Source organism: Perna viridis, chromosome 4 (genome assembly GCF_037379345.1).
Source record: "Perna viridis isolate PV_CMFRI_1.1 ecotype Kerala chromosome 4, ASM3737934v1, whole genome shotgun sequence".
In the NCBI taxonomy this organism is placed as follows: Eukaryota; Metazoa; Mollusca; class Bivalvia; order Mytilida; family Mytilidae; genus Perna; species Perna viridis.
Window position 1 is genome coordinate 9,943,764 of NC_142448.1, and position 60,948 is coordinate 10,004,711.

Consider the following 60,948-nt stretch of genomic DNA (forward strand, 5'->3'; position numbering starts at 1 on the left):
TTTCTTTAACTTCCCGGAGATATACACTTGGTCTATTTGTTTCTTTGTTCTCGTGTCAGGAGAAACCAATGTATTAAGGTGGCAACTTGTGTGAGAATGGGTCTTCAAATAATCAGATCATGTGTAGCACAAAACCTTTTTTTCTTCGAGTAACTGGTACATGTATAAATCATTTTTTTTTTTTTGCCTCATCATCTGCATTGTTGGTTTCATTGGTTTTCGTTTGAGGGTATTTTGGTGGGTTTTTTTATTTCTTGGCATCACTGACGCCCATCTAATAAGCGTAAATTAGATATCATAACAGATTCCCATTCTGACTGAATGGCCTGTATGACTATTGGATAGTCTATCTCGATGTTAGGGGTATCTGTTCACCTGGCTTCCTAATATCCCAACTTTATTTTCATTTCCCTACCAAATATCTTGATATGCCAGTTATGTTCATACATTGTACGTCCAAAATGCAATCTTTGCTACAGAGTAATGACTTTAAAGCTTCCGTCCGATTGTTTCTCAACCTGACACCATGCTCCTTCAATCCGTATGACCTTTCATTTTTACTCTGGTGTTTTTGTAGTGTGTTAATTGTGTTTTTGTATTCGCGTTTTCCTTCTAAATGGGTAATTGGCCTTTTCAGAGGTCAGAGAACCGGTATTCTGTTGTGTAGTCTTCTTCAAACTGACCACTCACCGTCTGAGACTTTGGTCTTCCCACAACTTGTTTCTCACTGGAGTTCATTGGTTTGGAATCCGAGTTTATCTTCTCTTAGACGAGCCACCCGCAAATTCTAACAAGTCCAATCTACACAAAGCACCAGTCTTAAGGTGACATGATATCGTTTATGCACTTTCTCCTGTTTTTTTTTTTATTTCATCGACAACAGTTCAACCATTAGAAGGCCAGGAACTGGACGTCAGAGGCTGCATTTTTTAGGTTTTTTTAGTGGAGTCCGAGTTGCTCATTTACTTTTGTTACTTTTTATGTATGATTTTAGTTACTTTATGTTCTTTGATGTGTATGTCTGTTTTCCATGTCTGGTCTTTGTCCCTGGATTACATTCTTTTGATTACCGCTATAACCTTGGTACCCTTAATTACTCTTAAAAGCTACATAACACCCACGGATAAACCAGTTACAATCAAAACAGTGCTTATTGCAAATACGGTTGATAAACAAGTTATCAAAAATGGACACAGTAGTAGTGAAATGAAACCTTAGGAATGTGGTGACTGTTTTCAGGCATTTATTATACATGTACTTGTACCATTCATTCATTTAGAGGTTTCTTCTTATCAGCAAATGATTCGTATATTGAAATGAGAACTTAAGAACTTAACTTGAGAAGTTATAAGTATTTAGTTTCTTTCTTTTTCATCTATACTTTTCACATTGTTTTTTTATTGTAAATGAGAAAGTCTTGACTCAAAAATGAACGAATTTCATTTGTATCTTCTTTGTACAAATATTACTCAAACAACTCGTAGAAACATGATCAGATCAAACTTCGATTTTTATTCGGTTGTGGATATTGTGAATATATTTTTGTTTTTGTTTTAAGGTTTCAAGGTCAGGCCATATACTTTTACGTATTTGAATTGTCCCATTGTTGACGACACGGTATTTTTTATCCTCTATTAATGGTACACGTATCTACTTAATTTACTTGAATTAGATACCCCACTTCCGGCAGTCGTTCAAACGTTGTGGTAAAATAGTCAAATATAAAGTGTTTTGTTTTTTAAAGTTCAGCAGATTGATATCAAGTGGTCAGACGCCAGTAAATAATATTCTTACATGTAATACAAAGGTTTTCTGTAGTAATAATACATGAGAAACCCTGAAGTTCTCGTAAGTTGATGTAGAAAAATTAAGGCAAATATTTTGCATCATAACTTCTAATATTTATTTTAAATCAATTAAGTAAACAACGCCTAAACTTGAAGGTGTAATTGTTGATCAACTTAGTTACCATTTGACAAAGTTCCAAACATTGGATTTTAACAGTTAATAAAGGTCTAGCACACAGTCAGAAAATGTTTACTTGAGCGTACACGTATAAATGCATATACGTTGTATCTGTCCCAGCTAAACACATTTAAAAGTAGTGCATGCACATTTTAATTACACATTATATGTCCCCTTCGTGTAGAAAAGAAGCATTCCTATTATTTTCTTTCATTTTTTCCAGCTTATCTTTTCATTAATGTTTCCCTTGAATAACTTGATGAAGTTAAAAACGGAAGAGACTTCTAACACTTTTATCATACCTGTTGTGCCCCGTGCAGGTCCGGGTGTTAAAAGAATAGGCCTGCAGCAGCGCTAAGCTTGTCGTATAAGGCGACTAAATGGTGCTCAGAAACCTAGCCGGGGGCTAGGCGCTCTGCCCACAGAGCAACTGGGATGTGTGCCCCAGGTGGTTGAATGGGGTACCCCTGGCGTGTTACATGCTGGGGTTGTCAGGCTATAATACGGAAAACCTGACCGCAAACCATAGTGATGCAACGTGTTGGGAAAGATGCCACGTTCCTTGCACGTTGAAGAACCCTGTGTGGTATTCGATAGGAGTAGGAACCTTTGCGCTCCGCCACAGGAGGCTAAATTGTCCGACCTTACCCATCCCCCCTTTTTCCAATGGCAATCAAAATTTGTCGACCCTATTGTCCTTGTGTCCCATCCTTTTTTTCATTTCATGTTCATTTTATCATCCATTTCATGTTCATCGTCTGAATATAGCTGAAATATTGCTGCTCGGTCGTTAAACCCCAACAAACAAAACAAACATCATACCTGTTGTAAAATTACCAATTAACGAAAAAAGATCATCCGTTTAAATGTATTGAAACTACTCATAGTGCACGTATTGGGTTCTATGAACTACATTCGGTTGATTTTAACGAAAGCTGTACAGAACACGCGAAGTGTACAGAGGCTAACAATGCAGGTGACGAAGAATCTAAACTATGTACTGGTGCAAACACCTTTTATTGGGATGGCACTGATAGTTGTACATCAAGAAAGCACTTAAACTTATATTATTCATCCTGTGCGAATTGTATGTTATGGTAACATATGAATGCTAATGTTGCGGTTTGTATAAGAGATGCTGTATATCATTCATGCGTTCCTGGTATGGAAAGAGAGCTTACAAAGTATCTTAAAATTATTTCTCCTGGTACGTTTGTTGAAAATTCTTCCCATCAAAGCTCACTGCTCCGCAGACTTGAAACAATAACTTGCGACGAATGCAACTATCCATAAATCGAATAGATTTCGAATGCCGGAACAATACGTTGTGACGTACTTTAGATGATTCAATTCTTGTACGATGTCTGTTTCCAGACTTCGCAGCTCACATCACCTATCAACACAACGGTCATACTGAAGTTTGTATTTGCGTCAAACGTTGATATGATAGCAACAATAAAAGTTTGGATGTAAATGAGGGAAGTTTCAACAGATTAAAAGCTTTTACAATTTCAATTGTTCATCTATGGTCGACGAAAATGGGACAAAAATAAAATAAAGATACTTTTTTCTTGCAATAACATAATTGTTGGGTACATAGTACAGATGATAGTTTTAGCAGAGGCACTGCATCTAAACAAAATAACGAAGCAAAGCACTTATTTTAATTTATATATTTTACAGCATGGTGAAAAAACATGTAGTTCGACCGAAAATGTATTAAGATACAAAAGATTAATGAAAAATTGACATGTGTAGGGTTTGCTTCACAGAAAGATTTATTAAACAGTGATGGTCATGCTAGGACGTCTTAAGTCAATATTCCGTACTTAAAATATAATTAAAAGAAAATTGTAGCACAAAGAAAGAAATGCATATTTACGCAAAATTATCATTGATTTGCTGAAATTCGTTAAAACAAAATTAAGAAAAATAATCGTTTTCATATAGTAACCATAACTTTTGTCAATTACAGGGAAAGTACCTGGAGAAAACTGCGCCAGTACACATCACTGTGTGATAAATGGTCTCTGTCAAAGTACTAACTCTAGTTGTACATGCATGTGTAACACGGGTTATATAATGGAACCATTTATTAATGTTACAGCTTGTTCAAGTAAGTATACCATATCAAACATAATTATATCAAAGTTTTCAACAAGAGAAAGTCAAGATACAAGCATTCTTGTTCAACAAAAGATAGATATTTTATTACACTTTTATTATACCCGTTGTAAAAAAGATCAATTCGTCTGTAAAAATCAAAGAAAGAACGAAAGTAGTTAGAATATCGACAAAAAAATACCGAAGCGTCCATAGTATGTCAAAATCTCAAAACATGACCTGAACGTTAAACACAGATAACAAAGACGATCTCCATACACAAAGCAGTGAACAAAATATAATAGATACACATAACAACTGATAATAAAGAAAACAAGTCGCCATACAAAACAAAACTAAACCACTGTCAATATGAACTCCCACAATAAACGAGGTACATCAGGTGCTCCGGTAGGATAAGCATCAGGTGCTCTGGTAGGGTAAGCATCAGGTGCTCCGCTAGGGTAAGCATCAGGTGCTCTGGTAGAGTAAGCAGATGCTCCGGTAGGGTAAGCATCAGGTGCTCTGGTAGGGTAAGCATGTCCGCCAGCGGCAACCGCCGTATTAAAAGTGAGTATAATCCTGTAATAATCTAGCAATAGTAATGCAGCTCCTGGTCACGACTCAAAATGGGGTCCGGTCTAAAACAAATCAAAATAACATTTATTTGGAGAAGGCCCTTCACAATGAGGGCTTCTCAGAGCAACTCTCTTCTCTATGATTCTCAATTATATCTATGAAATTTTATGGTAGATCAAGGTAATTATAGATAAACAGAAATATCCCAAATGTAAGATTATTGTAATACCTTCCTGAACATATTATGTATATTCACGTACATGTATAGCAGTAGGTGGCTCACGTACATGTATAGCAGTAGATGGCTCACGTACATGTATAGCAGTAGGTGACTCCTCCAAATAGTCCATTGAATCAAATAGAGGGTTGTCAATAACAGTTAAATGCCACTCTTAAAAGCTTCTCTTTTTTGTGAGACATTCATCTTTTTTTTTCTTGTTTATTTTATTTAGATTTGTATTTTATTTTCTACTCCCTTTTCAGGAGACATATGATCTGGTACTGGAACGCTCATATTAGACTGTAGTACAGCACAGGGATGGATAGCTTTCCTTTGTTCAACAAGTTACAATTGTTATAAGACTTCTGGACTTGCTGGACAGTAAAACTTTGCATGTTACCTAATGTTTAATATATGTTTTTTTTTTAATAGATAAACATAACAAAGCATGAAATAGTTAATGCGGACATCTTACATACTCGTGGATGAATTTAATGAACGGACATACGTACATGTATTTCCTTCAATATGTTACCAGAAATTATTATCTTCCTTTTCTGAGAATGTTTATCAAATATTTAATTCGAATTTTCGTTTACAAAAGTCACATAGCGTATGCTAAAATTTTATATGTTGATATTTTGAAGAAAATTTTAAGGTCGTATTTTTTATATTTACCTACGGTGTAATCGAGGAATGCCAACATTTCGAAAATACATATCCAAGGAATGTCATCAGACAAAATACAATAATTTATTGAATGTGCACCACGTGATTGATATGATTTCTAAATAAACCGAAAAATATAAGTCATTTTTGATAATGATAATTTCCTTGATTACAGTTGAATTTAATTGATTTAAAATATTTTATTGTATAATCCAACATCATTATAATAAATGTACTGCATGCAGTTTTTGTTTTTTTGTTTTTTTGTTTTTTTGTTATTTTAAATAAATAAATATATACATGTAAATAACTGCTTTAGTGCCCAAGAATACAGGAAGCAATATTTTTAAGGATTTCATTTTACTCGAAAGGTTAACCTATTATGGATGTATCTATATCTGATTATTCGTGCTTAAATATCAGCCTTATTATTTGGTAATGATACTTCATTAGGTATTCCCGCGTTCAATGAAACTTTTATTGTGTTTTCTGTACTTTATTTTCTTTTATTTTCTTTGTTTTGTTTGTTAATATTGTTAATGTGACATTGTCAATATATACAAGTCACGTTTACTGTACGTGTACTGTTACAACTTCGTTTGCAAATAGGTTTGGCTTTTTACGATTTATTTTGAGAAGCACATTATGCTGTCAATACACTGTCAGACACATGTACATGTATCTAAAATCAACACACATTATACACATATGTTAAGTATGATAATGCTCCTGCGCTAGTTCATATATTGTTCAATGAAATCAATCTCATAAACGGGCGCCATCGTACAAAATGACATTCAGAAAAGTACATGAATATATTGCTTCTATTTAAACTTAATAAGTATATAAACTTATAACTATAAGTAGTCATGAATGTATCATTAGAAATGTTCTTGTAATATTGGGTAAAGATTTGATACCAAGACACCAGATTGCTTCTAGGTAATGTAGGTCTTCTGAATAAAGGGTAATCCATATAATCTAGCTATATAAGTACTCAAACTCAATTAAGTATTACACAGCATTCTAGAAAACTTTACACTCATTCTCACTACCTCATTTCCACCTGGTCCATTACCTCGTAATTTAATGTAATTACTTCTAGCAGGCTTCCCTCTATAAATACTTTTGACACTCTTAACGACGATTTCCTCTAAATGTCCAAGGTCTTCGAGCTCCTTCAGGATCCATAGTCTTCTATTGTCCGCAGACACATAGTCTCCGTTAATAAGTGCTACTTCAATCCTCGGTAGATCATTATGCTGCATCTTGCCATTCAAAATGTCATCGAGCACTTCTCCTATCAGGAGGCCATTTTTGAATTTGTTTGATATTGTGTTCTGTGAGTACAATATTTCCGAAGGTCTCAAAGTAAGTAACCCCATCTCCAACAATTGTGTTTATAGTAGCTTTCATTTAGTTAACGTGAAAGTCGGTTTGTATTGTGAATAAATTAATACTTTGATGTGCAGTATTTAAATACTACAAGAGATAAGGCGGATTGTTCTGGCAAAGAAAATTACCAATGGGTATTTCTAGTTCTAAAATTAGATAGATAAAATGTTTATACTAACAATAGATATCGTGTACATGTATAACATTGGATCTTACCAGGTGGAAGTCGATTTTTGAAAAATTACATTGAAATGAAACTAGAACAGACGAAACGAAAATAGTAGTATGCGTTCATGCGTTTTTTATAAAATAAATTCTTATTACGATAGCTCACACAATTTAACGAGGATGTCGCTTGTGTGCCGAACAAATGATTTTGTTTATTTACTGTTGCAACTATGATGATTATGTCCGTTATATATATGGTACATTTATATAAATACATTGTCATGTAACTTTGTAATTAGAAATCATCTATTATTTTATCGGTGATTCAAAACGTTTTGTGAAACAAGTAATAATGACAATATTTTCTATTATCATATGAAATTGGTAAAATGAGATATAACCACTGAAATGGACTTACCGTTTCAGGGTCAGATAACTATTAAAAACTTCATTTTGTTTCTATAACATTCTAATGAATCCAGTGATGCACAGACTTCGAGATGAATTCCTTGAGCTAGATCAGTGGGTTTATATGCATTTAAGATTTTTTTTTTTAATTTTGCATTTTTTTTTATTTTTTATTTTTTATTTTTTTTTTTTTTTTTTGGATAAAAGAAACATACACTTAATGTTCTCTGTGTGTTTTGCTTTCCCTCTCAATATGAATTCAAAAGATGAAGAAAAGACGTGAAAACGTCTAGATTTGCATACTTTGGACATGGCCTATTTTTCCTTGGATTCTAAACATTAGTATATAGGGCCAAAAGCTTATTCATATAACCAAGATTTTAATTGGGGTCTGTAGAAATAAATCCTTAGTGTTCCTAAAAATGCAAATTTGAGAAGTCGATATTTTTTCTCTAAATTGGACACCGCCAACCATTACAACCATTACGGCGTAAGATATTTCGCTTTCTGTGAATACAGAAGAACGCATTTCCTGAAAGTATACTTGGTGGTTGACCAACTAATTGATCTTAAATTATGACTTCACAATGCTATTTTAGTTTATGACGTCATTACTTACGATCAACTTTACACTTACGACTTTTTGTGAAACTGACACCTGACCCGCGCGGGGTGCCGAGGGGAGGGGGAGGGCCAGGAGAACTTTATGTATCAGTTTTTACCTATCTGTTCTGATGCAATATTCACAATTTGTTCGTTTTCGGGACGAAAGTGTAAACTACCTATTCACGAAATAGGGAAAAATAGCCGAAATGAATTTATAAATGCATTTATTTATTATATAATTTATATTATCAAGAATTTTTTTTAAAAAATGACCTATTCTATAGCGGTACGTCTGTATGATATATGAAGGGCCCCAGACAGGACCCTTTGTGGCCTAGATGACCTGAGCACTGAAAAAAGAGTTATTTCCCTTAGTTTGACGTAAACTTCTGCCTGCGTTCTGATCAGCGTGGTTGAGGGAGCTTCCAGGACAAGAGAATCGTGAGGAATATGTCTTTCATAGATGTATGTTCTACTAGTATGCTAAATACTGGGAACGATTTTTAGCTTTACGTTTCCCACTCAGTTAAATTGTCTGTATATATATGTTCTTACAATATTTCCAATTAAATTATACTCGGCGTCACATAAATAACATACTGTTAAAATTTGAATAAAAATATTTTCTGCGGCTTTATTGACACCTACCGTCGTTTAAATTGTCTTAAATGACTTGCTCATTCGTTTAGCCAAACTGTCTTAACACTTCTTTAAACAATAATGACTATTGACAAATTAAACTAACCAAATAACATTAATATGAAATTTAGAAGTGAAAGTACACTGTTTACACATCTCTGTAGTTCAACCACGGGGACAAAGAATTTAGCCAAACTCTGTTGAATTAGTTTATTCTACGGCATACATGTACATGTGGCTTATAAAAAAGTCAAAGATTTAGGATTATTACATAACGGAACATTATTCTATCTTGGACTGTTCAGGAGTTAGGGCGAACACTGTGCTAGTAGGTTGACAAGACAACAAAACTTGGTGATTTTTTTATGTTTTCACTCAACGCACGAAATTGTTGCTCTGTTACAAATACTACAGGAAATATTAGTTTCACAACTGTCCGTAATTTTATTTTGGCTACGATCGTGATTCCATTCCCATCCACATGTTGGAATCGTTAACCCCGGGGACACCGAACAAAAACTAAAAACAATCAATTCTTGAACTAAAGTTGAAGTGAAAATGAACGAGTTGCAGACATAAAAATGATTGATTGCACGGGTACAGTTATGTTACATGTCCACAACACGATATTAGTGTCACAGATTGATGCCTCCTGCAAAACCAATTTGTAGAAAACTTTACCAGGTCATAATTTATTCATTCATTTTCAAAAATGGCTGCAACAGTCATTTTTGGAATATTGCTATTTAAGTCTAAAGATAATGCTGATGCATTTTTATGCCCCCCCCACCACCACACACACAACTAAAAGTTGGAGCATACTCTTACCATCTGTTTCTCTGTCTCGCAAACTCAAACTCAAAAAGGCTTGCACAAATTAAATCGACACTTTGAGAAAGTGTATATATCTATCGTGGGAAGCCCGTTTTTATTATTTTTTTTTTTTTTGGGAAAAATCCAGTTTTACGTTTGTGAGTGGCTGAAATCTATTCATAGAAAAAGGCGGTGTTTTGCAATTCTGGTACAATAATTCAAAGCGCTTTGAATTCTTCATTTATGATGAAACTTTGGGAAAGTGTATACGTCGACTGTGGAAAGCTTCTATTTTTTTTTTAATCTTTATTTCCTCATTCCATGAGATATTACAATTATAACAGTTGATATGTACATGTATAATACAATACAATACAAGTTAGTTAAGAAGTTGTATTAGGGAAAAGAAAAATATACATTTTTAATGTGCATGTGGGTAAACAAAAAGAAGGGGATTAATATGGACATCTGTGTACAAGGCCAAAAAAAACACTTTATTTTATGGCTATCGTAATTGATGACATATCATAAGTCGTGTAGTGGCATTCCTCCATATTCTACCACACATTTCACAACATGAATCTGACATACATGTAGTTTTATGAATTGCAAGTACATAGTAGTCTTCATTATCAACTAAGTCGTGTTCTGGTACACAGCCGAGTAGAATTTGGTAAAAGATTTCGTCGTCTTATTTTGGATAGTTCAAAATACAATTGCAATTCAAAGTTTTCAATAACTAAATCCCATAGTAGCTCTGTGAGAACAACGGCAACATACATGCACAAATATATCATCCAAAGGTTTATTGCAAAAATGGCAATAGTTTACTAGTTCATAACAAAAGGGGTATCACGAAATGGCACATAAACTAAAAAAACTCTTACATCAATTAAAATGAAATTTTGAGAAAGTGTACTTTATGTATAAAGTGGGAGGGGAGCCCCTTAATTCTTGCAGCAACTTTTGTGATACGTCAGAATTGTTCGCGATTGTGTTTGATCCAAGTTAGCAACGACCATGGTGAAACCAATCCTATATTTTAGGTATAAAACCTTTTAAAAATATTTTCATCCGTATATGTTATTCATGCACAACCAATCCTATCTTTTTATGTATTAACCTTCTAAAAATGTTCTTAATGCGCATGCATATTTTTGTGGATGTGCGGGGGCATCATATTTGTCTTCCAGGTACAAAGATGTTCCTAGGGAAGCCCTATTTTTTAGTGTATTGGCTAAACAGTTGTCTCCATGTGGAGGCATCAATTTGTCTATTTTTATTTGTTGTTGTTGTAAATTTGACGTTTATACCTTTATACCTAGCAGGATTCCAAGCTCGCCACCAAAACAGCATATAATTTACTCGTCCACAAATTTCACGATCGTCTTATATATACATAGAAGCCTGTTTTGTCTATCTTAATTTAGCCATATAGCGTAGAAGCAAGGAGGCAGCACTGGTCAGTAGTTTATAAAAAAAGCTTCATACGACATTTGAAGCATTGGGAATTATTTTTATTGATTTCAGGTTTATACGAACAGAGGAGTAGTAGTGGTAGTTATTTTCGTTTTCCTGATATGTCAGATGAGTACTGTACAAGGTAAGTAAGGTTGATATAACTGCAATGACATGAGATGTGAAAAAATAAACCGACAGCTTCACATTTGACATTCACCATTGGAATTGATTGAAAAGGTTATGATTATATTGACTTCTATTTTTAAAGTTCATTTTGATGTGAAATGGCAGCTTACAAACTGTTGTATTCAATGCCAGTATTTAAACAGCAGAAATTCATTAAAAATCAGTTACAACTGTACTGACATACATTTTATTTCAGTTCATTGCATAGGAAAAAAAACGGATGAATACAATTTATGTTGCAAGACACTAAACAATGACACCAAATCCAATACAACCAGACTTACTTTCAAGTTACCCATGATTATTCTAGATAAATCTTTTTGTTAGGAGCTGCCTTCAATGAATCGTGTACGGTGAGCTCGAACTGTACAGAGGCTAACACGCACTGTGATGTTGGGAGTACTGATGCATGTGTTTGTGATGGCTCTTATTTTAGAAATTCCAACGATGCATGTACAGCTCGTAAGTCTATATCTGAAAAACTTAAGTTAAGAGAAATGAACACTTCTGAGAAACTTTTTTTATGAAGAATCAAGGTTTGAATATAAGGAGTTACCTGAATATGTATTTTTTTGTTTGTTTTTGTTTTTGTTTTCTTTTTATAATGGTGTGTCTCTGAGTTTCCTGTGTTACAGCGCCTTATCTTCTATAGTATGTACTTTTGAGCAGTAAGTTTTTTTCAGGTTTATTTTCACTTTTACAGAAATTGCTTTAAACACTGCATGCGACAATGCAGAAACCAGTTCTGACCAATGTGCTGGAACCAACACTGCCTGTCAAGACGATAGTGCCAATGGACACAAGTGTCTCTGTACAACCAACTATTATGCAAGTGGAAACACCTGTACAGCGAGTATGTGGATTGTCTAAAAATGAAGACAATCACTTAATCATTACCTATTCAGTTTTTATTTCAAAATTTTTACTGTTTTATTTGTAGTACCAATAGTTACTAGGTGAACTAAAATTCTTCTTCATCCGATCTCTTAAATCATTTAAACCAACCTCCGGTTTTCTGTTTTCTTATACAATTGTAATTCAGATATTGCCCTTGTAGGGTCCAATTCGTTGATAATTCGATTAATTTACTCTACACACTCTACACATGTAAGGGCATTATTTCACTTCAAAGACACGGCTTTATTTTATTATTACACACATAAATAGATTTCCGTTTCAGCATTCTTTATAGTAGCAACCTCTGAATCGAAATATCGATTCTGCTGTTATTTCCATAAGACTATTTTCAGGTCTTCGTGACATTAATCACTTAAAATCATTCCAAAGATTGATTGATTGATTGTTGGGGTTTAACGCCCGAGCAGCAATATTTCAACTATAATCAGGCGATGAACATGAAATGGATGATATAATGAACATGAAATGATGATAACAAAATCATACCAAATATTAACACAGGTTACAAAAAACCATGAATAAGGGAAGAGATAGATATCTAATGCAATACCAGGTCCTTATTTCATTACAATAAAAATCGCATTATATTTTTTGTTCAAATCGTCTCTCTGGCCTCAACTCAAACATCAACCATTCAGATTGCTTGAAATTGAAAACTCGAAGAAAATTTCTCCGACTGTTTTTTTTTCTTTTGGCAATTTCTATGAAACCGGACTTTTTTTGCAATTTCTATGAAACAGGATTTTTTGCGGTTTTGAGTATTGCCGGATATCGTTCATTAAGGTAGGCTTTTGAAACAAAGTGCAATATTGAACAATGAAAATACCTATATAAACAGTGGCACTGAAGTAAATACAAACTGATATTTTATTAGCTTTAACAATAAAATCTTACATAATTTTACAGAATATGACAATTAAAACGTACTCATTGTAGAAATTGCCTTGGACTCTACTTGTGTGAATGGAGGACCACAAGATCAGTGTGCAGCTGCAAATAGTGTCTGTAGTGACGAAGGAGCTGGAGGTCATAAATGTTCATGTCAAACGGATTTTTTTGCAAATAGCAATGCTTGTTCAGCACGTACGTTTGTCTACTTAACAAAATAATGTTCATAGTCTGAAAACCAGGCCAATTTTGTACCAGAAAATATAAGACTTAAAAACAATGTAATCCTGGAATTAAATTATTGTAATATATGTAAATCATAGACTTCTGGATACTAAAAATGGTATCCGATGCAGTTTATGAGTATTAAGCTTTGATGAAAACTTTTTATAAAACTAGTGCAAAGATGCCTTGATCTGCCAATGTATGAATTCAAACATATGTAACTTAAAGTCCTACCATTATAAAAAAAAAGTAACAGGACTACTGCTTTCATACAATATACTTGTACCTTTCACATGCAGGAGAGAATATAGGCTGTGTATTGAACTTCCTTTGTTTTTTTCTGTAGGAGTAGTGCTAGATGGTACGTGTGACAACAGCATTACCTCAGCCGATCAATGTTCAGTTGCTAACTCTGCATGTTCAAGTGATGGAACGGGTGCACACAAATGTTTATGTTCCACAAATTATGAAGCGGCGGGAGGTGAATGTGTCCCACGTAAGTATATCGTTTCAATTTGGATTTTTTCACGAACTACAAAATATACCAACAAGAAATCGCTTTGTAATATCTACTGTTAGTCTTAATTACTTTCATTTCTTTAGGAAAGGCTCCTTTCAACCCACTTGGACAAACTATATTGTAATACACTATAAGAAACAGAAAACTTGGTAAAATGCCATTGTTGTTTTTTTTTTCAGAATCAGAAGCTGGAAGACCAAAGATTGGCGCGTCTATAATTTTCTTAGGAATGCTCACAAAGCTTATTCTTTGAATGTCTCTAAACTGACATTAGCATGTTTGTGAACTTATTACACGAATATTCTCTTATAGCATTTCTATGTATGAAACTGAATATAATTTGAAAAAAAAATGAATAGCCAATGGCGTGTCTCCGTCTACAGGTGTCAGACAAATTGGTTTTACTGCAGCTTGTACCTACATGTGTCCACGTATTTATCCATTTTGAAATAAATCTGATACCCATGACTTCAGCTGGACAAGTTCTTTGCTGCCTAAAACTGCTTCATGATTTAGTACCTACTTCTCTGCTGGTTTATTAGCAAGGATGTGAACATTTTCACAAGACAGTAACACTTGTCTATTTATTTACCAATCTATTTTGGTAGTAAGTGTTAGGAAAAGTGCAAAGATTTTTGTCCGACTACCGACACGTATCCACTGCCACGTTCAAACTGAATTTGAGTCTCAGTGTATACTTTAGCTGAGTAAGGTAGATGTATTTGTTGCCATTGAAAATATGGAATGTTAAGCATGATACACGACAAGATATTCATCTACAAATACAATAAACTCATAAACGGAGAATGCACATTCAATGAGCTAATGCTTAATTTACCAAGGGGTTCAGACAAAGCAGATTAGATTCCTAATGTTTACTTAAATGAATGAGCAAATCAGACTCAATAAAAATACGTTTGTTAGCACGAATTAGGTGCAGTGATAGGATAAATGTCCTGTGCTTTATATTAGAAACCCCTGACCAGGTGTCCATGTTACGTGTTAAACAGAGTGGGGAACAATGGTGAATAGATTTATTAATGCTTAACACAGAGGACACAGTTTATCAATCGGTCAGTTCATAAACAAATGAGTTCCCCCGGATGACTATAATTTCGAAGTAACCTGACTATGCTCCAAAACATAGATGTAAGAAGACTAGAATGATACAAATAAACACATAATTATGTCTGATCAATCGTTTTTATGCAGTATACATCAATAATACTTATAAAGTCCACAAATCTCTAACATTTTACCAAGAATCAAACACCATTCATGGTCATTTTTTTTAAACAGAATGATAAGACAAAATTGTACGTTGAACTCGCCATATGTACATGAATACGTACTGCTATATTGATAAAAAAAATCCACTCAACCTAAGCTTCTGATCATAACTGAGCATTAGTTACACTGCAAATAGTCACAACGAAAAATATGTTCGGGAATATCGGTGTAGCATACTTTTGCCGTAACAGAAACGCCTACTTTACAGATTATCCTAAGTGATTCAAAGTCTATTAAAAAGGCAAAAATCCTTTCCATACCTTTCTGGTACTAACGCGACGAGAACAATGCAGCTTCCTTGCCTGATACTTATACCGCGATCACAAAATATCATTCAGGGAAAAATGTGCAAAGAAGATAAAAGTTTCCTTTTGCTACATTGTTTTATTATTATATATCCGTGAAATAGGTCACAGACACAGTCTACCAATATCTCCACACATTCGCCATAGTTCGTTACCTCCAGTGACACCTCCACGGATTCTAACACATTTAGTTCTAGCGCTTTTCATTTTCCAAATTATCTTTACTTTCTGTACAACAATTTCATTCAAGCGTCCATAATATTCGAGCTCTTTCAAGACCCAAAGTCTTCTGTTGTCTACAGACACATAACAGCCGTCGTTTATCACAACTTGTATCGTCGGTAGAACTCTCGTCTAAAATGTCGTCGAGAATTTCCCCGATCAAGCGTCCATCTTTGAATTTGTTTAACACTGAGTCTTTTGAGTAATATATTTCTGAGGGCCTCACTGTACATAACGTACGTGTACTCCATTTTAGATTGCTTTAAGAAACGAATCTTATTTTTCAACTAGTATGTCAATTGTTTGTTAAACAATTGAAAGGTCTTTCCCTTGAAAACTTTCTCTTATGTAATATACACATTAAAACATCTACAACAGTTTGACTTTTTGCACTTGGTGACCTTGTCAAATGCAATTGTCGATGTTCCCATTATGCCTTTTGTAATGTCAACTCGATGACCTTTCGTTAGATATACAACAACCCTACTTTCTGTGAACTTTAGAATTTTGCACTTATTAACACCAAGTGGGTTCTTTTTCTATATAAATAAATTGGAATTTGAGATGTACATATTATGACCTTTAATTTGACATGCAACAACCTAACTATCTAAACAACTTAAGTTTGCACTCATTGACCTCACCAAGTCACTTATTTCGAGACAAAACATCTATATTTGGGATGTAGGCTTTAAGACCTTTCATTTGATATGCAACAACCTTACCCTCTAAGAACTTTAAATTTTTGCACTCAATGACCCTACTTTTTGAACATGTATTACTTATCATGGTTGAAACTCTGATTTTTGAAATGTACTCATTTAAACCTTCAAAATGATTTATCACATGACCCCCTTCCACAAAGTTGAAAAAATGATGAAATATCAAATCTATAAATAGGTATTTATTATATATATCAAACCATTGGAAAATATGAATATTTTAAGTTGTAGTATCATTGGTTTTTTATATTGGTTCTTGGTATTTTATGAAACAGTTGTACTTGTGCACATCTTTCATTCTGTGGAATGACCATTTGTATGTCTGCTGTGGATTTTAAAATTTATACCCCCGCTCTCAAAACTTAAAATCTCAATAGATCCAAAAGTAGACAAGATATGTCAAATCTGAAAACTGTATGATAATTTGCAGAACATATACAACAAAATGACAAATAATTTGGGCAATTTTGGACCTCATTTTGAGCCCAATGATTATTAAAATATGATGCAATAACAAACTCCAGAACAGAAAGTCGTAGAGACAATGAAACTACCACAATACATCTTAGGATTATCTGACCTCAAAAAAACTTACAAGGTCAAGGTCATACGTTTATGTCAAGGTCACAAACCGGATTCTGCAAAACATTTAAATTGTCCTAACTTTTGGACAGACAGTTGTGAATTTTGTCTCAAAATGTAGGACTTATCGAGAGGGTCATTTCATATGCCGTAGGTATGCACTTATCACTTATCACTTATTGTTTTCTCAATATCAAGGCCTGTAGTTTGCAGTGAGAAGGGTTTCTAGCACTCTATGAACTTTGACCTTGGATGCAAATAAAAGGTCACATGGACCAAAGATCACTGATGAAGGTTCCATGTTTCTACAACTTCTGGTTCTCGAAATATAAATTTGAAAAACTTAAGTATTATATTTCAAGGGATATAACTCCTGTATGGTTTGATAATAAAGTACATGTTTATGTCTATTCATTATGTATTCCTCTTGTGTACATGAAACAGTTTTTAGATTGATTCTATCTATTATGGTTTTCAAGATATGAGGGATTGAAATAAATTGTTTTAAGGGGACATAACTCTTAAAGGTGATAATGAAATCCTTAGCAGGGTCATTTTCTAATAGAACATGATGACATCTACATGTTCACCAAATATGGTCATGATATCCTGAAAAATGAGTTCGGGGACCATGTTGAAAAAAAACGCCAATAAAAGGGAGATAACTTATACAATGGATAATTGAATTCTTCACATGGTCATCTGGTAAAAGTCCTTAATGAGCTCTATCGATGGTCCAAATTTGGTAATGATATCTTGAAAGATGAATAGAGGAGAGCATGTCAAAGAAAATTTTGCAAATAACGGAAGAATAAAAAAAACCATTTATTTAGAAAAAACAATAAGGTCTTTCCCTGGTAAGGAAATAGACAATTGGCTATCTCTACCGTAGCTTAAGTGTCTTTGTTTGGGAAAATTTCGTTTTTGGTACAACAGTGATATGTATTACACTGTGACAAACAATTGAAGAAAAGTCAATGACTTTTTTATTGGCAAAAATGGATGGGCTTGGACTATGACATTTGCCGAAAGTGAACAGATCTTAAACTTGAATTATAGGTCGTTTCATTTCTCAAAAATCGGATCAACATTATCAAAAGTAAAACTTATCATTATCATAGTGTTGTTATGAATTTTCCAAGAACAAATTAGGCAAAAATACATTAATGTGACAGAAATATGTATATAAAGACACAGCCACGAAGATGTAATGAAATTATTCTGTTTTGTTTTGTTTCGTTTTGTTTTTTTGTTTTTTTTTTTTTGTATTAAATTGTTGCGTGAAATTAAAAACCGTGTGTCTCAGAATGATACTATGTAAAAAAAAAAATAATACAATAGTCCTTGCTCTTCTTAATTCTAAAGTGAAACTAAAACTAAAACTAAGTATCCAAAAATAAACAGAGCTATAAATGTAAAGGTGGGTTTTGTGTACTAACATTAAAATTGATAAAACCCAATAAGGTAAATTCATAAATAGATAATCCTTATATGGAGATCTAAAAACAATGTGATTCTAATCAAACTATATGCATTTTACATGAGCACTAGCTAAGTATTGTTAAGTATTACTTTATATCACCAGTTGAAGCTCTTGTAGGTAGAACGGTACCATTTATTTCCCATAGGCGACAATAGCAAAACTTTTTAAAAAAATCACACCTTTAAAACAATGACGGGGCTATAAACTGACTTTTTTCCAGTAATATCTTAATTTCTCTAATTAAAATTGCGATCAAAGTCAGAGCAAAACCGTCTCGATTCTTTGGTATTTTAAGCAGATGATGTTTGGGGTCAAAGTTCCCCCTTTTTCTGCGTATGGCACATAAATTTTAAAAATTCATTATATTTATAAAAAATAGTTTTCAAAAAATATAATGCAATTTGTTAAAAGTATAATAATGTTACTCTCTATTTTAATTCATATTTCCTATATCTAGTTTCAAGGGCTGGTATGCTGTTGACTTCTAAAGATAAGATTGGTCTACATTAAATATTTTGTCGTGGTAAAATTTGCAAATAAATATGTTAGAACATCTGTGGTCTGTAATGGGATATTGTGTACTTTTGATTTGATTTAACTACCCGTGTACATTGTCTTTGGTTTTTCTGTTTATGATATTTTGTGTCTGAAAAGTAATGCTATGTGTTTATGTACTATGTTCCCTTATCTATTTGAACTGAAATTTGAATTTTTATTGTGAATCAGAAAGAGGGAGTCACATTTTTAGGAGTTCAAATAAAGAGAGGTTGAACATTTTTTTCCGTTTTCTGAAAGGGGCTCATTTCTTGGAGTAAAAAAAAAGACCGGTCCGTTTTTCATTTTCTTTATTTAACAAACATACTTTAGTAACAAATAAAAATGTATTCTCACTTGTTACATTTGCTATCATATTTTCCATTTCAATTTAAGAAATTAATACACCAATTTACAGAACAAACTGCACACAATAACACATTCTTGCAAAGCATTGTCCAATACGAACCGAGTAGTCCTTTAATGCGGTCAGATCGATTCGGTGTAGGGATGAGTGGTCCGCGGCATTATAAGTCCTGTATTTATAACTTTGTGTTGTTCATTTATAGACATTTTCAGTCACGAAATGTCTAATACTTTTTGTGAATGTTAATCTCTTACGTATTACATTTGACATTGTCAAAACATTTGTTTATATATTGTATATACATTGTTTCTTGGCAGAATATTTCAAAAGCAAAATCTGCTCATTTTTTCGCACATTCGCCCGTATTCGTTACCATCTGGGCCACCACCTCGAACTTTGACATGTTTATTTTTGACACATTTCCGTCCATCAATCCTCCGTACTATATTTACATTGATTTCAGTAACATGTCCATGTTCTTCGAGTTGTTTCAGAACCCATAGTCGTCTATTATCTGCGGACACAAGACCTCCGTCTGTTTTCATAACATTTATAGTCGGTAAAGAGTGATGTGATATCCTCCCGTCCAAAATGTCATCTAAAACTTCTCCTATCTGGTGGCCATTTCTGAATTTGTTTGATATTGAGGTTTGTGAATAATAAATATCGGAAGGGCTCACTGCAACATACATCTTCTGTATATGGTTGGTATATCCAAGTATTCATTTAGAGGTTAATAAGGATATGTATGTTATTGAATTTACGGAATATTTATATACAATTCTACAATAGAATGTTCTGGAACTGAGAATTTTCATGCACTTTAAGAAGACGTCCTTTAGAATTTTAAATAATGAAGTATAACCTAAACGATATAACATAGCATTCATTGGATAAAAACCATTATCTATCTAACTATGATTGTATTCTATTTTTACTTCTTTTGATTTTTTTAAAACTAACCAGCATAAGTAGAATGTGGAGTGATTATATATAAAATGAAAGTAAAAAACTTATATGAATTTAAAAAAAAAAGGTAGACCACCAGACATTCCAGGTTTAACGCCCATTTAAATGCTAGAAGTTATATGTTAGTTAAAGAATAATCAAGGGAACCAATATTCTAGCGGAAATCAAAAGAATACAACCCAGGGATTAAGTTTAAAACACTGTGGAATAAGACAAGAGATATACGGAAACCCAAAACTCTATTCTTTATAAGTTTATCACATATGGTATCTTTTGTAAATGAAGATCGTTACATAGGGGTTGTTTCTTGCAAGTATGAGAACATACATTATCGTCAACGAAACATTTGGTGGGCGTTTTTCCCAATATACCTGACCGAAGTCCAAGCGAGCAATTGTCATCACTTGGCGTCCAGAACCGTTAGGTTTAGACAGATTCTGATATCTATACTACTAATGGAAGAGACCGATTTATTTGAGCCGTAACTCCTCTGAAACCATACAAAGTCGAATATATTTGATATGAGGTATAAATGTAATGTTGTGTAATTCCTAAATTTGTCTTTGAAACAATCATTTTTCTACGGAAAACGCGAATTTTTGGGAAAATATTCCGATTCGGAGACCGTCATTGGTCCATGTGTTATAATACGTTTCCGCGCATGCTCAATTGACGTACTGTCCGGATCGTGTGTTCATGTGTTACACGAGTATTGTACTTTCATTATTTTGCTTAATTAAACAACATCCACCATTTTTTTAGGTGCAAAACTATCCAGACAAAGAAAGGCGCAGATCGTGTCGAAATAAACCTTCCCCCTTCTATGTGTAAACATCTGCGCCCGAAATCCGGACCCCTCCCTCTTTTTATGTGTAAACTGGCATGACTGGTAAACCCCCTACCTATTGTTTTGAGTAAAATATTTAATCTTGTAAAATTTAAGAATTTATTATGCACCTTTTAACTGGGTGGAGCAGAACTTAAAAGGGTGTTCAACCCAGCTCCCTTTCCCTCCCAACCACCCCACCAAAACAAGAAAGCGACTTGCTCATCATTCGCAAACAAACAGGAAATGATACACATTTAGAATGACTTAAAAATTTAGTACCAAGACTGAAAAGCTTATACTCTACAGGTAGTTGTCTTTCTTTTATTACACTGTATGATAAAAAGTCATGTTCGAGCAAAATACACAGTTCGGATAATGTGTGAATGAAGCCTAAACTTTTTATTATGCATAAAAAATCAGTTGAGTGTTCATCTGTTAGTCCGTTCGTCTCCGGGCGTTTTCCATTTGATAAACAAACCTTGGTACAGTTCTTAAGCACAAAAATACATGCTGTTCATTGAAACAATCCATGACTAAGGGGATAATAAATTCTGTTGATACCTTACTAGATGAGAAATTGGGTCAATCCGATGCGAACCAAGGAAAGCCTTCGTACAACAAGTATCTAGAAAACCTATCATGCAATCAGAGTAAAGAAAGTCAAATGGGACACAAGGTAATAGGAAACAGTCCACAAAATATAATGGTTCAAAACCTAGGTGGAATCACAGACGTACCAATGCAATGGCAAACAACCTTTGTTACTCATTTAACCAAGAGGGACACTACAGCAGAGACTGTCCAAATAAAACAAATAGCAACAATAGATCAGCAAAGACAGCTGATTCACAGAAAAGGGAAAATTTAAACTGTTAAAATCTGGGACTGAAGGTCAAGTGTCAGCCTTAGAGAAGAAAATAGATATTTTAAATTTGGAATCGTTTTTCAAGGAAAAAGAAATACAGACTGAAGATGAAATAAAAGAACAGAATATTGAATCAGAAAGTCCAAAAGTCGGCAATTATGATAGTGATACCAGTTTGGAAGAGAAACAAGAGGTTTTGTTCCAATCTGAGGAAGAATCTTTTATGAGGATTGACAACAAAGAAGAGAGGTCTAAGGACAGAGAGAGGAGTATTCTACGAAACCTAGGATCGAGGCTGAAGTTGAGGATAACTTAGAGGATATAATTACCTGCAAAGTTCAGATAGATCGGGTGTTGTCAGCTATTATGAAGGTACCTATATCAATCAATGGGAAATTGGCGAAAGCCGTTTTGGACACTGGTGCAGTAATAACCGTTTTGAAACGCCATTTGTATTTTTTTGTATTTCGGAATTCCAACGGAAAGTAGACCTAAGCTACGAAAGTTAGTAAAATTTTAGTAGTCGCCGAACGAGGGAAAAGAATGGAAATCCATGGTATTGCAACAATGAAAGTAAAACTTGAAAACAGAGAATTTGAATGGGACATGTATGTAGCACCCATAGGAGATACTGTTTTGCTGGACGGATATATTTATTGATGACCTTGACATCACCATTAACTCCAAGAAAAGAATTTTATTAGATAACCAGCGGATCAATTGAGAAGTCAAAAGGACAACCGATGAGAAAATAGCTAGAGTAATACTTCGAGATAGTACTACATTACCTCTGCATGCAGAAATTATATTATCAGCTAGAAGTAATAATGTTGAGATGATAGATACCAGATACTCCCTACTGCAACCTGTGGTTGAAGACGATAGAAAAGTACTTGTCGGAAAATCACTCGTAGATCCCTTTGGGAAAGCGATACTTGTTAGATTAGTAAATATGGAAGATCACCCAGTACAATTAAGAAAGAACTATCTAATTGGAGAACTTCATGCCGTTACTGCGTTACTGAAATTCAACAATTTGACGAAGAATGCATACCGACAGATACTTTCTCCAACACAATCAATGACGATGAAGAACACAATGCTCATGTTTGCAAAATACATAATCTTAAATGGGATAATACACAAGTAGTAGAAGGTGAAAGAAATAGCGAATATTCCTGACGTCTGGAGAAATATATCAGATACTGATGAACTAAATGTTACACAGAGGAAAGTGGCCGAAACTCCAATGTTACCAGATCACATCAAAGACTTGTTTGAAAGATCTTGTAAAAGCATCTCCAGCAAAGAAACAAAAGGCGAATTAGCAGAGATGTTACGACGTAACGACAAACCATTTGCATCATTAAAATCTGATGTCAGATCATGCTCTATATTTAAGCACCGAATAGAGACAGCAGGAGCAGCTCCAGTGCGCCACCTACTGAGGAAACCACCATTAGGATTTGAAGATGAGGAATTCAAGAAGTCAGCATGAGCATCACCGGTGGTATTAGTCCGAAAGAAAGAAAATTCTGTACGGTGGTGTGTTGATTAAAAAAAATTAAATGACGTCCTTATCAAAGATGTCTATCTCCTTCCGCGTACGTATAGACATGTGTCTGTATTGTCCTTCATCTGCCTCATTATATCATTTAGTTGTCTAGATATCCAGAGCGTATATTGGTAACTAGAACTTGAAAAGACTGACCAATCAAAGACTGCGTTAATTACAAAGTACGGTCTTTTCGAATATACAAATAAGCCATTCGGACCCTGTAATGCACCCAGCACTTTTCAGCGTTGAATGGCGTTTTTTCGAGCCTCCAGTGGCATACCCTTCTTATATATCTTGACGATATAATCGTTTGTAGTTCAGATATTGATCAACATTTGGATGAAGTTTTTTCAAGACTCATTCAAGCAGACCTGAAGCTGAAACCATCAAAATGCCTTCTTCTGAAGGAGGAAAATATTTAGGCCATGTTGTTGGAAAGAATAGAATGAAACCAAATACAAAAATTGTTGCCTATGTTGAAAATTGGAAGGTTCCATCTATTAAGAAGGAAGTTCGACAATATTTGGGCTAATGCAACTACAATTGCCAGAACATCAGTTCAGCAACATTGTATATCATTTAAATTGCCTGATGAAGAAAGATAACTCATTTAAATGGACTTCAACATGCAAAGAATCATTTGAGAAGTTGAAAGCAGCTCTTACATCAGCTTCCATACTAGCCGATCCACAGTCATAAAGCCGTCCTCTCACAACTTTAAGGAGAAAAGGAGACAGTTATAGTTTACGCCTCTTAAAAGCTTGATAAGATTAAAAATGATACAGTGTTACCAGGCGCGAACAATTAGCCGTTGTTACATACTTAAACCAATTCCGACATTACCTTTTTGGACGGAGATTCCTAATCAGAACAGATCATGGCTCGCTGCGATGGATGTTTTCGTTTAAGGATCCGCCAGGTCAGGTGACCTGATGGATTGGAAGCCTTAGCCAATATGACTTTGAGATCCAACATCGAGCAGTTAACATTCCAATGCTGATCCACTTAGCAAGCATCAGTCAGAATGCAAGTTAAATAATCAATGCAGAGATTGTATAGAATGTCTAATAATTGGTCGGAATTCAGAAACAAAATCGACAATGTAAAGAGCATTACTAACACATTCATTATCAGAAACATCAAAGATACGGATAGCTGTCCTGGATCAAGATGGTTATCAAAGAGTAATCAAGGGAACCAAGGTTATAGCGGTAATCAAATGAATGTAATGCAGGGACAAAGACCAGACATGGAAAACAGACATACACAACAAAGAACATAAAGTAACTAAAATCATACATACAAAGTAACAAAAGCAAATGAGCAACTCGGACTCCACTAAAAACTGGGAGCATGGACCAGGTGCACCGGTAGGGTAAGCATCTTCTGCTTTTCTAGAAACACCCGCCGAGTTGTACCACTAAAATATACCACTAAAGAGGAATGTACTTTCCAGAAAGAAGATCCAGACTATAAAATCCTTAATGAATGGATGGACTTAGGTCGAGTACCTACAAGAGATGAAAGCGTAAGTTTTAGTACAGCAGTTAGATTTTACTGGTTGAACTGGGCTAACGTAGAAAAAACTGATGGCGTACTTTTTCAAAGAAGGTGGGAAGTTGATACCGAACATGACTATTATCAATTATTTATGCCAACCATTTTGAAATAAGAAGTACTCATTAATTACCATAATACACTATATTCGGGGTACTTCGATATCAAGAAGGCAGCTTTAAAGATGAATAGAACATTTCATTAGTATAAAATGACACATTTTTACAATTGATGTACGTTTTCACATCGAAAATTGTAATAAAATTAAACAAAACAATAAAGGCAAAGCCAAAATGCTGGATTATCGAGTAGGCTATCCACTGGATAGAATCGGGATTGACATTATTGGACCTTTACCACAGACTCAAAGGAAGCATCCGGCATAGATAGAATTGTTCTCTGTGATGAGCTTTTTCAACAATGAATGAATTAGAATTATTATTTACTATTGACCAAACTTTACGACAAACGTGATGACTTTTCATTCAGAATTGTCAACTTTCCTTTCATCTGTGGCAATATCCCTTCAGCACCTGCGTATGGAGTGTTCATATCACAACTCATACGTTATGCCAGAGCTTGCCGAAACTACGCAGACTTTTTGTATCGCGCTAGAACTCTAACAAATAGGCTTCTGGAACAGGGTTATGTTGCTACAAGATTGAAGTCATCACTACAGAAGTTTTATGGTCGTCATCATGAACTCGTGGATCGCTATGGTGTATCCATCAGCACCATGAAATCTGATTTATTCAACGGGTCATAGTTTTCCTTTCCTCGTTTGTCTACCCCGGACTTGACGTTTTATGAGCAACTCGGCGGGTGTTTCTAGAAAAGCAGAAGACGCTTACCCTACCGGTGCACTTGGTCCATGCTCCCAGTTTTTAGTGGAGTCCGAGTTGCTCATTTGCTTTTGTTACTTTGTATGTATGATTTTAGTTACTTTATGTTCTTTGTTGTGTATGTCTGTTTTCCATGTCTGGTCTTTGTCCCTGGATTACATTATCTAGTATCTTGTGTAATCTCGGTTGTATCTGGAGCTGGACGGTACAAATACAACACTATTTGTATGTTGTCTTTTCTCAGTATCAATAAGTCTATCCTCTAGTTTTGCCATTTCCTTTTTGAGTTTCTTATTGGCGTTCTCTGCAGTTTTTCGTCTTTTCTGTATGAAGTCACCAAAGCAAACACACTCGAAGTTATGCTTTTTCTCGAGCTCGTCAAGTTCTTTTTGGTGTTTCATCCTAATTTCCACAATTTCATTTTCCAGTTCCGCGAGTTTCTCCTCCTCAGGATCTTCTAAGATGTCGACCATCTCTTTGGATGTCTCAAAGGTATGGTCCTCGCTCACGATTATCCTTTTTGATATCTGTGTAGATGAGCCTGTATTTTCAGTAGTACAGATTGTCGTGCTTTTTATGCAAACATGCAAATATGTTGTAGTTGGCCGATATTTTTGTGTATACGATTCCACCTTCTAGACATCATAGCTTTGGCATTACAGGTTTGATAGTAGTAAGGTACTCGATCAATGGGTACGTGCTTCAAACTGAAATGGATTATTGAATTAGTCTTTATTCCTATGAACGGACATTTTGAATATTTGGACATCCCCGACATGCCGTAAAATATAAAAATGTGCATGTTTATAAAACTTTCAATTTGTTTAGAGCTTAAATTTTAGTTTGAGATTTTCTTTTTAAACCAGTGATATATATATATGTGTGTGTGTGTGTGTGTGTGCATAATCCTTGTATAATATGTAATATATATATTTTTCTGAAGATCCGCATTATTATTGTCTAAAATGTTCTCCTCAAATGTTTTTAGTTTGTAACTTTGAGATGGTACGTTTATTTAAAGACCCTGATGTAGCAAAAACATTGTCTACAATATATGACAAATATGTTATCGTACCAGAAAACAAAACCCAACAATGTATTTTGTCTGCAAAACTTATCACATCCAATATTTATTATCAGAGGTTGACGTGGAATATAATAGCAATAATAAAACCTATACTGCTACCACACTCTCCTGAGAAGAAATAGTGGAAAACCATAAGTCTGTGTTATCCGCTTTTGGTCACTCTACCAAAGACGGTGTGTGTGATCTACCGTATATGTACTGGATTCTTAAACTTCACAAGAATCAATACAACAGCGCTACATAACTGGATCATAAAAATGTACCACCAAACCTCTTCAAAACTTTTAACTGCTACACTCATAGCTGTATAGCAGGGTATCCAGTCCTACCACGACACTTATTACCGTAGTGGTAATAATTCAGTGTGGATCCACAAAAATTCGAAAGATCTTCTGGAAACCCTCAATTCAAGATTATTATCAGAATACAATAGCATTAAAACCTATGATTTTTCAGCTTTTTATACTTCTATTCCCCATATTTAGAAAAGCAGAAGTCGCTTGCTGTACCGATGCTCCTGGTCCATGCTCCAAGTGTAAATGGAGTCCGAGTCGCTCATTTACTTTTGTTACTTTGTTTTGTTATTTTGGTTGTTTTATGTTCCTTGTTGTTTGTGGCTGTTTTGCATGTCTGGTCTTTGACCCTGTACTATATTCTTTATTTCCGCTAGAATCTATGGTTAGTCTTTCAAAAATTTAATTTGGTTTCCATAATTCAAATTTTGAAATACAAACAATTGACTTTCAGATGTTACTGCACTATTGAGTCTTGTAAGCATTTAGCAGATACAATTGGCTTGTCATTTGGTCTTGACTTGACAATCCATGATTGACTAAAATGTTAAACTATTTCCTTGACAACAATGTAATCAAATGGTCTCCATATTATTCAAATTATGTTCTTAATGACAAAAAAATACATTTTCCATTCGACATAACCGTAACTTGGAGTCCGTTTTCAGCATAAAATATGCAGTGTATACATTTCAAAAGAAATTCTTTTTTTATTTGTTATGTGCTATTAAACCTGTCCCAGCTTTCCAAATCCATATCATTAAGTATTTATTGAAGGTATCTTATCCATTTGCTCTGACATTTCGGATTAAGTTTTTTATTCATTATTTTTGGATAGCTACAAGTCAAAGGTTTTGGATATCTTACTCCTCTGTTTAAACCTGAATTTGTGGCCCATCTGTAACAGTGAAAACAATATCATTTCTCGAGTTGTTTTGTTGGTTTTTTTTAGAATTTAGGTTAATTGCATGATAAAAAAGGTCTATTGCTATACAAGAGATTTAAGTTTCCAAAAAAGTCTATGGTTTAGTATGCCAAGAAAAGTTTCTAGCTTTTGTATTTTACGAACAAACTGACACCAGATTTTGAATGCCTTTATTAGCTCACCTGGTCAAAGGTCTAGTGAGCTTATGCTATCACTTGGCGTCTGTCGTCGTCGTCGTCGTGGACTGATTTTCAAAAATCTTCTCGACTGGAACTATTAAATCGACAGGTTTTTAATTTGGCTATATTGTTCCTTAGCGTGTTCTGCACAAAATGACAACATGGCTGCCGTTACTACACATAGAACATAGGGTCTGAAGGCAGTTGCCTTTAGCCAAATTCTGGCATATGTAAATATGGTGCAGCATCATGAGACGGACCTATGCCGAAATGAAATTTGCCCCGTGCAGGTCCGGGTGTTAAAAGAATAGGCCTGCAGCAGCGCTAAGCTTGTCGTAAAAGGCGACTAAATAGTGACTAGAACCCTAGCCGGGGGCTAGGGTGCTCTGCCCAGAGAGCAACTGGAATGTGTGCTCCAGGTTGTGGAATGGGGTACCCCTGGCGTGTTACATGCTGGGGTTGTCAGGCTATAATACGGAAAACCTGACCGCAAACCATAGTGGTGCACCGTGTTGGGAAAGATGCCACGTTTCTCGCACGTTAAAGAACCCTACTGTGGTATTCTCCCGGAGTAGGAACCATAGGGCTCCGCCACAAGAGGCTAAATTGCCCGACCCTACCCATCTCTCCCAATTTCCAGTGGCAATCAAAATTTGTCGACCCCATTATCCTTGTGTCCCATCCCTTTTTCATTTTATCATCATTTCATGTTCATTTTATCATCAATTTCATGTTCATCGTCTGAATATAGCTGAGATATTGCTGTTCGGACGTTAAAATCCAACAAACAAACAAAAACAAAAACAAACGAAATGAAATTTGGCATATGTGTTCATTAGGGCATCCCAAACAACATGGATGTTGGGATTTTTCATCCATGCAAAAACGTGGCCGCACATAGGGGTCTGAATACAGTTTCTTGCAAATAACTCAAAAACTGTCGCCTTTAGGGAAATTCTTGCAAAGGGGTAATATTGTTGTTCAGCATTATATGACGGACCTATGCGGAAGTTTATTAAAAAAGATTCGTCAACTGATGTAGAAGATATGCCACTGGAACAGTTTATTTTTACTTTGTTTACATGCACAACTTTGAATTTTTTTCTCTAAAACCATTGTACAGAATTCAATGAAATTTGGCGTATATGTTCCTTAGGGTATTCCACACAGAATGATTGATGGAATAACATGACTGGAGTGCCTGGCAGGGGTTAATATCGTTCAGCATCATGAGACGGAAATATGCCAAAATTTGCAAAACCATTTTTCAACCGATGTAGGAGTTAAGACCCCTGAAACAGTTTTTGTGGGTTTTTTTTGCACATGCACAGCTTTGAAATTCATTTTCTTAAAAACCATTTAAGATCATTTAATGAAAATAAGCATACCAGTATTAGTTCTTTAGAGTATTGTGCTCAAAATGACTGTTGTGATTTTTAATCCATGAAAAAATATGGCTGCCTATACAAAAAATGAAACATAGGGGTAGGAAGACAGTATTTTGAAAATAATTAGAATATTGTTATCTTAGCAAAATTCTGGTTCATGTCATGAAAATGCTATTAAAAGCAATTCCTGCATTTGACAATTCATTTGATTTTAACATAGCCTCTCTCATTCCTGAAGTTTTTCAAATAAGAAAACGGTTAACCAGGTGAGCGATTCAGGCTCTCTTGAGCCTCTAGTTATAATACATAGATTTTTGGTTTAGTTCGAGATGCAGTAAAGTCGCATATAAAGTAATATTCATTGAATTCTGTACGCAACCAATGTTTACCTATTGCATTCAAGCTTGCCTGTGGAGCTTGGATTATTTTATAAATAGTCTTGAGCAAAATACTTGCATTATAAGAACATATGTTAATGTAACATCCAATAGTATCCTACGTGAAATACACCGAAAAATAAAATTAAATTTACTCCGGGGATAATTTATAATAGTAAAATGTTTTCCGTGACTATTAAATTGTTTCCATACTAAACCTTACAATGATTAAATACACAAGTGTCTGGAACAGTTTTCTTTAGGGGGACTATAAAAAGAGTGAGGCTTGGTGTGTTGTTGGGTAAAAAGAGTTCACAGTGTAATAGCTGTTAATAATTAAATTCCCAGATTACATTTTAGTTGTAGTACTTATTTCTGTGGGATTCCTCGTGTTTGAATTTGTAACCACATAATGACAGAATGTAGTTCTTAACGATGAGCATCGACATTTTGCCAAAGAATGTTAAATTCCTGCTTTTCCAAACATGTGTTGAATTTTCTATCTTCAAGTTCCACAACCTGTCATTATAAATGTTATAACCATTCAGAATTCTAAGCATTTTAATCTTGTTATTCTTCTATGAGGGACTTCGCTGGCCTCAGAGATGGCAAATTTTTAAACCTTTGGTTTTCTTATTATAAATTATCGATCTTTTAGCTTTTTCATACATTGATAAAACCTCAAGGGATTTGTTTAACGCTTTTAATAAACAACTGAGTATCATCAGTAAAAATGTTTAATTTAGATTCGATTTTCTCATTCGCCTCTACACTTGGAAGTTTAGTTCCTTGAATTTAATAATCTCCTCTGAAGTCACAAACCATTAGCTCAGCCTGTGATATATAAAGAAACGGAGCAATAGGAAATCTAGTGGCAGATCTAGTGATTTGGAAATAGTTTGAGACGTAACCATTAGATTTAATTTCTGTTATCCCATTTTGAAACAACATTTGAATCCATGATTGAATTTTGATCCAAATTTATTGTTTTCCTTAAACATAGCTTAACCATCCCCATTCCATCCTACCAAAATTTTTGTTTAGATGTATTTTATTTGTTAAGCAAATACGTTAATTTGTGATTCGTATTTTTTTAACCCATAAAATAACTAAAATGATAACAGAATGCAGAATAATCTTCCCTGAGGCCCTAACACACAAAACTATAACTACTGAAAAACATACACAACACACACAAAAGCTGATTTGACAATATCAAAGCATTTTAAGATACCCGGTAATACAATATGGAACATTAAAAACAGTGTAAGCAGCAACAATTTTCTCTTTTATGATACTCTATTCAGAAGTCTTAAGGTACTTCTTTATATTGATTTTGAATGAGTTATCAGGGGCTTGATTACGTAAATTGTGGGTAAATTATTCCACAAGACAAACCCAGAATATATGAAAGAATCACTTTTAATTTCTGTGATTATCAAGTTTCCTTGTTCAGCATTTCTTAGAGAACAAAGTGTGTTTCCTGAAACATTGTTAAACTTTTTTGATATATAACTTGTTGCTTCCCCATTGAGAGATTTATAGATTAATAGGTATTTGTAATATTTAATCCTTGTTTCTACTTTCATGATTCCTATTTGTTTGAACAAGGGTTCTGATGGAGAACAATGTTCAGCATCTAGAATGAGGCGGATAGCCCGTTTTTTTTAGTTTAAGAATTTTGTCAAATCCTCCTTTAGAAAAGACTCCTTATCAAAAAACTCAAAATTTCTTTATGTAATACTTGAATGGGTCTTTTTAATTGCATATCCGTTTTCTTTTCTAACTAGCTAACTGGGTAATGATCACGGATAGCAGAATAGCAAACAAAAGAATCCAGGACCATGTTTATATTGTTTACATGAATATTATCAATTAAAGTGCTTGTATTTTCTGTTACTCTAGTTTGCTCAGTTATCAACTGATGAAGATGAAACATATTAATCAAATCTAACCATTTTGGTGTAGGTTTAGACGCATGTAAAAAGTTCATATTAAAATCACCCATAATAATATGAATTACATCAGAATTTAAAGTCATATATATACTCATTTCTTTTTTTCAAAATAATCTATCAAATCAGTTAATGACCAAGGTGGTTGGTACACATAACACAAGGAAAAGGACCTGTTATGAAAATGTTCGATCTCTAACCACAAAGTCTCAATGCCGTCTATTTGTAAATCAGGTCTTCTAGAAAAATTCAAATTATCATGAAGATAAACTAAAATATCACCACATCATGTACTTGCATCCTATCTTTTCTCTCAAGATTAAAATCTGGAATAATTAGTTCTCTATCTAGAGTACTTAGATTTAGAAAAAGTTTCACAAAACCCAATTATATCTGGCTGATTCTTCTGAAATAATAAAGTGTTCTTAATTCCATCATTCTTGTTTTCCAGTTTATTAATATTATGAGAAGAAATTTTTCATCCTTCTGTTTTTCCAAAACGATACGGACTTTCACCATACATCTGTTGTCATTACTTCCTGTACGTTCAGATAATAGAAACAAGATATCATAGATAAAGTAAACAAAATACATACATGCAATATTATATCAAATGATTGGAGAACCTCAGGAGGTGATATGGTACAATTAGTTACAGTCAATTCATTTTCACTATTTAACTTAATCTGATCTGTAATTAACGCCATTCATTCTATTAGCGTCTAAAGATTCTTGGCATGGAGACAAATTGTTTTCTGCAGTTGATGACAAACAAATCCGATTTACATATTTATCTTTACATTTATCATCATTAAATATTTAACACTCCTTTGCAGAAAACCATCAGACAATTAAGGACATGTGTAAGTAGTATTGTTACAATCTTGACACAAGGAAATAATGTAAAATAGTTATTGTTTTCGTCAAGTTTCTTATGGATATTTCTTCTTTTCCAGATTGATAAAAAAACTATAAAATTTCTCTTTGTGGCCATAATAATAACGGGAATAACAGACAACTTTGTGACAGTGCTTGCAAGACTTACTATTATGGTTTGATTCCCTACATTTTGGTACAAAAATTCCCATTCTTCATATCAAAACCTAGGATATTTACATGATTGTTTACTGATTGTAGGAAAACAGACGTTCACTTTCTAAAAAAGTATAACCCATCTTGGAATAGATAATGCAAAACTCTACCATTTTTGGTCATGAAAGTATTCGTAATGGTCAATATAATGTATGTTCAAGTCACTACACATTTCTCATAACATTTGATTGAGTTAGTCAACATTAATCTGTTTTCTTGGAGTAATGCTTGATACCATTAAAACACAGTCCGGTCTACATGTAGCCCTTAATAACTGCAGTAAACTTTCATAGGTGAATAATTTTCATTTCCTCCGATATGAATTATAATAAATTTATTAGATTACACATCCTTCTCCTACACAGCTTTTATGAGCGTACTGATGTTGACCCCTCTGTTAATACTAATGTCTGTGTTCCACAATCCTGAATCAGATGTATGTTACAAAAATCCAATCATATATAATGCAAAGTTTGATATACTATACGTGTTTCAAGGAGTAATGTCTCATCAGCAGCATAAGCATCAAACATATAGGAAGATTGAAGTCTAAAAATGTATATGATAATCCTGGAGGCGGTGTCCATTATGTTTTATATGGCATTTCTGCTAACAGAGGTGTATTATCTGTGCCCAAAATTTCAACATATATGGCAATGATTTTTGTTATTGCATCATTAATTAAGATATAGACTTTCATTGGCAAATTTAATGGGAAATAAATATTTTCCTATTCAAATCAATAGAAAACAAAGCATGCAATATGTCCCGGTATTTGTACGCAACTTTCATTCGTATCCGGAAAAATTCGGAGACGTTCCGAATACGTTTTAAAATTTATTGCACTGTTAGCGTCTGCTAAAAAAAGGGATATTGACAGTTGTTTTAAATATGGCAATGACCTCTTTATATGGGTCAAAATATTTCCGTGTTTGATGACAGTTATTGTGATTCCATTTTTCTTTCAAATAATACAAACACAAATGCATTCCTTTCCATTTTACTACAATTTATCAAACATTCATATATTCATATTGCACTAGTTCATATATTTATTATGCATCATATTTGAACTAGTGCAATATAACAAATACAACGTTGTCAAATGCATTATATCCAACAAATTAGTATAATGTTAACTGAAATATTTATTACTATATAATAAAAGGGTTATTGCATGAATACTGATAAATATTGTCCCTCGCTTAATATTATATTGCACTCGCAAGCTCGTGCACGATAATATTCTGCTCGGAACAATATTCACCAGTATTCATGCAATATCCCTATAATATTCAATACATTTTATTTTTCTATAATTAAACCGTTTAAACCATTAAATTTCTGTATACATCGCTCGGGGATCAAAACCGTACATCAAAAACCTGACCGCAATTATATTTCCCGATTGGCCAAGTACTGATAAATTAGTGGCGTTCATAAAATCTGTATAGAAAATTTGAAATTGCGTTCGATAAACCGGATATCGAAAATTTGAAATTGCGTGCTATGTGTTATTTTCTTGAAAGAAATCAAGGATTTATAAATATTTTCTATAACTCCTTGAAGCAATGTAGAAACTTAGAAGTAAAATTTTAATTCGTCGGCTGTCTTTTTTTTAATTCATCTACTAAGTGAAATTTTCAAATTTTAGCATTCTTTTGAGTGTTAAAGTTTCGAAACATGAGTTGCAAGGAATGCAAAGATTTTATGAGGATGGCTGATCATTAGATTTGTCTTGTCTAACAGTCGTGTTATCAAATAATGATAGTTATTTTATTATTGATAAAAACCCCTATAGAGCACATGCAAACAGATTTATTTACAGCGAGTCAAAACAAAAAATAAAACAACACATCATTATTAAAAATAAAATGCATTTCTACTTTTCACATATGATACCTCTGAACCACATAAAAATTCCAATTTTTTTGACAAGTTTTAGTATTTATTTTTTGATGTTAACGTAGATTGTCTCTGTTCCATGTGTTCAGTTAAGACCATTTTTATTTTATGATCATACCACTTCTGACGCTTCGGTATTTTTTTCCGAAATATGGCTAATCAAATGACACCTGGTTATGTCAGGAAATAACATGTTTCCTACCGTGGAACACTGTCGATCGTAAACGTCTACAACTACACTCAATGCTTACAATGTTTTCATTCAAATTCTGTTATATCACTTTCTTTTAACGGCACTGGTAAAAACGAGCCATTGCTGAATTCAGCATACAAATCATTTCTTTTCTGGTTAGTTATTTCTAAAAGATAAAAATATGTACATTGGAATAATCAGGATTTGTCAAGATGAAACTTTCATTTCTGCTGAAATATCAACTTAAGTAAAAGTACAATTCTATGCTGGCTGTGAGTCACTACTTTTATTAATTTTGGTTAAAACGATGTTTCGGTCCCTTTAATAAGATTGGACAAATATTCTGAAAAGTCTCAATGCTATTTTTTTCGGAGTACAATAGCATCAATGAATTTTCAACTCTCTATACTAATATTATTTTTCATGCTCGGTTTAAATCCCGGCTCAGAACCATTATACAATGGATATTGTTGTTACTTCCAAATAAATATGGGATATTGTCAAACTTCCGGATTGTTTTAGTGACAACATTTTTTTCCAGTGTAGTGGTCGTATTTTCAACTGATGGTCGGCATTCCAAAGGAAAAAATGTGCACCGCTACTCGCTAATCTATTAACCAAATTTTTAACTTTAAGGAGGCTGATTCTATGGCTGACTTTACCAAAATAGTATAACATCGTTGAGCCAGATCATTTTATCTTCGATTCGTTTTGTCTTTAAGATATTCACAATTCCGGGATTTTATACATCACAATATCAACTGCTCCAAAGAGACAAAGAACACTTCAGACACTGTGGAGGCAGCCTCATATCTTGATCTAATCGTGAAAGGGAACATTTACGACAAAAGCAATGACCTCTCGTTCGAAATCGTCAATTTTATCACCTTTTACAACATCCATTCAACACCTGCGTATATGTTATCCCAGATCATACCGAAAAATGTGGACAATGTTCCGTGCTAAAAATCTTTTTATTAAGCCCTTTGGAACAGGGTTATGTTGCTACAATATAAAGTCATCACAATAAATATTTCGTCAAAATGAACTCATGGATCGTAATGGTATATCAATATACATCATGGGAACCAATTTGTTTACCCTGTCATATTTTCATTTCCTATATCGAAAAGCGGATAAGTTCATTATACTTAAAATTTTATTTCAATAAGGTTTTATTACAGATTACTCAAAGCACGTGCAAAGTACAACATAAAGTAATGGAAATTCTTTAATTATAAATGTAGTATGTTGTATTAAATAGATGTTAATACATTCGTAAAATGTAAAAGCATGGGGCGATGGTGAATATAAATAGTGAACGAGGCATTGGAATTGGGATGGGGAATAGGTCAATGGGGTATGGGTTACATTCGGCCCAGAGCTTATGAGTTGATACTACAGATGCAATTTTTGAGTATTAATACTATAAATGAATTTTAATGAGACAAAAACGCACCAAGGAATTTTTAACAGACAACTTTAAATGTAATACGTACCACAAATATGAAGACAACCTATATTAAAAGAAAATGCTTTGTTAAAAACATTGAGTTTTGCTTTTAAACAATCTGTTTATCATAATTGAAAATCCTTATGTTACATTTATTTATTAAACTGACTTACTACTAGGTCGACAATTAACCTTTTCCACCATTATTGTTCTTCTTTCAGCCGGCAAGTGAGAAATTGAATTGGTTTCCAATTTCCTTGATGCTTAACCTACCGTTCCTCAGTTACTTTGTATGTATTATTTTAGTTACTTTATGTTCTTTGTCTATTTTCCATATCTGGTCTTTGTTCCTGGATTACATTCTTTTGATTTCCTCTAGAATCTTGGTTCCCTTGATTACTCTACTCCAGATATTCAAGTATTTTTGTTAATAGCTCAAATTAATTTGCAAAGAATCTTAAGATCAGGGAGGTGCCGACTATTCATTAGCTTCTTAACATTCATCATATTGGACCGGGTAGTTATAAATTTAATTTCTAATGTTTACATTGATGTTACGTACGTTGTTGGAGTCACATTCAATTGAATCGGGGCTGGTTAGGAAAACCGAAACATTGCTATTAGAATGTGGAGTTATAAAAGGCTTTATAGATATTAAAATGTTCAAAAATGGTTGTTGGTTTAGTAGGATTACAATCATAAATCATAAAAGATGCCGTTATTTCTGGTTAGAAAGCATTAATAGATCACAAGAACGTCCATATTCATATGTGGACGGGTAACATTAAGAAATGCGTGTTTCCCATTTCACCAATATATCTAAGTTGCTTCTCGGCGTATTTTGATAAAACAAACTTTTTTGGAAAGAGCAGTTTGTGCTGCAGACTATGTCATATTTTTCATGGCGTAATGATTAGACCAAAGCGTATTACAATATTACAAATGTCACCCCTTTGATGTTGACATTGTAAAAATGTCACCCCTTTGATGTTGACATTGTCAAAATGAAAAGAAAGCGATTTGAAGACAAAATGTTAAACATTTTTTTTTAAATTATGCGAACAGATTTTTTAAATCGGGACATTTATTATCTATATTGACAAGTTATTACATAACCCCAATGAAAATATATATAAAATGTTCAATCAGTCTTTTTATTAAAAACCTTTTTGTCCGTATTTCAATTATGTCACAAATCTTAATTTTTTCGACGTTGGCCATTGGCTACTTTCTTGCTTACGGATGTAAAATATAACAACGAATTATATTTTTATCAAAGTATATTCACGCTTAAAGGACTGTATAAATATTCAGAATATCATGTTTATTCTAAGATATAATGAGTTTTATTGGCTAATAGTAGATAAATACGCACGTTGTCTTTTTCCCGACGTTTTCTACACGTTGCGTGCTACCCGGTCTTTATCAAAAGCTTTTTTCGTTAGCTTTGAGTGAACTAATAACTATGACATTTTGAATCTTACATGTGTATATGCTGCAGATGGTATGTTCTAAAAATAATGGTACTTGGTCGAACATGTATCTAAGAACAGAATTTTGTTTGTGTCTAACCAAAATGTCACGACATCTAAATTTTCTACATTTGATTTATTCACGCGCGTACACCATGCGAAATTCGAACGAATTGTTCAAAAAGGCAAATGGTGTTGCGTCGATTTCTTCATACAATTAAAAATGTATTCATCTTCCTCTATGGTTTTATCATTTCATTTTTTCTTTGGATTAACAAATGGGTTATATACATATGTAAAACGCGTCTAACAAAAATGTCACAAAGCGCATTTTTGACGTTTCCAACGTAACGTTCTGTTTTGCAACGTAAAAACTCGTTAAACATCAATTTCAAAAACAATAAAAAGTATTCAAAAGTTACGATACTAGATTAAATTTTTACGACTGTGGACGTAATGATTAAAAAAATACTATTTTAGCGGATCTGATAAAATAATGAAAGAAATGTTGAAAAGAAAACAGGAAAAAGAATATATAACATTATACGACCACAAGTTGTTTTTGTCGTATAATAAAAACGGGAGATTTCGCTCTCAAATTTTCTCAAAATGAAGATTTGCCAAGGTCTTGTTTCCTCGAAATTTTTAGCAATATTTTATGTTTATCAACAGATCTTATAAAATTCCGAAACGAATACATGTATTCCAATTCGGAAATATCAACATACATCTACATTACAGATATAAAACCAAATAGGAAAGATTCACTTTATACGCTTTCACAATATGATTTCCGGGGGGATGCTACTGACTTTTTTGCTGGTAGGTTTGTTGGCTTTCTGTGAGGGTGTTTTACTTTTTTGTAGCGCATCACGAAATTTGTTTTCATAATTCCAAACATTTTTCTCATAGGATAAAATTTCCTTCAAATTATTTTTCAATGGTTGATGCCAAACTATTTACCATATCAGGATGTAATTTGATCATTTCAATTGACCAAAACGTACGAAATATTAATATTGAATCGGATAATTAAATAATAAAACATGTCGTGTGTGTTATTTTATGTAAAAAATTAAATAAGCACACTTCTTTTTACATGTAACAATTATCGAAAGATGTACGTCGCAATACAAAAAAGACGTCAAATTTTGCCGATTTCGACGTTACCAAAAATGACACCAACACCGTACGCTACGTCATTACGAAATTACGTATAGCTTTGAGTCAAATTTAATATAAGCAAGACTGTTTTTAAAATAGCTAGGGAATTCACAATTAAATTTAGAACATGTTTTTCTAAGTTCTATTGATAGATACACGATCCAGATCTATTAGCATTTAAAGTAATAAGGGTCCTTTTGAAAATACATCATAATTATATATCTAAAACAAATCCTACTATTTAGATCTACCAATACTTGTTTGATATTTTGTCGAAATAATTGAAAAGAAAATATCTTTTTTCGATTTATGTAGTAGAAATAAGGGCACAAACCAGTTTAAAAAGTTATCTTTATCATCTTATTTTTAATGTCAATAATAGATTAATCGGCCTGCATATTTTTTTCTTGACAGCGCAGGTAGCATTGTTTGCAGCAAGAAACACATCACAATCAATTGAATGTATTGTGTGGTCTTTGCAAAAATTGACATTTATTAATTCCCGCCATTTTGTAAGAGTCGAAGTAAACAAAATCCTTGACCGCAAAAATTGACCAATGATAATCAAAAATGTATATGGTCACCCAGTTAGCAAAGAAATTATTGAATTTGGGGTGGCTAGCTGTTTTATCTCTTTGGTTAGTTGATTAATAGACAGTATTTTCGTGGAATCTACTAAAACAGCTTTTGCATAACTCTCATAATATTATTTTAGGAGCATTCTTTACAACCCTCTGAAAAATAGCATTATGAAGACGAGAATAACAGAAAAGGTTAAAAAAAATTATTTTCAGCATTGGATTTACAACACTTTAGCTAGTTTACGATTACACTTTATTTAGAGTTATAAAGCCAACGAGAATAAAGAATGGTGATTTTATATTATATGCTAACTTAAAATCATTTAAAACTTAGGTACGGACATTTCTTAATATATCTATAATAGTTTTTTTTTTTGTTCTACCACTTCGTCCATAATTCTTAATGAAAACATCATGGATGTTTTAAGTTTTCTTATAAAAGGAAACTAAAATATATATGTATATATACGTAGACGGTCACAAATTATAAAAGATTATAAAACTCCTTTTTTTATTTATACGACAAGGGAGTACTTCTGCACAGATCTGGAATATTTTGATAATTACATTATTTTAAATCGAAGGTGCATTCTATTGTCTTTACGGGCATGGAAGGGATGTCTTAAATTGTATATATTGTTTAAAAAACAAACACAAAAATGACGTATGTTTTCATTGAAACGAGATAGGACACGAGATGGAACTACATCATTTCTAATTCAAATGAGGTGGTCTACTGAGTGTCGCTAAACTACACTCGTTTGTTTATTTTTTTAACGATTCTTAGTTCTTATATTTGGTACTCATTAGTCTAGTAGTCACACTTGTTTAACCTGTCTTCCTTCCTAGATAGTTTATCGAATTCTGAAAAATCGCAAATCCAAACCTCTAAAACACCGAAGTCTCATTTTTATTTTGCTGGTGGCTGAAGAAAAGACGTTTGCAACTCACCGAATTAACCGTTATTTATTGTTATTAGAATTGAACTACTTTAGTCCTATCCGACAGTCTGGAACTTACCTCGTCCGATGTCTAGCGTATACAGCAATAATGCATTCAAAAAGGAGAACGTTGGAACATTGAAGTAAATGCAAGGCAAACTACATTGCGAAATAATAACGTTCAAAATTGATATGAGCATTTTCTCGAGTGGTTTCTTATCCCTTCGCTGTATTGTTTATGTGGATTGTTTTTGTTCCCCATTTTCTGTTTTGGTCATGTACTTTGAGTTTGATATATCTGAATTGTTCCATTAGTGACACTTTGGTTGCTTTGTATGTATTGTTTTAGTTACTTTATGTTTTTTGTTGTGTATGTCTGTTTTCCATGTCTGGTCTTTGCCCCTTGATCAGATTCTTTTGATTAATGCTAAAACCTTGGTTCCCTTGATTATTCTTTGATATTTGTTGCCGATAACTTTCCTAGAATGTTTTTATTAGGGATTGCAACGATTTGAGTACTTGGATACCTGTTTGCGTTACAAACGTTAAAAAAATCTTGATACAGCCCTCTAATTAAGTTCCTTTTCAAAATGTCCCTAGTATTTCTAATAAATATCAATTAACAAACAAACATTTTACTTTTTGTAAAGGTATTTGTACCTGGATCAACACTTAGATGAATCATTAATTCATAAACCAAAAACGCACCCCTGATTGTTAGTCTACATTCATTGTTCGCTTATTTATGATAAAATGTCGGTCCAGTATTTTGTTGACAAAAAGTCAAAATCAAGATTATCTACTCCATGTCAAAAAGCTATATTGAAACAATGGTCTGTATATGTAGAGCGATACACCAGCCAGGAATATGAGTTCTGGCATAATTTGTATGTTATCCGTTTAGATAGCAAGCGCTGTCCTTATATATAATTTAACTTGGAGTATAAAAGGTAATAAGAAAATACTGCACACAAACAAAAATCTATATTTTTCATATTTCTATCGTTATATATGGAAACCACTGTATTACAAAATTCTAGTAATAACTATTAAGATGGACCTAATCTAAAATTAAATACATTGTTTGTACTACGTGTTGGACACTCCTTAGATGATTTACGTATACATAAACGTACATACAACCGAACATTTCGTCTTTGAATAATGTTACCTCATTAGTTGAAACTGAATATTTTGTTTAAAAAAATGAAATTACCAAGATATATATGCATAAATCACAGGTATATCTTTATAAACCTCCTTTCAAATATCAGCAGGTACTAACTTTAATTAGCGTCGTTTGTCATACAAAATCGGCTCTAGAACTAGTAAAATAAGTTAACTATAAAATGTTTAAAGGCATGTAAATTAAACAAAATTGACTTAAAGTGGGATTAAAAAAAAGTTACAATAACATTACAAACGTTTAGTTACCTTCGAGGAGTCAAAGCCGTGAACAATGTAAAATTTAAAAATATTCAAATCGAGTATTTTAATACGTTTTGAATATCTCAAAAGTCGCATAAATGGAATGCCTTCGCCAATGCCCTGTTTAGTTTTTTTCATGAAAACTAACTACAAAATAAATTATAAATCTATTACATTATTACACATGTTTGTTGTAGTAAACAGAAATATTTCTAAATATATCAGCATATTGGATCGGGTAGTACTAATCACACTTTTATTTTATGTATTTGAATAACAATATAACGGACTATACAAAGTACAAAATCTTTTAAGTCCAGTGTAATTTTAATAAATCATTCATAATATAACTAAGAAATTCCCAGTTATATTTAGAATACATAAATAAGGTCCATATATGATTAGTCTTTAAAATTAATCAAGGTGCTTTTGTAAACATATCACAATTCTATATTTCAGTAAAGTATGTTCAACGTGCAGAAAAAAGTTTACTCTATCTTGAGCAATTTAAAATGTTATTATTTAATTATTCGATTTAGGTCATATTTCTATTGATATATATTTTTAATTCGTATTGCAAGGTTCTAATATTATCTAATTGGGCTTTCCCTTATCCAGATTTAAATACCACATGCTAAACACTCCTTAAATACGCATGTATGTAATTGAAAATTTCCATTATGAATAAAATGTAATGTTGAATGAATACTAGCTATTAAACAGTTTGTTTAAAAAATGAAACTACCAAGTGAAGGCTTCCGATTTAATTGCGGAATTGACATTTGTACTTATCCTAATCAATACTGTGATGATGAGGAACAAAGATGTGGGTATTGTTCTATAGATATATGTAGGTCAGATTCAATTCCAGAACAGTGCAGCTCAACGTGCAGTGGTAAGTAACTATTCCGAAATAGAAAAAAGGATTAATTTACGGCCATTATCGACTCTATTGTTTCCTCGACGGTTAAACTTACATTTCATATATTTTAGTTTAGCATATTCATTGTTATCATAGAATTTTATATAGGTTCTTTAAAGTGTTTAGTTCAGAAAAAAATGTAATGGCCATTTTTTGTAATTTAATTGGCTGTTTCTAGCCATTACCCCGATCGTTTAAACGAACTAAAATAAACATTGGATATTCTAACAATATACTTTATTTTCATTTGAAAATATTTCAGATATATTAAAGTTAACAACGACTGAAAAATCTGGCTTTGTTCCAGATGTTTACGGCATTGTTCCATCAGGCCAGACACCTTGTAAGTACAAATTATATGTTGTTTGAATGACAATAAATGTCGTTTACCTTCTTGCATTGCTCTTTATTAATGATTGGGTGTTAATAGTCATCATGTTTTTTATGAGTAATCAAGGAAACCAAGGTTATAGCGGTAATCAAAAGAATACAATCCAGGGGCAAAGACCAGACATTGGAAAACAGACATACACAACATTAGGTAACTAAAATCATACATACAAAGTAACAAAAGTAAATGAGCAACTCGGACTCCACTAAAAACTGGGAGCATGGACCAGATGCACCGGTAGGGTAAGCGTGCTCTGCTTTTCTAGAAACACCCGCCGAGTTGCTCATAAAAAGTCAAGTCCGGGGTAGACAAACGAGGAAAGGAAAACTATGACCCGTTGAATAAATCAGTTTTCATGGTGCTGATGGATACACCATAACGATCCACGAGTTCATGATGACGACCATAAAACTTTTGTAATGATGACTTCAATCTTGTAGCAACATAACCCTGTTTCAGAAGACTATTTGTTAGAGCTCTAGCACGATGAAAAAAAGTCTACGTAGTTTCGGCAAGCTCTGGCATAACGTAGGAGTTGTGATATGAATACTCCATTCGCAGGTGCTGAAGGGATGTTGCCACAGATGAAAGGAAAGTTGACAATTCTAAATGAAAAGTCATCACGTTTGTCGTAAAGTTTGGTCAATAGTTTTCCTTTACCATCGATATCTAAGTGTAGGTGAAGATATGAGGCTGACGTTACAGCCGGAATTTTAACTGAGCATGGGGAGTAGAAGTATACAGTGTTGAAACATCATATGTTTTAATGCTAATATATTCAGATAATAGATATATTACTGTGTACTGATTCATTTTTATAACAAAGGATCAATCAATGTGCCGTTTATTTATTCTTTGCCGAAAAAACACCACCATATAAAAAAATTTAACATTACAATTGATATGTTACATTTTCGTAAGTTAAAAATTAATTTCAATCTTTTTGTAGCTGTATATGGTGCTTATGTTATTGCAATCGTAGCTCTTTTGTTGGTGCTTATTTTGTTCTGCCAAAAGTTTTTAAAACTGTGGAAAAAGTCACAAAAGAATAGAAGATCATACGATCCAATGTTACCAACAGAAGTAAAAGTGGTTAATACTGGTGAGAAAAAGCCACAGGAACAAGAAAACAGAGAAAGCGACGCTGACCAACCTCTTGGTAAACACAAACATTCACTTAACATATAACAAATAATAAATACCTTACATGAGCATAAACTGTTCTGTTTAATTATAAGATAAACTGGTAAAAATGGCCGTAATTGAAAAAAAGTAGAAATGAATTTGAAGAATTTGTAGAAACATTACTAATCCGTATTTATCACAAATAAGACGTACTCTGTGTAAATAATCATTATTTTCATCGGAGGGATGAGTGGTAATATGTTAGAGAGTGTGGAAGAGTCAAACATTAAAAGTGTTTTTGTATCTACAATGAGAAATACGGTTAATATCATGGTAACATTATTGGTTTATATATATATATTACAGTAGTGGGAACAATATCTTTGTGTTAATGTTTTAATAAAATTTTGATATTTTGTTTATAGATAATGTTTCAATTCGAAGTGCCAAAGTTGTAACTCATCCACATGAAGAAACGTCATCTTCACATAATTTTGGTGATACCAATATATTACCTTCTGTACCTGGTACCCCACCATTTGAAGAACCAACTTCTGATGTTATGGGTTCATCAGAATTTACATGTATTACCCAAGCTCAAAATGATATTTCATGTGAACGACCAGATCCCCATATATTAGACAATAGCCGTTTATGTTCAGCGTCAGAGGAAGATCAAAGTAATGTCAATAGTGCAAGTTCGTCCGTAATTAGTGAAGTCAAGGACTTAGGTAAAAAACCTTCTTTTTTCGTTGAGAGACCTGGTGTGCTTGCGTGTACAGGACTCCTAAATTCGGACTCATCGAATAATATTTCTACAGAAAGAAAGGAAAGAGTACCTAGTGGAGACAATAGAGTTTGTTGATTTCTAGACGAACATACAAGCATATCTTTGTGTTGAGAAAAAAAAAACAACAATTAAGACAATTACACTGTCATATATCATAGTGAGATTTTATTTCAAAATGGCATTATTGTAACACAAACCCAGTTCAGCACAAACTGTTATATCAGGATATCTTAAAAAATAGTTATTGAAATGTTTAAAGGCACATTTTATCGTACAAATTTAGATTGGTTAAGTTTGGTCTTATTACCAAAAGAGTGTCCTCAATGTATATCAGTGATTAATATTTATATAAGATATTCTTATATTGTTTAAAGAATTTTGAAAACCTTCATTATTATCAATTTAATTTGTAAAAGTGCATATCAATACATGGAAAATATATAACATTCGAATTTATAACTACGAGTACATTAAAATGACAATTCTTGGGTTTTCTGATATTTTGATTGTGCCAAAAATCTTTCATGAGATTGTTAATTTTTTTAATAAACCACTTTAACTTTTAATTGTTCATACTTGCTATTCCAGCAGAAGCATAGAGACAGATACCTTACCTCCTTTTCCATTTTCTTTATTATTTATTCGACTTCCGAGAGATCATCCTTGCAACCGATATTTAAACCGGTAAAATAAGAAAAACAAATATGTATTATTCATTTTAATTATTTGAAACTGATGAAAGTTGTTTAATGTCCCAGTTCTGTGAATATATAACTACTTCTGTTTTTTGGTTTTTTTTCAATTTTGTACTGTAATCAAAGTTTAATTTTCCGAAGTCTTTAGATCAAACTATCGTCAAGGATCCTGAAGCTATCAATAGTAGATATACATAAAATAAATCCTCATTTTTGAACATTTTTTAATATGTGTGGAATGCTAATGCGCTCAATTGTTTTTGATATGGAAATAATTCCAGTTCTTACTCCGGCTTTCAAATGCTTTAAAATCACCAACCATCATAAAAAAAGCTAAATAAGAAATTTAATTGCAATCATATTGTTAATGATTCACTGAGTACATAATGAACATAATAAAAACAAACGTACAGAATAGATGTCAAGAGAAGTGTTCCATTCCAAGTGAAATGAAGTTCTAATGTTATACATTATTTACATTATATACAAGTATTTCATTTACAGAAAGTATGACAAAGTACTTTTCGTGTCACTGCTCGTCATGATATACAGAAAATACACAAATAAAATTAAGGTTTGACTTTTTGTTCATACAAAACCGAGCGTTCGTCAATCTTTTTATTCGCAATATTCTACTCACCACCAAGTATAAAAGAACTGCTCTTCGTAATGGTTTTGATTGAATTAAACGATAGCGATGTGTCAGTCTCAACTTTTCTTCTACATCTACAAAGAACCCTTGAAAATGCATGATTAATTCGTTTATTCTTTAATCCATATACTATCCAATTTATTGAAGCATTACTTAGTGATAATATGCTGCTGTATCGTTTTGCTATCGAAACTGATATGTTTCCAGGAAAAACGCTGTTTTCTAAAACAGCTAGAACTGAATATGGTACCCAACAGACGACAAATAGAACCAGTATCACTGCAAACAGTTTGGCTTTGTCTAGAGCGCTTACAACGCGGGCAGCAGGAATCCTTTGAACATCGTTTTCTTTCTTATTTACTATAACAAGTGATTGTTTTACTACAGAGATAATTAAGACAAAAGACAGTGTAAGTGATGTTACATACACAAGTGATACCAAAAGATTGTATCCTTCCGGGATCGGCGCAAACCATTTATGAATGCATTTATTCGTTTCATTCCAAGAATTCCAACCCATCAGTGGCAAGTATGCAATGGTAGCCGACGACAACCATGACGCACCTATCAACACTGTCATGTATGTTTTTGACATTTTCATATGCAGAAGAGGTTTAAATATGGCTAAAAAACGATCGATTGACATCAATAGCAAATTTAGTATCGATGCTCCGACGGACCAAATAGACAGTGAATTCCGCAGCAGACACAAAAGCTTATGTCCTCTTAGGTCAGGAAAAATGTAAGTTGACATATCAAATGGCATAAACACAAGCCCACAAAGAAGGTCAGCAACTGCTAAGTTAGCCATCAAAATAAAGCTCCTTGTATGTAAACTTCGATTGACCTTGATGCAATAAATCAATAACGAATTACCAAACACCGTTGGTGTAAATAAAATTATTTCAGAGACAAAAAACACAAATAAGAATTGTTCATGCCATTCTGCTCCGTGTGTTGAAATACTCATCTTTGGTTTTTATCTAACAAAACAGTTTTATCGATGAAAATTATTAATAATTAAATAAAATATTTCTTTAAAGTCCTAGAGATTGGATAATAGTTGTATCTTTGTTCATATATTTGTAAGAACACACTCATATATAGTGCGAATCTTAATTTCCTGCTTGGATAATGGCTTTACTGGTTAAATCCTGTGACGAAACACAGCGAAAATAAATTCCAGCAGTAATTTTATAATATAAACGGATTTCCTCAATTTCACTTCAACTGAAAGAAGATGAATTTACCACAAGCTGAAAAAGAAGAAAATGTCTGAATAAGACTGAACATGTGTCATCTTTATCCTGTAATTTAAAATCAAACATTTTGCGATTTAAACCGGTCAGTGAATGTTCATAGATCTAACGTTGATCTGGCATCAAATCGGCAAGTATTTGAATGTTCATTAAATGCCTTTCGCAATTTCAATATTTATACTACGTTTATAGTATGAGATATGCCTGTACGTGGTGTATAGAAAACAAAGTGCATAATGTAAATATTCTAATAATTTTGTATGTGGTGCATCTTATGTGCTCTTATTATATTTAACTGATTATTGGTAATGATTTATTCTAAAGTATAGTCTAAGTCATGTAGCTAAATGTACAGTTTATACGTATTGTAATAGCAGCTGATAACTGTTGTTACAATAGTTGTCAATATTCATATTGTTTTCGTGTCGTTTATCCCTTTAAGCATTTGACATTAACGTTCATTAATTCATATTAATATAATGACGATTAAGCCACCTAATTTTATATGTTCGGCCATGTGACAATATTCAAACCATGGCAACATAGTATGTATATTATAATATAGGGTTATTGCATGAATACTGGTGAATATTGTCCCGAGCAGAATATTATATTGCAGGAGCTTACGAGTGCAATATAATGCAATAACCTTTTATATAGTGATAAATATTTCAATTAACATTATACTAACTTGTTGGATATAATGTATTTGACAGCAATGTATGTGTTTTATTGCACTAGTTCAAATATGATGCATAATATATATATATGAACTAGTGCAATATGAATCATGAATGTTTGATAAATTTTATTAAAATTGAAAGGAATGCATTTTTGTTTTTATTATTTGAAAGAAAAATGGAATCACATTAACTGTCACCACCAAACACGGAAATATTTTGACCCATATAAAGAGGTCATTGCCATTTTTAGAACAACCTGTCAACATCCCGTTCAGCCATTTTGTTAGCAGGCGACAACAGTGCAATGAATTTAAAAACGTATTCGGAACGTCTCCGAATTCTTCCGGATACGAATGAAAGTTGCGTACAAGTACCGGGATATATTGCATACTTTGTTTTCTATTGATTTGAATAGAAAAATATTTATAACTATATATTAACAGTTTGTATTAATATTGTTGACAACAACTCAAGCTTGAATGTTTCTTTGTTTCTTTCTTTGTTTAAATTGTAGTATGTTAATTTAAACTATTTTTCGGTGGGGTAGGGGGACATTTTTTTTTTATTTTATTCCAAAAACATATGTGCTACCGCAACTTCTTGGTACAATTGTAAAGCTGAGACATTGGGCTCTATGCTGATGTATTTAGTTTGTTCACACATGCTGTTCCTGGAGGACTTAGACTCTCGAAGAGTCACGTCCAGTGTGGTACAAATATAGGCTTATACTTTAAAAGAATCCGAGAATATTCTTTGACGACAAATTGATTCGGTAATGGGAGGTATAAGGGTACCCGAAAATCACCATGAAGTTGAAGGTTGGGATGCACGGTGAACCCTCCCAGCCCATGATCTACAGTATTAGACATTTTTTGTCGTTTTGAAGTTTTAGTAACATGAATTTAAGTATAGATTATAAAACTGATGCTATTTCTTGAATTTATGACAATACATTCTTCCTTAGTTCCTTTATTGATAAAAGTGTAATAGCATATTCTTTCCTTGTCTTTTGCAACATACGATGCCAAGCTCTTCACAACAGATATTTTGTACTAAAAGCTAATCTTGCGGCATCAGATTTGTTATTTATAAATTTAGAATATTGTTTTTGCCGTATGACAAGATGTTTTTGTTTATTCCTGGAATTCCAGAACAGACGTTCTACTAATTATTTTGGACAACATTGCAATTTTCTGTCATTGGTGCATCGATTATTAATTAACGTTTTTGCTCACCCGGCCTGAAAGGTTATGTGAGCTTTTCTCATCGCTTGGCGTCACTCGTCCGTCGTCTGTCGTCCGTCGTTAATTTTTCTTTAAAATCTTCGGTTAAACCAATAAACAGAATTTGATAAAAAAAAAAATTAATGACAATCATGTTTGGCATGTCTACCCCTATGAATGTATCCGTTATGGTCCCTCACCAATTAACATGACCGCTTTTAACTATCTTCCCTGAAAATTTTAACATTTTGCAGATCCAGCTAGGTAGCGTTGTTTGTATGGATTCTGGTGAAGTTTGGAAATCTAGTAAATAGACGGCAGATCAAAATTATCGTCTTTAATAGAGAGACCAAAAGAGGATAGCACTGATTTATGGTTTTCCACTATCTCTTCTTTGGAGTGTGCCGAAGAGTAATCAATGGAACCAAGATTCTAACGGTAATCAAAAACATGTATTCCAGTGACAAAGACCAGACATGAAAAACAGACATACACATCAAAGAACATAAAGTAACTAAAATAATACATACAAAGTAATAAAAGCAAATGAGCAACTCGGACTCCACTAAAAACTGGGAGCATGGACAAGGTACACCAGTAGGGTAAGCGTACTCTGCTTTTATAGAAACACCCGCCGAGTTGCTCATAAAAAGTCAAGTACGGGGTAGACGAAAGAGGAAAGGAAAACTGACACGTTGAACAAACCAGTTTTCATGGCGCAAATAGATGCACCGTAACGATCCACGAGTTTATGATGACAACCATTAAACTGTAGTGATGACTTCAATCTTGTAGCAACATAACCCTGTCTCAGAAGTCTACTTGTTAGAAGTCTGGCGCGATACAAAATACAAAAAGTCTGCGTAGTTTCGGCAAGCTCTGGCATAACGTATGAGTTGTGATATGAACACTCCATACGCAGGTGCTGAAGGAATGTTGCCACAGATGAAAGGTTACGTTGACAATTCTAAGTGGAAGCAGTACAGGTCTTACTACTGCTATGCTAATAAACGTTCATGTAAAAATTTTTACAGACAAAAATAATGTTGTTTTGGGCTTTGTCTGCTGGTGCGACAACATATTTGTCATGTGTAGTAGACATTTATCGGGGACTTTGACCTACTTTTAATTTTAATCTTTTTACAAAGACCGTTTTAAAGAGTCTGTGGAAACCAATATAAACAATGATGGCAACAAGTCTGTAGAATGATGAGGTAGGTTCAGAAACAGGAGTGTCCAGACTTGTTTTGTAAAGGGAGTATAGTTGAGTGAGAAGTATACAATAGAGTTCGGTTCGAATGTGATGAAGTTTAAGAGGCTTTTGTATGAAAGGAAGAAGACCACCATGCATCTTAGGTGACGTACAGATATATGCAAGAATTGGTCTTTTATTTGTCTTTGAAATACGGGGGAATTTAGTTCATGACGTGTTTGTGATGGAGGATGTAAGCCAAATTAATTGCATCTATACCTTTGTTGACAAACGATAGTGGAAGAAATGATCGTTTTTCCTCATTTAGACCTTTTACACAACTGGTTGAAATGTAGCAAAAGTAGTTTTATCGGTTTTTATTTTGATTTGTACTTTCTTCAGCAACGATTAAACTCCAAATTCTGCTGGATTAAAAGGGTTAAAGACAGCATTAGATCAAGCCAAGCTGTTAACATTAATACATACAGCATTTGTAATTTGTTGGGTCTCTACTGTCCTACTGTTTATCTCAATCATTCCTTTCCCTTGATGAAAGTTTTTTTTCTTAATTTTGAATAGTATTTTTGCTTACTGACGATTTCCAACGCTTCTCTCAACTGGGTAATATTTGGATTGAAAAAAAATTAATATAAGAAAGCATTTCCGGACAAGCTTAGGCGCAAATTTACTACTCAAAAGTACATTGTTTACGCTAAGCAACAAAGCAGTATAGAAACTTGGAAAAAAGAAATTCAATGAAGGTAGTGGTTCATTTTATATTGAACTTGTATTTTGAGAATGCCATGTTTGATTGATGTTTATATTTGAATTTTTCAATATTTCAATACTTGACTTTTACATACTCAATGTTTTGCCCCAAAAATAATAGTCATTGTGATGTTTAAGAAGTAATGAAAGGGAAATCAAGGGAACAAGAAGTTGAACGGTAATCAAACTAATATTCCAAGGATAACGAATATACAAGAAAACATGAAATGTTGAATTACAAAAAAAAATACCAATAAGAAAATATAGTTCAAAATATGCTTTATGCGTGTTTCAAGAAGTAACCTCTCATTATCAGCATTAACATCAAATGTTAAGGAAGATATTACTTCCGAAAAATTAATTGTATACAAGAAGTACTCAAAACCAAAACTATCGAAATAGGAAGCAAAGTTCCTCACCGAGAGGCTCTACAATGTTAAATGCAAGTAATGAGGCCTTAGTGTTTTATTCATTTTGTAATTTGTGAAACAACATTAAATATCAGAAAATGGAAAAAATTAAGAGAAGTTAAAATTTCATGCACTTCATACAGCTTCGTTTCAGAGTTTTGGGATTTTCAAACCTGATGAAAATGACGATACACCTAAAGGAGTCAAAAACAGCTATCATATAATTTGATACGAGCGCTACAATTAGCAAGTTAATTATGTTGTGATGCTGACGTCGTTAGTTTTTTTTTTATACGCACGTCTTTTATTTTAGACGAGACATACGATAGTACACCAGTTTACGTCCGTCTGTCGTCAGCACTTTCCACTCAAAAATAATGCCACTAATGGTTGTGAAACTTTGGTGATTGTGTCTTTTCTGTTGATGTGAGCTCCTTTTTGATCTTAAAAATTTCACGTTTTTCCATTGTTTGTACTTAAAACTCGGAAACATCAGCAGTATTGTTAAAAAAGCTTATGGAGTGTTCATATCACAACTCATACGTTATGCCAGAGCTTGTCGAAACTACGCGCTAGAACTCTAACAAATAGGCTTATGGAACAGGGTTATGTTGCTACAAGATTGAAGTCATCACTATAGAAGTTTTATGGTTGTCATCATGAACTCGTGGATCGTTATGGTGTATCCATCAGCACCATGAAAACTGATTTATTCAACGGGTCATAGTTTTCCTTTCCTCGTTTGTCTACCCCGGACTTGACTTTTTATGAGCAACTCGGCGGGTGTTTCTAGAAAAGCAGAGGACGCTTACCCTACCTGTGCACCTGGTCCATGCTCCCAGTTTTTAGTGGAGTCCGAGTTGCTCATTTACTTTTGTTACTTTGTATGTATGATTTTAGTTAATTTATGTTCTTTGTTATGTACATCTGTTTTCCATGTCTGGTCTTTGTCCCTGGATTACATTCTTTTGATTACCACTATAAGCTTGGTTCCCTTGATTACTCTATCAAACCTTCGGTGAACTGTTTATATTGGTGTAAGATTTTTTTTTATTTTGTAAATATCGGATTTCAAAATAAAGAGTTATGGGATATAGTTCATGGGGGTTTCCAAGTTTTCGAACAATAACTGTGTAGTGGTTGTCCCATTTTCATGGAAGTAGTTTGTAACTATTGATGTTAGCTTGATCATTGTTCAATTGTTATAAATGTCTGGTTTCCCTTTTTGAATATTTAGACTGCATTGAAATGTCATTAAAAGGGGATTTTGCACTATCACTTAATAAATGCTTTTAGGAAATTTTATAAACCTTAGTTAGGTTTTAACGTGACAGCAAACATTTTATCGGACGTATATTAGTATCAACCTGTCATTTTCCGTCGTTGTTAGCGTCCGTTAACTATAGTTTATTTACTTTAGTTAACCTTTTTTTTTTTAATTTTAACACATCGTTCCTAGAAAAGTATATGGCACTGTAGTTCTTGGACGTTTTGCCACACCCCTTTTGAAAATAAGTAGCTAAAATGGGAAATGGGTGTTATCATTAGAATTGATAAAAAAAATATTGTTGATCTAACTTTGATGATTCAGATATCAATGTTTTCCTTTCGAAATTTTGCTTTAAACTATTTTATACAGGGTAGATTTATCTTCAACAGTTTTGGAGTAACAACTGGCCATGGGTCACCCCCCCCCAAAAAAAAAAAGAAGCCTATTTTATTTTTTGTCCAATTTGAAGTTTTCTTTAATTTATTACCTTATGAATTGATCAGATTGACATTTTCACCTTTAATTGAAAATTCAAATTATGTGCTATAATGTGCCCAAACCAATTGTTCTGTCCATAATAAACTGCAAGTGCGTCACAAACTAATATTGTGTCCACACTTGCCCCAAGTGAACAAAGCTCAACAAAATGCGTTCAGCGAAGCTTTTATTTTATTTATTTTTATGAGATCCTTATTACTTTTCACATATTTTGTGTCAAATGTTTAATAACAATCAAAGTAAAGAGCTGTATCATGCTTGACTTTTGTATCCATATTTGCCCCATCTGTTCAGGGATCCAGCTCTGTGGGCGCATGTAGCTGCAGTCTGCAAAGCTTTTTTCGTGCAAAAACATAAGAGGTAGTCTGCCAAATGTCATGAAATGTTGATGAATTGTTACTTACTGCTAGAAGCTTGCTATTTAAGATGGGATGACTGGTCCTATCATACCGTAAAGAGAGTAAAATAGGAGTTTATTCGGATTGAATAGAAAAACGGCTATTTTCAAGACACTCTAAGTCTAACCTCCTCCTCTGGCAATACCAGTCTTGGTCCACACTCGCCCCTCGGAAAACGTCAGTATGTTGTCATGTTTGTACTTGATATAAATAGTTATAGCGTTTCTAATATAAATAAAAGCAACTTAAGAATAAGTACGAACTGATATAATACTATGATTGAATCTCGAAAAAGAATATATACAATGTAGTTAAATCTTGGTGTTGTTAAGACAACATATTACTTTTTTCGAAACTGAAACCAAGACATTTCTACGTTATATCTACCTACCTTTTATCCTCTATAGTCCTCGTGCAGCATATCTTTCCACCTTGGTCGGTTTCCGGCAACCTCTTCTTCTGCATTTGATACCATATCGTGTTCCTGTCTTTCTCAGTTGTTCTCCTCCACGTGTCTTTCGGCCTTCTTCGTTTCCTTTACCTTTTATTGCCCATGTTAATCTTTGTGTCATCATCATTTTCTTTCCTTAAAATGTGGTCTATGTAGCGCCATCTTCTGGATTTGGTGTAATCTTCAATTAATTGGGTATTTGTTTTCTCATGAAGCCGCTGGTTGCTAATCTTGTTAGGCCAAAATACTTTCAATATCCTACGCAAACATCTGTCCTGGAATGCCTAACACTTCTTGATGTCAGCCATCGGCATCCTCCAGCACTCATATCCGTACAACAATGCCGATTTTACATTACTGTTGAAAATTTATCTTGGTCTTTACGCTCTATATGTTAGATTTCCAAACCTGACTTAGGGTAAGGAAATCATTTCTGATCTTCTGTAGCCTGCCTTTGATGTCATTAGCAGCTCTTATTTCTTTTGTCACTTTTGAACCAAAATAGGAAAATTCAGCTACGTCCTCTTACTCTTTCCCATCAATGTTTACTGGTTTGTCTACATTCACAGTCATTTTAATGGTCTTTGTCTTTCCATCATTGATATTAACCCATTCTTTAATGGCTGTTATTTCGTCCTCTGTGTCGTTGAACATGCTCGACAATAGAGCGATGTCATCGGCACAATCAAGATCTTCTAGTTTGTTCGTAAATGATTTCCACCTTATTCCTGTATTATTTCCTTCCATGCTGTTTGTCATTATCCAGTCTAACACAAGAAGTAAGAGTAAGCTAGACATTTCGTATCCCTGTTTCACTCCGCTTTCAATCTCTACCAAATATGATTGCGATCCTTGATAATTATGCATATCTCGTTGTTCTTGTATAGCTTCTTTATTACTGTTGTAGACTTTGATGGTATTCCATATAAATGCATTATTTTCCACAAGGTGTCTCGATCTATACTGTCAAAGACATGATTGAAATCTATAAATGTGATGTACAGAGGTGATTACCACTCGGCACATTGTTCAATAATGTTTCTTAGAATGAAAATTTGGACTGCTGTTCTTCTTCCTTGCCTCAATCCAGCTTGTCCTTTCCTTAATGTTTTGTGAACTCCTTCTTTAATTCTATTAATCAAGATATTTCCTTGAATCTTGCTTGGTACTGATAACAGCGTAATACCTCTCCAGGTTGAACGTCTCGACGATTTACCTCTTTGGGACAAAAGTTATAAGTATCTCCCTTGACCATTCCTTGAGAAGCTCTACCTTCTTTCAGAATTTATTAAACATCTTTTGCCATTTTGTGGTTATTTCAGTGTCTGTTTTCATCAGCTCTCTTGTTATATGATCTATTCTAGGTGTTTTATTGTTCTTCATTCTCTTCAATGTGATCTTATTTCCTCCTCTGATATTTCAGTGTTGCTTATTTCACTGCATGTTCTGTCTTTATTTATTATAACTGGCCTAGCTGGTGGTTCTTTGTTCAATACCTCAGAAAAATTTTCTTCCCATGAATTCTGTATGTCTGTCTCGTTCGTCTAGATGTTATCTTTTCTGTCCCTAAACATACTACTGCCGCTGTTGTAATTGACACTAATTTTACTTGGTGATTTCTGCGTTATAATGATGATCAAATAAGGGACAGAAGCGAAAAAAATATCGTGATATTTTCAGTCATCTTTCTAGATAACAGAACAAAAAGTATCATGATATTTTCAATCATCTTACTAGTTAACAGAACAAAAGGTATCATGATATTTTCAATTGTCTTACTAATTAACAAAACAAAAAGTATCATGATATTTTCAATCATCGTTCTAGTTAACAAAATACAAAAATACAATGACAATTTTTTTTCTTTCAGTTTCAAGATGTCAATTCCGTAAAATATTGCACTTTGGTGCTTTCATTGGGTTTTGAAATATTTGAATAGAATATTTTGTAGTTAATCAAATACGAGTTCTTTAAAATTTTCAATAAAAATATTTTACATGTAGAGTGTTTGATCTAGGAATTTTTTTTTAGTTTGATGTGATGATTGTATGTTACTTGAAAGAATAATTAAGGAACTAAGATTCTAGCGGAAATCAAAAGAATGTAATACAGGGACAAAAACAAACAAAACAAAGAATATAATGTAACTAAAATAAAACATACAAAGTAGAAAAAGTAAATGAGCAACTTGGTCTCCACTAAAAACTGGGAAAATGGACCAGGTGCACAGGTAGGGTAAGCGTCCTCTGCTTTTCTAGAAACACCCGCCGACTTGAAAGCAGACAAGTGAACTTGTCATTGAAAAAACATGCACCAATTAACAAGAAATAGCACTCCATTCAAATGTGTTGATTGCCTGTTATCTAACAGTTGACAACTTATGAAAGGGCCATTGAGCCTACACTATACATAAAATAGTCTTTGAAAATATTTTGTCTGTTTAAATCAGCTTCTTGATAGTATATGTTAAGGTCTTTTTGTATAAGAAAAGTTTACAGTGTGCAGAATTTCTAAAGTAATGAATGCAACAAAATTTTTATAATAAAAAAGAGCGTCTACATCGGTAAATAAATTATTTGTTATTTCTAGTGTGTTGTAGTTATGTTTGGTGCACAAAAAGCATATAATGTCCACCAACTAACATGGAGTAGCAGTACATTAATATTTGTTTAGTAACTCTCGTCTTTTCTTTTTTCTTTTTTTCTAATTATTGATTCAAGTTGTCTTTGTTTTTTCCATCGTGTGTTTTTCAGTTCTATAGTATTTCCTTGTTTGGTGAGTAAACCGCACTCTCCTAGTATCCAATTAGTAGTAATGCTGTAACATAGCGGAAGATGGTTAATGCTGAAAAAACTAATATTTCTCACAGTTTATTTTAGGGATTTTTTTTCTATTTCCCTAATTACATGTAATAATTTGAAATCATCTTCATTATTTAATCTGTTGATGTTGATAACTTGTCAACAGATAAGAATTATCTGATCTAGAAGCTGACATAGACAGTATCAATCTCTACCAAGAACTATATATTTGTATTTAGGTGTACCATCTTTTTTGGAAAAACAACGATGTATAATGTTTTTAAGACGGGATTTTAACTGAATATGGGGAATAGAAGTATACAGTGTTGAAAAATCATAGGTTTTAATGCTATTATTTTCTTATAATAGTCTTGAACTGATTGACTCCAAAAGTTCTTTCGAATTTTTCAGGATCAACGTTGAATTAATACCACTACGGGAGTAACAAGTGTTTTGGTAGGACTGAAAACCTTAGATTAAACATATTTTATTTATTGATATCAAACACATGTACAAAATAGATCAATCAAAGTTTGACAAACAGGATTCGGAAACAAGCACTAAGCTTTTATTAATCCGTCTCCTTATCAATACTGACAATTTATACATTTATACATACAACAAGCATGCTTAAGAAATAAGATGCATCATGTACATGTAGTACTATGTAATGCAATATAGATATTGATAGTGAAGAGCAATGAAGAGTATTGAAGTGCAGTTCAACAGAAGCGTTTGATCTAAACAATGTATTTTTGAACAAGTTTAAATACATAAATATTTTCATCAAATGTTAGAATATCTGACCCATACAATAACAAGTTTATATCGATAGAATAATTAAGTTTATTTAAAGTTGAAGTACGAAGCTGGTCATACTTATGACACTGAAAAAGAAGTTGATTCGACATGACCACATGAATAGTTTGGAGAGTCTACAAGATTTCGCATGAACAGATGCTCGTTAAGGAAACCTGTCCCTGTATAATAATATTTTGGACATGTGTTTTTATGTGTCTCTAGTTTTCTCTTAAATATTCTTAATGAACCAGACATTCGTGTTTCCAATGGCAAACTATTCCACAAACGGATAGTAGAGGGCAGAAAGTATTCTGAGTACAAGTTTGTGCGTGTACGAAATTTAACAAAGTTATAAACTTGAGGAGTGAAGTCACCGTGTCGTTTACCAACTAAACTAGGAACACATAAATAACTTGGGGATTCCTTGTTTATAATCTTATATAGCAAAATAAGTCTATGTCCCTCCTGGACGAAAGTGTGTCCCAACCCGTATCTTGATAAAGTTTTTCAAATGACGTTTTTTTTTTGTCCCTGCCGTGATGATGCGCATAGCTTCTAACTGAACACTAGCTTGTTAACTAGATATTGGGTGTGGTTTTGCCAAATGACGTCACCATATTCAAGGATAGGTCTGATATAGGGAAAGTACATTTTCTCCAAGACATACCTGTCAAGGACAAAACGCACCTTACGCAAAACAATCACTCTCATAAAAGCTTTCTTAACATTATATTCAATGCCAAGAACCATTACTTGAAAATAACAAAAACAGCAAGGGTCCTGATATGGAGCCTTGGGGAACACCAGCTTCAACGGATGTCCAGTCAGAACTTCCACCACTAAGAACCACCCTTTGTTCCCTCCCGGAAAGATATTTTTTTGAACCAGTGTAGCAAATCCCCACAAATACCGTGGTTTTGGAGTTTAAATAAGAGACCTCTATGCCATACGCGGTCGAATGCCTTACTTATGTCACAAAAGACAACTCTTATTTCTCTCCCAATATCAAAAGCTTTCCCGATATCGTCGGACATACATATCAACTGGTTTATGGCAGAGTTGCCCCTGGTAAGCCCCGACCGACTGGGAGTAATTATTTCATTTTGTATTAAAAAGTTATGTACATGTTTGTATACGCATCTCTCCATACATTTTGAAATAATGCTAAGTACGGAGATATGTCTGTAGTTTTTTACTTCGCCCGGAGAACCATTTTTAAAAATCGGTGTTACATTCGCCCTCTTCCATTCATTCGGGAAGTAAGACGAAGATAACGACATATTAAATAGTTTACAAAAGGAGTATTTTAAAATAGACGAGGCTTCCTTAAGAAGTTTAGGATTTATGGAGTGTGGTCAAGAGGCTTTATTAATATTCAAAATAGAAAGTACATCTTCTACATCACTTTCATCTACAACGATATTTTCTAATTTATGCTCTCGATTGATTGCAATGTCAGACAGTGTAGCCTTTTTGTCTTCCAATTGTGTCTGCAAAGCAAAGTAGTCATGAAGACTATTTGCTCTGTCTACGTCGTCGAATACTAAGACGTTTCGCACGCTATTGTGACTATTTTAAAAAATCACACCCACCTTATATATAATGAATATTATAAACATTCAAACTTAAAATTTTTTTCAGCGTTTATTCGAAAGTTACAAACCATTTTACGTAAAATCCGTCACAGAAAAAGATCGTAATACTTGTTGCTGTCAACAACACATTGAGACACGATCAGTCTTCAAAAAATGCATAGAATTTAGAAAAAAAATGCATTTCAATATTCAAAATCTTGAAAAATTTCCTGTCTTTGATCATTCAAATGATATCAGAAATTATTTTGAGACTTCTCATGGCAAAAGCCCGCATGACGCCCTGTTGGGTTTTTTAAGAACCAAGCAGATTTTGCGGTGTTTCGGGGTAAAACAAATATACAATCAGCTCATGACTTGTTCAGCTTTGCAAAGAAAAACATTGAGTGTCCCAAAAGTGGTATTTATAAAAGAAGAGTATTTAAATACGTTGAGCAAGTTCCATGATTTAAAAATATAAATTTTAAAGCGGTTGACCAAAATAGAAAAATTCACAAAATAATTTCGATGCGTTTAGATGTTATATCGCTAATAATCTTGTCTGTATCATTAGAATTCAGAATATTGTCCCAGTCAATATTAGCCAACATCTGCCTATACTTATCGAAACTGCCCTTGTTATAAAGCCAAACTTTACGTTTATACGTCTTTTTAACTGGTTTTGGGGAATTTATAAATCAAATGACAGGGCAGTGATAACGAATTT

General features: G+C 33.4%; 4 protein-coding genes and 1 long non-coding RNA gene across 5 annotated transcripts; 2 read left to right on the forward strand and 3 right to left on the reverse strand.

Moving 5' to 3' along the window:
* Positions 1-4,056: 4,056 nt before the first annotated feature.
* Positions 4,057-6,998, reverse strand: LOC148618782 (uncharacterized). The gene is made up of 2 exons (XM_088577988.1): positions 6,615-6,998; positions 4,057-4,709 (listed from the first exon to the last, which is right to left on the reverse strand). Exons 1-2 carry the CDS (start codon positions 6,919-6,921, stop codon positions 4,693-4,695), a joined length of 324 nt encoding a protein of 107 aa, XP_088434114.1. The 5' UTR covers positions 6,922-6,998; the 3' UTR covers positions 4,057-4,692.
* A 1,449-nt stretch (positions 6,999-8,447) lies between these two features.
* LOC148618783 (uncharacterized) lies at positions 8,448-14,236 on the forward strand. The gene is made up of 7 exons (XM_088577989.1): positions 8,448-8,578; positions 11,096-11,168; positions 11,540-11,674; positions 11,916-12,065; positions 13,067-13,213; positions 13,590-13,739; positions 13,943-14,236. The coding sequence occupies exons 1-7, from the start codon at positions 8,564-8,566 to the stop codon at positions 14,014-14,016; spliced, it is 744 nt and encodes a 247-aa protein (XP_088434115.1). The 5' UTR covers positions 8,448-8,563; the 3' UTR covers positions 14,017-14,236.
* A 20,204-nt stretch (positions 14,237-34,440) lies between these two features.
* Positions 34,441-42,416, reverse strand: LOC148618784 (uncharacterized). Its single transcript, XR_015921442.1, has 3 exons — positions 42,328-42,416; positions 36,782-36,799; positions 34,441-35,448 (listed from the first exon to the last, which is right to left on the reverse strand). It is a non-coding gene; the product is annotated as an uncharacterized LOC148618784 (long non-coding RNA).
* A 577-nt stretch (positions 42,417-42,993) lies between these two features.
* Positions 42,994-46,115, forward strand: LOC148618785 (uncharacterized). The gene is made up of 4 exons (XM_088577991.1): positions 42,994-43,216; positions 43,506-43,586; positions 44,584-44,793; positions 45,185-46,115. Exons 1-4 carry the CDS (start codon positions 43,057-43,059, stop codon positions 45,622-45,624), a joined length of 891 nt encoding a protein of 296 aa, XP_088434117.1. The 5' UTR covers positions 42,994-43,056; the 3' UTR covers positions 45,625-46,115.
* Positions 46,116-46,876: 761 nt separating this feature from the next.
* On the reverse strand, positions 46,877-48,277 carry LOC148618786 (adenosine receptor A3-like). The gene has a single exon (XM_088576872.1). It carries the CDS (start codon positions 47,864-47,866, stop codon positions 46,877-46,879), a length of 990 nt encoding a protein of 329 aa, XP_088432998.1. The 5' UTR covers positions 47,867-48,277.
* Between the last annotated feature and the right edge of the window lie 12,671 nt (positions 48,278-60,948).

Excerpts from the sequence above, each read along its gene's own strand:
- LOC148618785 (XM_088577991.1), top strand. The coding sequence starts at position 43,057 with ATGAAACTACCAAGTGAAGGCTTCCGATTTAATTGCGGAATTGACATT. Across the intron at positions 43,587-44,583 it reads TCCATCAGGCCAGACACCTT|CTGTATATGGTGCTTATGTT; the intron begins GTAAGTACAAAT and ends ATCTTTTTGTAG. Across the intron at positions 44,794-45,184 it reads CGACGCTGACCAACCTCTTG|ATAATGTTTCAATTCGAAGT; the intron begins GTAAACACAAAC and ends TTTTGTTTATAG.
- LOC148618786 (XM_088576872.1), bottom strand. The coding sequence starts at position 47,866 with ATGAGTATTTCAACACACGGAGCAGAATGGCATGAACAATTCTTATTT.
- LOC148618783 (XM_088577989.1), top strand. Across the intron at positions 11,169-11,539 it reads TCAGATGAGTACTGTACAAG|GAGCTGCCTTCAATGAATCG; the intron begins GTAAGTAAGGTT and ends TCTTTTTGTTAG. Across the intron at positions 13,214-13,589 it reads TAGCAATGCTTGTTCAGCAC|GAGTAGTGCTAGATGGTACG; the intron begins GTACGTTTGTCT and ends TTTTTTCTGTAG.
- LOC148618782 (XM_088577988.1), bottom strand. The coding sequence starts at position 6,921 with ATGGGGTTACTTACTTTGAGACCTTCGGAAATATTGTACTCACAGAAC.